The sequence below is a fragment of the Gossypium hirsutum genome, chromosome D11 (genome assembly GCF_007990345.1).
Source record: "Gossypium hirsutum isolate 1008001.06 chromosome D11, Gossypium_hirsutum_v2.1, whole genome shotgun sequence".
Lineage (NCBI taxonomy): Eukaryota > Viridiplantae > Streptophyta > Magnoliopsida > Malvales > Malvaceae > Gossypium > Gossypium hirsutum.
Genome location: NC_053447.1, coordinates 66,939,487 through 67,010,166, shown reverse-complemented (window position 1 = coordinate 67,010,166; position 70,680 = coordinate 66,939,487). Strand labels below are relative to the sequence as shown.

General features: G+C 32.9%; 4 protein-coding genes across 4 annotated transcripts; all 4 read left to right on the top strand.

Annotated features, from left to right (window-relative positions):
- Window positions 1-32,832: 32,832 nt before the first annotated feature.
- On the top strand, window positions 32,833-36,028 carry LOC107961806 (receptor-like protein EIX2). The gene has a single exon (XM_016897955.2). The coding sequence runs from the start codon at window positions 32,901-32,903 to the stop codon at window positions 35,829-35,831; it is 2,931 nt and encodes a 976-aa protein (XP_016753444.2). The 5' UTR covers window positions 32,833-32,900; the 3' UTR covers window positions 35,832-36,028.
- An 11,737-nt stretch (window positions 36,029-47,765) lies between these two features.
- LOC121223263 (leucine-rich repeat receptor-like protein kinase PXL1) lies at window positions 47,766-48,972 on the top strand. Its single transcript, XM_041104408.1, has 3 exons — window positions 47,766-47,958; window positions 48,007-48,201; window positions 48,311-48,972. Exons 1-3 carry the CDS (start codon window positions 47,766-47,768, stop codon window positions 48,970-48,972), a joined length of 1,050 nt encoding a protein of 349 aa, XP_040960342.1.
- A 199-nt stretch (window positions 48,973-49,171) lies between these two features.
- Window positions 49,172-50,299, top strand: LOC121223262 (receptor-like protein EIX2). The gene has a single exon (XM_041104407.1). It carries the CDS (start codon window positions 49,172-49,174, stop codon window positions 50,297-50,299), a length of 1,128 nt encoding a protein of 375 aa, XP_040960341.1.
- Window positions 50,300-59,355: 9,056 nt separating this feature from the next.
- On the top strand, window positions 59,356-63,743 carry LOC107930890 (receptor-like protein EIX2). Its single transcript, XM_041104405.1, has 3 exons — window positions 59,356-62,311; window positions 63,183-63,320; window positions 63,397-63,743. Exons 1-3 carry the CDS (start codon window positions 59,356-59,358, stop codon window positions 63,741-63,743), a joined length of 3,441 nt encoding a protein of 1,146 aa, XP_040960339.1.
- The last annotated feature ends 6,937 nt before the right edge of the window (window positions 63,744-70,680 follow it).

The following is a 70,680-nucleotide window of genomic DNA, read 5'->3' as shown; positions in this document are numbered from 1 at the left end:
ACTCGTACTAAATGAATGTTTGACAATGACTTTAATCATCACTCCACTTGAACCAAGATAAGATTGAAATAGAATGTTGCTACTTAATAATAAACCTCAATAACATATGTAATAATATTTTATTTTTAGAGTTGATTGTAGTTTTGTGATGAATTTGATCTCTCTTTCTTCTTTCATCCTTTCAACATTGCCCTTCTTTTTGTTTTCTTCTTATATACATGTATTGCACAGTGACAGAAAATTACCTTAAAAAACCCCATCAATCATAAGCCAACAACTATTAAATTTTTTGACAAATTATGTGAAGTATAATCAACTCAACTATTAAACTAATTGACAATTTCAAGTCTTTTAAGCAATCAAATGGGACAAATACTCGTCAATTGAACCAAAAAAACAAAAATTAAAAGAAAGAAAAAAGGAAAAATAAACTCCACTTCAAAATGATAAGTTTTATTAACGAAAATGCTATTTTAATATATTAAAGATGGTCTTTCTTCTTTGCTTACTGTATATAATGAACAAAATATTAGCAAGTAAACAGAGACTTTATTTATTTTAATATATAAATATTAACCACAATTCACAATATAAACATTTTTTTAAATAAATTTAAGGTGAATATATAGACCGAACATTTCAATGCAAGGAAATATTAAATGGACTATAAATAATTCTTGTGGACAATTCAAGTTTGGAAATTTGGGGTCTTGGAAGAAAGTTCTTTCGTTGGGACTGAGGACAATATTTTGTTGTTTTAGTTTACTTTATATATTCTTTCATTATATTTTTTATATAAAATTAAGAACTACTTATAACTCATTCTCAACCCTTAAATAATTAAGATTTAATTAATATTTTTTATTTCAAATTTATTTCCGAAGATGAGAAATTAAGTAATATAATGTCAAAATAACATGAAGTACAGACATACTATAGCATATGATGCCGCATCAATGTTTGGCATCCTGCGTAAACACTTAAACGATTTATCTATTTTTATTTGAATTGACAAATCATAAAAGTTTGAGAACTAAATAAAACGCAATAAAAAAAATGCTAAATTGAGTTTTTACCATTATAATATCAATTTAATTAAATCAACATTCATTGTCAACAATTTGCTTAATTTTAATTAATTATACATCAAAATTTGATTTGATTTAATCAAAATAAAAATTTAACCAAAAGAATAATAACTCATTCAAATTTATGTTTTCCTAAATTTTCATTTTCCTTTCTTTTCATTTTGAAGGCTGGTCATATCATGGGACTTGGATTTACTCCATAGTCTTTGTCCACTGCTTAGACTTCACTTAGACTTCCTTGTCAAGTTTATTTCATTTTTGAAATAAATTATGATGTATTAAACATTATTTTATAGTTTTAAAATTATTTTTAAATGTGACATAAAATACAAAATAATGTCACATCTACAATGAAAAGTTTGAAGCCTAATTTACTCAACATAAAAGAGTAGAGACCAAGTTGACTTAAGACATAAAAGTCGAGGGTTAAATTTGTTATTATGTCTTATATATAGAACATTAAAATAAACATTTAACATCACAATTTTAACAAAGACTCATTCATCTATCGTACCTAGATTAATTGGCCCATTTTCGTAGAAGGCTCAAAATGTAATCCGAGACCGAGATTTAGTTGAGCAACTGCTAAAATACTTTTACCTAAGAATGACCCTAGTACTAATTTTATTTTAAAATGTTGTCATTTTTATTTTGTTTTTATTTTTATTTTTTTGCCTAAAATCTGGCTTTTCTATCATGCCCATCACTAGGGAAAAAAATTTTACTAAATGAAAGGCCAGCATGATTTTTTGAATTCCTCACAAAATTTTCTAGAAACACATAAATTTAAAAAAAATTCTAGAAACACATAAATTTAACAATATATGTTAGACTTGTAAATTGTTGAAGTTAATCAATCAGCTAGACAAAAGTTAGTAAAAATTCACCCAATTGCACTCTTTAACCCAACAACATCTTCATTATTGAAATACAATTAAAACAATCATACATTATCAAAACACACTTTCAATAATTTATACAAGCTTGAAATGACATTTATTGTTGCAAAAGGAAAAACACCAATCATGTACTGAGTACTAAATCTAAATTCAAAGTTATTGATTATAAGATCTGAGATCTGAATCTTCATTAATCAATTATAAACACACACAAATCTTTTTCTTTTCATCAAACTATATACCTATTAGCCCAAGACACATATAGCTTTCGACCAACATGATTCAACTTTCGATAGTATGCATGCTTCCAAGATCTAATTAAAAACAAGGGAGCCACCACACTCAAAATCGCATTACAAAGCCAAGAACTATGCTGACATAAAGCCAATTCACTTTACTTCCTTTATCACTACCTCCATTATTCATAACATCAGTTGAAAAACCTTTTGTGGTGCAGTTCTTAGTGAGAGGAGGTCTGCAAAGATGACTGCCCAAGTAAGACAAGTTTTCAAAATTTTGAAGTTGAGTGTTTGTTGGGATTTGTTCTGTCAAGTTATTGTAGGAGACATTGAAGTGATTCAATAAATTCAAATTGAAGAAACTTGGAGCAATTTCACCATTCAATTGAATCATCGACAAATCAAGAGATTCTATTAACTCCATGTTGCCAATGTTGTTTGGTATATTGCCTGTTAATAGATTCCCCGACAAATTTAATGATCGTAGCGCAACAAAACTTCCAATTTCTTTGGAGATCTCTCCTATGAGACTGTTAGCAGAAAGGTCCATGCTAGTAACAAGTCCTAGTGTGGTATCATATTCATCTTCTCACTCTTTTTATCATCAATAATGCTCTCAAAAAAATTAATGAATGACCAATGCTTGGCCACGAAACAAGTTCACAATTGGTTTTGGTTTTTATGGCCATTGCACTTAAATTTCTGAAACAAGGTGGAATAACTCCGGAAATGTTGTTATGGGAAAGGTCCAGCTTCTGAAGAGATTAAAGATCACAAATATTATGAGGAATATAGCCATCGAATTTATTTGATCGAAGGCGTAGAACAATAAGTTTTGAGAACTTATCACTAATCCGTGCCGGTACACTCCCACTGAAATGACTTTCACTAAGATCAAGAATAAACAAACTCGTAGAATTTCGCAATGTGGAGAGTAATTCTCCAAACATGCTATTTTTCCGAAGGTTGAGCACTCTAAGATCTTTGTGTAACAAAGAATGTGGGATTTTTCTAGTCAAATTGTTGTTTGCCAAATCTAAATAATTCAAAAACCAATGATTCCATCAATCTGGAATTTCCCCAGAAAGAAGATTTGCATCAATGTAAAGAGATCCCATCCATCCCTCTCCCGATGAGTTACAAATTAATTCAGAAAGGGATCCTGAGAATGAATTATTTGACAAAACTAAAAAATCTAAAGTTGGGAATACTCTTGGCAGGGTACCTGTGAATCGGTTTGAACTCAAGTCAACAATGTCTCTCACATTCAAATATGAAATCTCTCCTATAAGTTGATTAGAGGAAAGATTTACATATTCAAATTGAGTGAGAAGGTTCAAAAATCAAGTGGGCATAGGAGATATCTAAATGATACAACTTCTGGAACTTTAACCATTGGGGAAACTTCGGGCCAAAATACCAGTCACCCAATTCGATACTTTCACATTGAAATGGGGGAATCCAACTTGAGTTTGGTTGAAATATCAACATGTTTTTCGATGCTTTCAAAGTTACCAATCTTGTAAGCTTAAAAAAGTGGGTTTCTGATAAAATTTAGAGTTTCTAAATTTGCCAATTGTCCCAATCTTATAGGAAAAGTACCATTCAATTGATTTTCTGAAACATCAAAGAACTTCAAAGATGATGACTCCCCTATCGACAACGGAATGGGACCATAAACTTTGTTTTGAGAAGGGGAGAAGTAAGCTAGATTTTTAAATTGCCCTAGTTGATTGATTAAATGGCCAGAAATTTGGTTTACTGCTAGATTTAATGACTCCAAGCAATCCAAACGACATCTAGACAAAGAGGTTGGTAATCTTCCTTCCAACATAATATATGAAAGATCAAGGTGAACAATAGAGCTCGAGATTACGATGACACTCAAAATTTCACCTTGCAATTTGTTATGGCCAAAACTAAGGGTGAGTTTGGATGGGCGGTGCGTTTACCTGCGGTTAGTGTAAAAATAGCGGTGGCGGTGAGATTAGATACTGTAGTGATACTGTAGCGTGAGATAAAAAATAAGCTAAACGCACCGCACCGCACCCAATCGCCCATCCAAACCCGCCCTAAGGAATTGAGGATGGTTTAAACTATACAAGGGGTTGGGTATGGATGAATAAAGCCAATTTGAACTCAGATCAAGAACTTCAAGAAACGAGATGTTCTTGAAATAATTTGGAATTGGGCCTACCAAAGAATTGTGACTACGATCAATGGACACAAGACCATGAAGACAAAATATCGACTTTGGTAATGAAGATAATTGGTTCCTAGAAAGATCAAGAACAACTAGTGATTTTGTATAATTAAAACTGACTGGGGATGGATCATCTTCGAAACTGCAAGCTGACAAGTGCAACTCTAACAATGAAGGATGTTTTGAATGTTACCTGTAGCCAATAAGTTGCTTTACGAAGATCCGCATAACCCAAACCAAGGTAATGCAAGGAAGCAAGTCTAGAAATCCATTGAAGACTTGTAGCTTCGATATCCCACCAGTTATTACTTCGAAGATCAAGATACTGTAACTTTGATCTATTTGTACAGTGGGAGTAGTGGGATTGATCGATTTGGTGTCATCTTTGTTCTCGAATGTTGTGAGCATGCTTAGTTTGCCATTTGTTCCAGTTGTTGGTGTTGTGTTTTATAAGGAGAAAACGAATGCAATTAAGGTATTGGCAATGTTGTTCACTCTTTGGGTCTTTGCTTCTTATATCTACCAACAATATAGAGAAAAATGAATACGAAGAAATAAGATTTCAAATCCAAAATTTAACTTAGTTGATTGAAGCTTCCAAATCAAAGTATTGACCATATTTTTCACTCTTTAGGGCTTTGCTTCTTACCTAGGAATCCAAGGGATCAAAGATTCTTATAGTATAAGCTTATTTGGATATGTACATGTCTACTATATGTGTTGTATGAATAAATAGTATTTTTTTTAAGAAAATCAAAGATTCCTCTCTTTTCTCGTTGGCTATTTCGTCCAAATTACATATAAATTATCATTGGGTAGATCTCAATTTTATATTGGCTACAACTCGTTGGCTATTTCGTCCAAATACTAAGTAGACTCGGCCTACCCCTTTCTTACGTCCTTATTTAAACCCGTGGTAGCTTGAGACGAATCTACTTAGGCATGCAAGTTACAAGGATTCAAATTTTATCTTAACATTAATTAAGTAAAAATTAAGCATAAATTACCAGTTATTCGACGTATATAGTTTTAATCCATCACTTCAAAGGGAAAATGAGAGAGACTGTTTGTTGGTATTCAACCAATGCCTTAGCAAATTGCAAACATCTTGACTCAGACAATTCAACCTTTCAGTCGGTCACTTTGGTTGGTTAGTAAGAAAATATTCTATTAATCGATTCACAACTCTAAATAAATCCACCTTTTCCTTATACACTCCATACAATACAATGTAAGCTAGAAAAAATATATAAATAAAAATTTAATGCCAAGTCAAAGCTGGTTGCATTAAAAGCCATCAAAAAGTCCACTAAATTAGGCTAGTAATTACAAGTTGGAAAATTAGGCCACTAAATTAGTCTCTTACTGATAAGTGCTAAAAGTAACATGTTTTGACTTCATTTTTAAAGCGTTTTTGGATGATTATTCGATGTTAATTGTGAATTTTATGCCTCTAATTTTTAAATTCATATTCTTATGCTTAAGAGAGTATTTGGGAGCAAAAGAAACGAAAAACAAGCTAAAATTGAAATATCAGAGCAAGCTATAGAAGTCACACAGCCTGGCGACAAGACCGTGTGATGTACACGGCCATGTGGTAGGTCATGTCGATTTCGCGAATTTGCACTCTAAATTGTAGAAAATCATAATTTTAGGTTTTTCGGGCATTTTAAGACGTATATAAGACAAAATAAGAAGATAGGAGTGAGTCGTCATAGAATATTCAAGAAACAACTCGAAAAACATCATTGAAGCCGATTCTGAAGCAGATTTCCATCAAGATTGAATATTCTCATTTGGTTACTTCGAAGATTATCATGAGGTTTTTTTTTATTTCTTTTGATTATGTTGTGTTTTGGATGTTTTTATTTTCAAGCATAAACTAATTTTCTAAATACTTAGGAGAGATGAATCCTATGATGGATTTTTTTGTTTGATTTTTATTTTACACAATAAAAGTGGAAAAGTGAATTTTGAATTTAATAGTGATTAAAAGTGAAAAAGTGAAATTATGAAAAAGTAGAATTAGCAACAAAACAGTTTTGGACAGTAACAATAGTGTGACTTTGAAAAATCACCAAAAATGGTGAAAATTGAATTAGAGAGTCAATAAGATATTAAATGAAATCTTAAAGAGTCTATTTTTACATTAAAGGAATAGAGAAAGTAAAAGAGTTATACATTTTGAGATATTTGAATTTTAGTGAGGCAAGGTCAGATTGATTTCGGAATCCCCTGTTCTGAATTTGGAAAATAATTAAAAATTGTACAAAAATGATTACGAGTTATAATTTATATACTTAGAATCCTTAATGAGTCTATTTTCAAAACAAACGTAAATATCATCCGAGTTCTGTACAATGAGATAATTCATTTTTAGTGAAGAGAGGTCAGAGATGTTGAGCAGTGAAATAGGGGTGACTTTAAAGAATAAACTGTACTAATTGGCCAAGTCAAAAATTCTGAAAATTTTATGGAAAGAAGACATGTGAGTATAGTTTCAAGGGAAATTAACATATCTTAATTTGGAGCTCTGTAGCTTCAGATAAAAATGATTTAGTGACTCTAACTCAAATAGACAGCTTTGAATTTAAATATAAGTTAATAGTGAAATTATGTATAATGCTATTTAAGCATGTTTTATACATAAAGGATGTGGAATGGAGAGGAGGAGGAGGACAATAAAATGTATGAAAGAATTGTGTGTAATGGTCATATGCCCGATTATAATCGGTAAATGTTAAATTGAATGGTAAATACGTATTGGTACTGAAGGAACTATTGCGGTATTGAAAAGCAATTGATCAAATGTTTAAGAAATTTAGTCATGACATATATATATGTGTGATAATAATGATATATGGATGATTATATCATTGAGTTGCATTGATTAATTTGGTTTATGTGATGGAAATGTCAAGAACATTTGTCTTTGATATGTGATGATCATAGTTTAATCTCATATGGGAAAATAAAGTTTCATAATATGAGAGTGTGGTATTGAAATATATATATATTTGATTGAGAAATTGATTTGAATTGTGAACATGAAAGATTGTGAATTGAATAAAATGGAAATGGAGCTTTGAATTACATGAGTAAGTATCGGGTCTCGTAGGCCTTATTTGTTATGAATATAATATTTTGAGGATATGTTGTAAAGAATTATAAAAGCATGTTAAAAATTTGAAGAGAAATTTGAATGAAATTTTGTAACTCGGTTTAATACATTTACATCTGTAAGTGTTCTAGTAATGCCTCATACCCTATTCCGGAGTTGAATACGGGTAAGGGGTGTTACAATATTTTTCAAATTTTCGACATTAAGACACTAATTAATTAACTAGGTACCAATTTTGAGCGTTACAAGGGTGCTAATCCTTCCTCGTACGTAACCGACTCCCGGATCCGTTTTTCTAAAACTCGTAGACCAAAGCCGTTTTTTTAGGTGATCCAATCACACCTCAATAAAAGATTGGTGGCGACTCCCAATTTTCATTTGATAACCTAAAATTTTTTGTTTTTCAAAAAATGGTTTCGACAGCCTAGATTTAAATTTTATTATATGTGAATTTTTATTAATTTATATAAAAATATAAAAAAAACACTCTTATAATAATATAATTCATTTAGTGGTTAAAAATTGTAATTTTATATTATAGGAGAGATGAAAATATAATTTTATCATTGTATTAATTAAAAACTTTATAATTTCTAAAATTACAAAAGGAACATTTTCCATTTTGGTGTGCTTCTGCTTGTCCTTTTCTAGCTTCACCCTTATCGTCCATTTATTAATGCCAGGTTTCATTTTTTTTTTGTAACGAAATCTCATATCATTGGCATAATAGAAACTTTAGCCCTTAATATTTATCATTTTTTCACCTTAACCCTATTCTTTTTGTATAACTTTGACTTTTAATCTTCAAATTTTAGTTAAATAATTTGGTTTTAAAAGAAAAATTAAGAGTGAATTATTAAGGTGATGGTCCACTTTTATGAGGGTACAATATTACATAAATCTGAAAAATCAGGGTTGAAAATATAGAGAAAATCTATGGATTTGCCAAATTTTAATAAGTGAAATGGATGAAATTTGTAATAGAAAGGACTAATTTACTCTTTAATCCAATTAAAATATAATCTAACTTCTAATAAGTGGATCTCTATAATACTTTTAGCAAATATTAAGAAAGAAACAAAGCATGGGATGGGAATTAGTTCAGTTGACTTGCTTCACAACTTTATGCCTATTTCTCTTTCTGAATTTGTGAAATTTTAAAGCCCCTTAATTTCCACATTAAATAGTGAGAGAGAAAGAAGTTTATATCAATTTAACCAAAAGAAACAAAGTTTATGTAGTTAATTAGAAAATAATGATAGCCAAACATAGAGAAAAATAATGTTATTCAAATTCCATGTCTTCCATTTTCTTTTCTTTCTTTTTGTATCCTTTTGCTTTTAAGACCTAAAAAGTCTTAAAAGAAGGTGGGAGTGGGACTTCCTTCATAGGCTTTTAGCATCCATTTTGTGGAAAATTCAAGCTAGGATTAAGGGACCACGGCATCAGCTGTTTTGTTTGGCTGAACTTTATAACATTTCTTTAATTTAATAATCCAAATTCATATTACATTTTGTGGAAAACTAAGTGCAATTAATTAGAAATTCATATTACATTTTGTGGAAAACTAAGTGCAATTAATTAGAATTTTCCTTGATACCAAATCTGCGATGTCATTTTGTCGGGAGAAACTTTCTTGCATTTGATGTATATTTGTGTTTTGGACAACTGGAAAGTTTGGAAACTCTGGATTTTGGGTATAATCTACTGGAAGGAGTTGTATTAGAAACCCATTTTTCTAATCTCACAAGATTGACAACTCTAAAGGCATCACACAATAGGCTTAGATTTGAACCAAACTCAAGCTGGATTCTCCCATTTCAATGTCAAATTATTGAATTGGGTCACTGGCATCTTGGCCCAAAGTTTCCCCATTGGTTAAAATTCCAAAAGAACTTGTCTGTGTTAGATATCTCTGATGCAGGAATTTCAGATTTCATACCCCCTTGGTTTTGGCACCTTCCCACTCAATTTAAATATTTAAATATTTCATTTAATCAACTTATTGGAGGGATTTCATATTTGAATGTGAGAGATTTTGTTGACTTAAGTTCAAACCAATTCCGAAGTCCATTGCCAAGAGTATTAGGAACTTTACAATATTTAATTTTATCAAATAATTCATTTTCAGGATCTGATCTTTTTGAATTAGTTTGTAATTCATCAAGTGGGGAATGAATGGAAGTTCTTTACATTGATAAAAATCTTATCTCAGGGGAAATTCCTGATTGTTGGAATCGTTGGCAGAATTTGGAGTTTTTAAATTTGGGAGGCAATAATTTGATCGGAAAAATTCCACCTTTAGGGCATTCAAAACTTTTCATGCTAATCCTTCAAAACAATAGTATGCATGGAGAACTACCATCCACATTGCAAAATGCTAGTTTACTATGCTTGATCTTAGTGAAAATCATTTCAATGGAAGTGTACCAGCATGGATTGGAGACAAGTTCTCATTTCTTAATATTCTAAACCTTCAATCAAATAATTTTGATGGCCGTATTCCTCATAAGATTTGTGATCTTCTAAATATTCTGATTTTGGACCTGGCCCATAATAACATTTCAGGCACTATTCCAAAATGTTTTGGTAAATTGAGCTCAATGGCCAACAGAAACTAACGAGGAAACTATATGTATGAAGGGGAGGTGTTCATTTAACTGCACGATTAGTGCTGAAAGGGCGAAAGGATGAATACAGTTCCATACTAGGGTTTGTTACCAACATGGACCTTTCAACTAATACTCTCACGGCAGAGATCCCAAAAGAAATTGGTAGACTTGTTGAGCTACAATCATTAAACCTATCATGGAATCTCCTAATAGGAAATATTCCGTACAACATTGGCAACATGGAGTTGATAGAATCTCTTGATTTGTCAATGAATTGATTGAATGGTGAAATCCCTGTAAGTTTTTCCAATTTGAATTTCTTAAATCACTTCAACGTGTCCTACAACAATTTGACAGGACAAATCCCAACAAGCACTCAGCTTCAAAGCTTTGAAAACTTGTCTTACGTGGGCAATCATCTTTGTGGACCTCCTCTCACTAAAAAGTTGTTGGAACTTAGAAATCAGAATGAAGAAATTTGATAGAAACTTTAGCTTGAAGGCTCGATGCTTGCTGAACAAACAAGAAAATTTAGCTAAGAACTTTTGAGCAAACAAACAGAATCGGGCAAGAATTTGAGAAAAGAAATGCTTGAGTAATAAACCAGAAATGAAGAAGAAAATGTGTATTTTTCATTAACTTGAATTGAGTCATAATCCCAATACATATACCAGTCAATAAGCTGGTTAGAATGAGACAACATCATCTAAACATCAGCTAACTCCACTAAGTAACCTTGAAACTTATAAAACATGACTTCCATACTTAGTAAAGCTGATTTATCAACTCAAACATTGAAAAATTACATCAAGTACATTAACAACTTGGTTTGAATCTAATTAAGTTTCAAAATATTAATTGAAGTAACAAAACTAAACAAAACAGCAACACCATCTTCAGCTGTAACATGCATGGCTCGGGCTGGTTCTCTACTTCTTGGCTACATGCAGGCCAACTTCAACACTCCTCATTGGCTTGCATGATGCATACTTCCATTTTGACTTTCAAGTGCATGAACCTTGACACACTAAGGGGATTTGTCAAGATATCAGCAAGCTGATCCTCAGAACTGTAATGAATCAGTTTCACCTCTTGAGCTTGTTCCATCTCCCTAACAAAATGAAACTTAATCTTGAAGTGCTTTGTTCTCTCATGGAACACTAGATTCTTTGTAATTACAATAGCAGACTGGTTGTCACATTTGATCTTTGTTGCTTCCCTTTGGTGAAGATTCAAGTCTGTCATGATCTTTCTTAGCCAAATAGCTTGATTAACAGCACTAGCAGCTACTACGTACTTAGCTTCAGCAATTGATTGAGCAACAACATTTTGCTTCTTCGAACTCCAACAAAAACTGGCTAAACCAAGGGTAAACAAATACCCTGAGGTGCTCTTCATGTTATCCACTGATCCAACCCAATCACTATCAGCATAACCAAGTAGCTTCATGCTATCAACCTTGGTGAACATCATTCCAAAGCTTAGTGTACCTTTGATGTCCTTGAGAACTCTTTTCGCAACTTGTAAATGCTTCATGTTACAGCAATGCATGAATCTAGATAGCAGACTTACAACAAACATGATGCCTGGTCTTGTAACTGTCAAATAGAGCAAACATTCAACCAAACTCCTATAGGTTGTTTCACAAACTTTCTCAAAATCACCTTGGCTTGACAGCTTCTCTCCAACAGCAACTGGTGTGCTTGTTGCCTTGTAGTTCAACATGGAGAATTTGTTCAGAATTTTCAAGGCAAATGCCTTCTGACTTAGGAAGATCCCTTGTTGAGTTTGAGACACTTCCTTGCCAAGGAAGTAAGACAGTTGTCCTAAGTCTGACATCTCAAACATCTTCTCCATTTTTCCTTTGAAATCGGCCAACAGGGTATTATTGCTTTCTGTCACCAGTAGATCATCCACATACAAGGAGACTATGAGCTAAGTTTCATCACCTTCCTTCTTCACATACAAGGTTGGCTCACTAACACTTCTTTCAAATCCCAAGCTAGCTAAGTAGCGGTCAATTCTATCATACCATGCTCTTAGTGCTTATTTCAAGCCATACAAGGCCTTCTTCAGCTTGTACACTTTATCCTCTTCAGAATCCTTCAAGCTGCTCAACATATATCTCCTTATTAAGAAAAACATTGAGGAATGCTGATTTTACATCTAGTTAATGTATTTGCCATTGCTTTTGTGCAGCCAAAGCAATCAACAGCCTAATTGTGTCAAGCCTAGCCACTGTTGCAAATGTTTCAAGGTAGTTAATGTCATACCTTTGACTAAATCTCTTTACTACCAGCCTTACTTTTAGCTTGTTAAAAGTTCCATCAACATTATGCTTGGCTCGAAACACCCATTTCACTCCTATGACCTTCCTATTGGCTTGCCTTGCAACTAGCTCCCAGGTCTGATTCTTGTCAATCATGCTCATTTCCTATTGGATTTTGCATAGTCACCTTATGCACCATGTTCTAAAAGAGGTTCATCTCCCTTATACTGCGGTGACAACCATGGGCACTTGTTAACCTAATTTTAAAAATTTTATAAATAATAAATTTGAATTATAATATAATATTCTTTTTTAAGAGAAATTCGTTAATTTATTTAATGAATAAGACCATACAATTCGGAGAAAACAATAACAAACACCTATTGTACGCATTAAAGGACAAGCTCCATCATTACGACAAAAGCTTTAGCTTCAGCATCTATTGAACATTACGGCACGTTGACAATCGGCTCTGCCACAACTCAAGCACAACATATCAGGAGTGATTGCAAACACTTAATATAATAAGAAAATCAACCCCGGATGGTCTAAAGCGAATGGCATAAATTGGCAAAAGAATCGAGCATCCACCAAACTAGAGGGGATGATGACAAAACCAACTCTAAAATTACTTGCAAAAGCAAGACTGCATGCTTAAGCAAGGCTAAAAAGTGTACTATAGGAGTAGACAAAAACTTCTAAAAGTGAATACTTATTAAACAAGGGAAAAACAGACAAAAAGCATATAAAACTTGAGATAATACAAGTCCAAACCAACTCATGAAATCATTTATTATTCTGAAACTCTCAAAACAGGAACAAATTAAGAAGCCAACGAAGGGCTGCCCACTTTCTAAAAGAAATTATCAGTGGTCAGTGGTGTTTGAACGATGATAGGCATGGTCATTTGTCCATCGCAACTTGTGAAGACAACAAAGATACCCGTAAAATAGATTTGTAAACTGAAAAGAGAAAAGACGTATGAAGTGAATAAAAAGAAGAAAGAAAAAGAGGGTTGATGGATAGTAGTAAAAGGCGGGCAGCAACTAGCCTGGAGGCTAACACCACCTCTAGGCAAAAACAAAGTGAAAAAAATGATTTGGAGGAAAAAAATTAGGGTTTTCCCAATAGAGAATACCTTATAATATAATATTCTTAAAAGTTAAATATATATTATATCACATATATATTATAAGGTCTTAATCTCCTAGTGACGTGGACAACCTACTTTTTCCACGTGAATTATTTATATTTTAAATTAATTAATATTTTTTAAAATTTGTGATTAGTTAAGAAGAAAAATAATTGGTAAAAAAATTATTTTAACCGTTTATCTTTTATTTTATTTTGTCTAATTTTTTTATAAGCATCCCCATTTATCTTTTTTTTCTTAAATAAAATTTATTATGTCATTTATCCTCAATAGAATTTTTTTTATTTACAAATAAATTAATAAAATAACAAATACATATTTTAGATACTTTTTAATAACTTTTTAATTTCATTGTAGCGACCTAAAAATTTTGCAATAGGCGCTAGTTGAAATGATTATTGAAAAATTAAAGTTTCAAATTTTATTTACAAAAGAGGAGTCGCCACCGATCTTTTTAGGTGTGATCGGACACCAAATAAAATCCTTTTTAGAAGAATTTTTTTTTAAACTTTTCTAAAAAAAAGAGACAATTTTAGGTCCACGTCAAAATCCAGAGAAAATTAGGGTCCGGGAGTCGGTTACGCGCGAGGAAGGTATTATCACCCTCGCGACGCCCAAAATTGGTATCTCGTTAAACGCATGTTGTCTTAATTTTCAAAAATACGAGTTCCATTTAATATTTAGTCGTGATCCGATTGAAATACGAGAACCCCCCTTTTTTTTAAAAAATAAACACGAGAATTTTGAAGCGCAGTATTTCTTTTTTAAAACGAAAGTTTTTTTTTAAAATACGAGAATTTTTGAAAACACGAGAATTTGTAAACACGAAAATTTTAGAAACACGAAAATTTTTAGAAAAAACGAAATTTTCTTAAAACACGACATTTTTTTCTGAAACACGGGAATTTTTAAAACAGGGAAATTTTAGAAACACGAAAATTTTTAAAACACGACATTTTTTTTGAAACACGATTTAAAAAACAAAAATTGAAATGCGAGAATATTTTGAAGCACGAATTTTTTTAACGCGAGAATTTTTGAAAACATGGAAACTTTGAAACACTGGAGTTTTTGAAAACACGAGAATTTGTGAAACACGAAAATTTGTGAAAACACGTAAAAATTTTTTTTAAACACGAAAATTTTTGAAACGCCAGAATTTTTGAAAACACAAAGATTTTTGAAAACACGAAAATTTTTGAAAACACGAAAACACTAAATTTGTCGAATATTGAATTTTTTTGAAAACACAATAATACCAAAATATTCACGAGAATTTTTTTATTTTTTTATTATTTTTTATTATTTTTATTTTTTTGAAACACGAGATTTTTTTTGAAAACACGAAAACACGAATTTTTGAAACACGGAAATTTTTGAAAACACGATTTTTTTAGAAAGAAACACGAATGTATTTTTTCGAAACACGGGAAATTTTATTATTATTATTTTGAAACACGTGAAATTTTGAAGACATGAAAATTTTTGAAACACGATTTTTTTCTTTAAAAAAAATACCGTATTTAACACGAGTCGATGATATTCACCCCGATATGGCGATGAAACCATCGAATTAGTGTTAAATCAATTCAATTTAATCTTTAATCGGGATCCTAATAAAACACGAGAATTTTTATTAAAATACGAGGAATTTTGAATATTTTCGATTTTTTAGAAGGGCGTCCCGTATTTAACATAAGCCATCGATATTCACCCAACATAGCAATGAATTCGATGATTTAAAATTAAATCGGTTTGTTGTCTTATGCATTAAAATAAAAAAAATTTACTTCACATTTTTTTTTATGCAAATAAAACCATTCTAATATTTCTAAAAAAAACTACTTAAAAATGCTAGTTAAATTTAAATGAAATAATATTTAAATAAATAAAACTAAATTAAAGAAGGATTTAAGGAAATTACCAAAAAGCCCAAAGTTATGGGCCCCTTTTTTCTTTTTTTTTTCTTCCCTTTTCCTTTTTTTTGTTGACGTTGGGCCTGGAGTTGGGCCGAATGCTGGTGCTGGGCCGGAGGCCGGGCCTGCTACTGCTGCTGCTGGTGCTGCTGCTGGCGCTGGGCCGAATGCTGCTTGGGCCTGCTTCTTCTTTCTCTTCTCCTGCTGGGCTGCTGCTGCTATTGGGCCGCCTGGGAGTGGGCCTGCTGGTTACTGGACAGGCCTGGCTGTGGCCTGCTTCTATTTTATTTTTTCTGCTTTGTTTTGTTTTTTTTGCTGCTTTGTTTTTTCAAAAACCTCTTCTTTCCTTTTTCTTTTTCCTTTCTTCTTCACTGCCGCACCTTAGCCCCAAGCCGTCGCCTCCTTCAGGCCGCCATTCGTGCTCGTCCTCGGCTCGGTGGTGCGATGGTCGGTGCTCCTCTCTCTCCTTTTTCTTTTTGCTATTTTTTTTGTTGTTTCTTGTTTGCTTTTTTTTTGCTTATGCTTGCTTGGCTCTTGATTTGATTTCGGTGGTGGAGCAACGATGGTGGTGGCGCGACGGTGGCCAGAGTCTTTTGGCTTGCTGCTGTTTTTATTTTTTTGAACTTTCTCTGCTGTTTTTTTTTGCTTTTTTGGTTGTCGAAAATCCCCCCTCCCTTCTCTTCAATTTTTCTTTTTAAAAGCTCCAAATTTTGTCCTCTTTCTCATTGTTTGCAGGTAATGGGTGAAGAAGGTGCAGCCACCCATGTTTATGGCCTGAAAATCTGGGAAGTGAGTGCCCCAAATCACGTAACTTGTCTGAAGGACCAAATCACAAATGCAGCAAAACTTCTGGGGCTAAATGTAATTTTTAGAAAATTTAGGATTAAAATGAAATTTAATGAAAGTTTAGGGGTCTAAGTGAAATTTAAAGAAAGTTTAAGGGTCAAAATGAAATTTAGGAAAAGTTTAGGGGTCAAAATGCAATTTTTATTTTTTAAATTTTTTTTTTTGAAATTTTGAAAATTAAACACAAACTCTAGTCGGACAAAAATTTAGTGCTTACAATTGCCCCTCTTTGCTTATCATTGTGAAACAAGGATAGTGCAAAGACTTAAAAGCACTAAATTTTGTTCAATTGTCCAATCTTTATTCTTTACTCGGCATGTGATCCTGAGCTCAACTCACTTCTCGCAATATGAATTGACTATTTAAAACTAGACATTAAAAATAGAAATTGAAAATAGCTCAGCACGTGAGCCAAGGCTCAACTCACTTCTCGCAATATGAGTTAATTTTTGAAAACAGAATTTGCAAAAGGCTCAACTCACCTCTCGCAATATGAGTTGATTTTTGAAAAATAGAAAAAGGCTCAACTCACCTCTCGCAATATGAGTTGGTTTTTGAAAAATAGAAATTAAAAGGCTCAACTTACCTCTCGCAATATGGTTGATTTTTGAAAAACAGAAATTAAAAGGCTCAACTCACCTCTCGCAATATGAGCTGAATTTTGAAAACAAAGATTGAAATTACCTCAACGTGTCTTGAGGCTCAACTCATTTCTCGCAATATGAGTTGAATTTTGAGAAGCAGAAATTGAAAATACCTCAACGTGTCTTGAGGCTCAACTCATTTCTCGCAATATGAGTTGAATTTTGAAAACAGAAATTGAAATTACCTCAACGTGTCTTGAGGCTCAACTCATTTCTCGCAATATGAGTTGAGTTTTGAAAACAGAAATTGAAATTACCTCAACGTGCCTTGAGGCTCAACTCATTTCTCGCAATATGAGTTGATTTTGAAAAACAAAAATTAAAAGGCTTAACTCACCTCTCGCAATATGAGTCAATTTAAAACATAAACTAAAAATACCTCAATGTGTCTTGAGGCTCAACTCATTTCTCGCAATATGAGTTGAATTTTGAAAACAGAAATTGAAATTACCTCAACGTGTCTTGAGGCTCAACTCATTTCTCGCAATATGAGTTGAATTTTGAAAATAGAAATTGAAATTACCTCAACGTGTCTTGAGGCTCAACTCATTTCTCGCAATATGAGTTGAATTTTGAGAAGCAGAAATTGAAAATACCTCAACGTGTCTTGAGGCTCAACTCATTTCTCGCAATATGAGTTGAATTTTGAAAACAGAAATTGAAATTACCTCAACGTGTCTTGAGGCTCAACTCATTTCTCGCAATATGAGTTGAATTTTGAAAACAGAAATTGAAATTACCTCAACGTGTCTTGAGGCTCAACTCATTTCTCGCAATATGAGTTGAATTTTGAAAAGCAGAAATTGAAAATACCTCAGCGTGTCCTGAGGCTCAACTCATTTCTCGCAATATGAGTTGATTTTTGAAAAATAACAGAAATTGAAATTACCTCAGCGTGTCCTGAGGCTCAACTCACCTCTAGCAATATGAGTTGATTTTGAAAAACAAAAATTAAAAGGCTTAACTCACCTCTCGCAATATGAGTCAATTTAAAACATAAACTAAAAATACCTTGGCGTGCCCCGAGGCTCAACTCACTTCTCGCAATATGAGTTGATTTTTGAAAAACAGAAATTAAAAGGCTCAACTCACCTCTCGTGATATGAGTTGAATTTCCTTGGAAAGCATGAACATTAAACATTAAAATACCAAAACCAGTCCTTTGGTAGAACTCGGGTATCTTTTCCTTTGATTCAGTGCGACTCTCATTCAAGATTTCTTGCTTTGTTGGAGTACCTATATATGCCATGTATCATGATATGCACATGTTTGTCTTAAATGCTTTTATGCCTACATGATTATGCGGTGCTCCTTAAGCATGTTTGTCGTATGTCCATTTAGCCACAATTGTTGAGGATCTGCGTTCATTGCTTTGATTCTCGACCTTCTCTTCAGGCCTCATACCTGTCTTCGAGCTTTACGAGTAATCGACGTTTCTCAGATATCACCCTTTTGCCCTTGGTTAAACTTTGTTCTTGCTTTGAAGATCTTGCACTTATCAAATTCTTATCCGGGTAATGCTTGACATTTCTTTTGTTTAGAGCATGTCATTTCACTATTTATCATTAAATAAACACATAATGAGATACATGAGAATGGTCAGGTAGGGACAAAAAGGATATCTCATATTCCTTTATTTCAAATGTGGCAAACAAAGAAAGTTAACCAATGAGAGTAAAAATGTCAAAAAGAAAGAAAAGGTCGTATACAACGGATACAAATGCTCTAGATATTCAACACATGAACTCTTCCACGTTCCTCAATCAATAATCTTTTCGAGCATGGCTTCTTGCGTAGAAAATTTTGAGCTTTCAGAAGTGCTTCAAATACTGTAGTCTCACTACTTGACCTACCGTTCGACCGCCAGGTTTGTTTCATTAGGACGCCCTCTCGGGTTTTCATCCTAATCTTTTTGTATTAATCAAGACGCCCTTTTCAGGTTTTCGCCCTGATCCCCTTTTTTTTTTTTTTTAAGATGCCCTTTTCGGGTTTTCATCTTAAGCATAATATTTCTTCACCACATCTGAATTCACCGGATTCGGTAACTCCTTCCCATCCATCTCGGTAAGGATTAAAGCTCCTCCTGAGAATGCCTTTTTTACAACGTATGGTCCTTCCCAATTTGGTGCCCATTTTCCTCGTAGGTCTTTTTGTATTGGGAGAATCTTTCTTAGAACGAGTTCTCCTTCATGGAACTCTCTTGGTCGTACCTTCTTGTCATGGGCTGCGATCATTCTCTTTTGGTACATTTGCCCATGACAAATTGCCCTTAGACGTTTTTCTTCAATGAGGTTCAACTGATCATATCGAGCTCGAACCCATTCTGCTTCTTCTAACTTTGATTCCATCAATACTCGCAGAGAGGGGATCTCAACCTCGATAGGTAGCACAGCTTCCATTCCATAGACTAGAGAGAAAGGAGTTGCTCCCGTAGATGTTCGTACAGATGTGCGATATGCAAACAAAGCAAATGGAAGTTTCTCGTGCCAATCTTTATATGTCTCAGTCATTTTCCCAATGATCCTCTTAATGTTCTTGTTAGCTGCTTCAACAGCCCCGTTCATCTTTGGGCGATAGGGCGAGGAATTATGATGCTTTATTTGGAACTGCTCGCACACTTCTTTCATTATCTTATTGTTCAGATTCGTGGCATTATCTGAGATGATTCTTTCAGGCAAACCATAACGGCAAATGATTTCCTTTTTCAAAAACTTGCACACTGCAGTTTTCGTCATATTGGCAAACGAAGCGGCTTCAATCCATTTTGTGAAGTAATCGATAACCACAAAAATGAATCGATGTCCATTTGAAGCTTTTGGAGAAATTGGCCCTATGACATCCATGCCCCACATAGAAAAAGGCCACGGAGAAGTCATGACATGAAGGGGTGAAGGGGCTACATGAATTTTATCGCCTTAGATTTGACATTTGTGGCATTTTCTGGCAACATTGATGCAGTCACTTTCCATTGTCAGCCAATAATAACTGAGTCTCATGATCTTTCTGGCCATATTGAAACCATTGGCATGCGTTCCGCAAATTCCCTCATGGACCTCTTCAAGTATTTTTCTGGTTTCAACATCATCCACACATCTCAAAAGCATCTGATCCTTTCCTCTTTTATACAGGATATCCCCATCAAGAACAAATCCCGCTGCCATTCTTCTAATTGTTCTTTTATCGTTCTCATTCGCTTGTTCGGGATACCTTTGATTCTTGATATATTCTAAGATATCATGGAACCAAGGCCGTCCGTCTACTTCTTTCTCAATGCTACAACAGTGTGCAGGGACCTCGTATATGCTCATTTTGAGGGGCATTATTTCTGCTTCTCTACTTACTTTGAACATTGAAGCCAAAGTGGCTAGGGCATCAGCCAGTTGGTTCTCTTCTCGTGGGAAGTAATGAAAAGTTATTTCTTTGAATTCCTTGGTCAATCCAGCCACTAAATCACTGTACTTAATCAATTTTGAGTCCCTCACTTCCCATTCTCCACGGATTTGGTAAATCACTAGGGCTGAGTCCCCGTACACCTCCAAGATCTCGATGTTTCGTTCGATAGCTGCACGAAGCCCCATGATACAGGCCTCATATTCTGCGATATTATTGGTACAGAAGAAGTTCAGTCTTGCAGTGAACGGATAATGATTCCCGTCTGGTGATACCAGGATTGCTCCAATTCCATGCCCTAAAGCATTTGACGCACCATCAAAGCACATCTTCCATGACTTCTCTTTTGATGACTCGGATTCTATTTCTGTGATGCACATTAAGTCTTCATCTGGGAAATCGAATCTTAAAGGCTCATATTCCTCTTTCGTTCGAGTTGCTAAGAAGTCAGCTATTGTGCTCCCTTTTATTGACTTCTGACTTACATAGGCAATGTCATATTCCGAAAGGATGAGCTGCCATCGTGCCATTCTTCCTGATAGTGTCGGCGATTCCATCATGTATTTTATTGGGTCCAGCTTTGAAATTAGCCATGTCGTGTGATACAACATATATTGTCTGAGTCTCCGAGATACCCAAACCAGAGCGCAACAATATTTCTCAACGGACGAATATTTTGCCTCATATTCAGTGAACTTTTTGCTGAGGTAGTAGATCGCCTTTTCTTTCTTTCCTGACTCGTCATGTTGTCCCAGTACGCAACCCATTGAACTTTCGAACACTGTCAGATACAAAATTAATGGTCTTCCCGGAGTTGGCGGTACTAGCACTGGAGGACTGGACAAATATTGTTTTATCTTATCAAAGGTCACTTGGCATTCCTCGTTCCATTCTCCCGGGTTATGTTTTCAAAGAAGCCGAAAGATTGGGTCGCATTGGTTGGTAAGTTGAGCGATAAATCGGGCGATGTAATTTAATCTCCCTAAAAATCCTCTAACTTCCTTTTGCGTGCGCGGAGGTGGTAATTCTTGGATGGCTTTTATTTTATCTGGATCAACTTCGATACCTCTTTCACTGACAATGAAGCCTAGCAACTTTCCCGAGGTAGCCCCGAATGTACATTTGGCTGGATTAAGCTTTAGCTGAAACTTTCTCAGCCTTTCGAACAACTTCTTGAGGTTCATTACATGCTCTTCTTCTCCTCGAGATTTAGCAATCATATCGTCGACGTAGACCTCTATTTCTTTATGCATCATGTCATGGAATAACGTCACCATAGCCCTCTGATATGTTGCCCCAGCATTCTTTAACCCGAATGGCATCACCTTGTAGCAGAACGTTCCCCACATTGTTATGAAGGTAGTTTTCTCCATATCCTCAGAAGCCATCTTGATCTGATTATACCCCGAGAATCCATCCATGAAAGAAAACAATGAATGTTTTGCTGTGTTGTCCACCAACGTGTCAATATGTGGCAAGGGAAAATTATCTTTTGGGCTTGCTCGATTTAGGTCACGGTAATCCACGCACATTCGTACTTTTCCATCTTTCTTTGGTACCGGGACTATGTTAGCCACCCATTCTGGATATTTGGAGGCTTGTAGGAAGCCAGCGTCAAATTGCTTCTTGACTTCCTCTTTTATTTTCAACAGCATTTCGGGCCTCATCCGTCTTAATTTTTGCTGGATGGGCTTGCATTCTGGTTTTAATGGGAGCTTATGGACCACTAAATCTTTATCTAGCCCTGGCATGTCCTGGTATGACCACGCGAAAACATCTTTGTATTCGCGGAGTAAAGTGATCAAACTACGCCTGGTACTTTCTGAAATAGAAGTCCCAATCTTCACTTCCTGTTTCCTCTCTTCAGTGCCCAAATTTATTGTTTCTACAGATTCTTCATGAGGTAGAACCTGTTTATCCTCTTGTTCCACCATTCTTAACAATTCAGGAGACGATACATAATCTTCAGCATTTTCTTCGGCTTCAAATTCTCCTAAGCAAACAGCCTTCTCAAAATCAATTTCAAGATTCGTAACGGGCTTATTCATGTCGTCAATATCTGAGCACCTGAAAGTTGAATGGAAAAGGAAGCTATCGGGGGACATCCAAGTATTGGAAACAACAAACAAAATGTTATGTCATGGCAATGAGGCAAATGTAAGGATAGGCTATGAAATGAGAAAATGATTATGAAATTAGTGATAATGCGAAAAATCGTGACAAAATGCATCTTCATTGATATTCATTTAAATGATAAAGAGCGAATGCAAACTCTTACAAAAGAAATCTATTATATCTAAGGACACAATAGAAGGTTGATGTTTAGCATTACTCTGAAGGCTTATAAACTACAAGAAGCTCCTCAGCAATCCAATTGTTTAACATGAAACCAGGAGGGCAAGGGCGTATCCTCGAGACATCTTTACTTGCACCAGCTTCTTTGTCAATGACATTTATACTAACATTCTGAAAATCCTTTTCAATTAATCCCAGCATGTTTCGTGGATCCTCTTGTCCAGGGTACATCATTCCCGCAGATGTAAATGTTTTTGACAAAGGAGGGTACTCTATTGGTTCCCATTCTGGTTCTCGGCCCAAAGTTCTTGCAATTCTTCTTTCTTGATCCTTCTTCCACTGTCTTCTTCTTTGGCGCATGTCGGGCTGGAACCCCAAACCGTATCGGGCCTTGTGGTGCACTGGCTTTAAAGCCCTCACTATTCCTTGCATATATCTCCCTAAACCTCTTCTCGCACGAGCTCCCCTTCCTACGGTCAACTTGACACCCATTCTGGTATTTCTCGACAGTTTTGGCATTGGAATTCTATTTCCCTCAGCGACGAAAGTGGCATTGATGAATTCAAGGGATCGAAAGGAACATTCCACTGCATCATTGCTTACTTCCAGGTATGGCGCATCAGCAGAGATAGATGCGATGATGTCTTCTTCGCCCTCGACTGTGACCAAACAACCATCCATGATGAATTTCACTTTTTGATGGAGGGATGATGGGACTGCTCCAGCAGAATGCATCCAAGGTCTTCCCAAAAGGCAGTTATAAGAGGGTGTAATGTCCATGACTTGGAATTCGACCTCATATATGTAGGGGCCCACTTCCAAAGGGATTTCGATCTTTCCCATGACTTCACGCCTCGTCCCGTCGAAGGCCCTTACCATCGAATGACAGGGCTTTAAGTAGGACAAATCTATCGGTATTCTGGAAAGTGTAGCCAATGGCATAACATTTAATGCTGACCCATTATCGATGAGTACGTTCGGTATTATGTAGCCCTTGCAGCGGGTCGTGATATGCAGCGCTTTCACCGAACCTCTACCATTTAGCGGTGTCTCATCATCACTAAAAGAGATGAAGTTGTCCGCGTTCAGATTGTTTACCCACCTATAAAGCTTTTCGACAGATATGTTGTTGGCCACGTAAGCTTGATTTAACACCTTCAATAAAGCGTTCCGGTGTGGCTCTGAATTTAACAGTAGAGATAGAACTGAGATTCGTGCTGGCTGCTTGCTCAGTTGTTCCACCATACTATATTCGCTGTGCTTAATAAATTTCAAGAATTCTTGAGCTTCTTCCTCATTCACAGGCTTTTTAGTTTCTTGCACGGGTGGAATTTCTTGCTCGACTTCGACCTCGTGCATCACTGCTTTCCCTTTTTACTTCGAGTCGCTACTTTTCTTTACCGGTTCAACTTCTTTAGAATAGCATCGTCCACTTCGAGTAAAATGACCTACCTCCCCAACATCTTCAATTATGGCTTTGGACTTTTCAACTTCCGGTGTAACGATATTAACATCATATCTCCACGGTACTATTTTGTTGTCCTTATACGGGAAAGGAGATGGTACTTCAATTACCATCTGTGGTTTCAATGGCTCTCTCATCGCGTCGTAATAAATTACCAACGGTCGATCGGCGCTATACGGACAACCTGACGATTGATTGTCAGAGGCACATACTTCTTTCTCATTGGCCCCTCCTTCATTAATGATCTCAATCTCCTTATTATCTATCCGGTCTTGCAGTAACCTTTTAAATTCCTCACATGATTGAATGTCGTGCCCTACAATTCCATGAAAATCATAAAGAACCTGACATTCTTTTCTGAGATTATCGCCGGGGCGACAGAGCAATCCATTCTTAACCAGTGCCTCTCAGATTTTCTGCAGAGGCGTCCTTATTTCTGAAACACATCTTCTGACTTGCCATTCATCTTCTTTCCCCACTGTGCTCACATTCCCTTCAGTATGGTTAGGGAACGGGTTCCCAGTTGCATTACTGGTACTATCGAATCATAGGATACCTGCATCAATTAGTCCTTGAACTCTCCTGTTAAAGGCTAGGCAATTTTTCGTGGAATGTCCCTGGTTTCCCGTATGGTATGCACAACTAGCGAATTGTATGTTTTAACCTCAGCGAACGAGTATGGAATATGCAATGAATGAATGAATGCATGGATGTCAAATGACTGTTAGTCATGAAAGAAATGCAAGAAATTGGTGTTAATTTCAAGATAGCCCCTATTTAGGCATTTCTTTAATCAAAAGAGTCTATTACACAACGTTTCGGTCACTCGTGTAATTGACTCCTCTATCAGAAACCCCTTTTTGGCAACCAATCTCTAATCAACCCTTTCCTAACAAGATGTCTATGATGCATGATGAAAAATAGAAATACAGACAAACTTGGTTAGTAAACACAACAAATATAATTTGAAAAACAAATTAAACTACTCAATCCAATTATTTTGCATAAACAGTGTAAATGAAAGGCAAAAGGCATTTTCCCCGTGTACTTATTTTGATGACTATAAGCGGACAGAGGTTCGGCATGGCTCTAATTGGATAGCTCGTATGGTTCACTATATGCGGTTTTGGTTCTAGGTGGGTACTCGAATCGTCTGCACTGTCATCTACTAAGATTAGTACAGAGCCTCGGTCATGGCCCATCATAGGCTAACGAGATCAATTCGAGGGATTACATTTACTTATGCCTATGCGGAGGGACAAGTTAACTCACGAAAGCATAAGTCATATGTAACCCGAAAGTATTCACTAGCCTGTGCGGAGGAACGAGTTAACTCACGAAGGCGTAGAGTTTACTTTCTCTTAACAGGGACGGAGCCCGGGTATAGAGCTCATGTTATGCAACATAAATGCACGTGCACGGTGTGTGGGGAGAAACTTGTAAACCTTTACGTTTTATTTAGAAAAACTAAACCAAAACTAAAACCGCAAAAATTTAAAGCTGAAAAACAACCTGATAAAACAAGTTAGAATATATACAACACGATGCAAATGCATGATTTTTTTTTGAAAACAAAAAATTTAAGGATCACGACTAAATGTTAATTTGAACAAGAAATTTTGAAAATTTTGACAACACGCGTTTAACATTAGACTCGACTCTCGAAAAAAAAAAGGTCCCCAGTGGAGTCGCCAGCTGTAGCGACCTAAAATTTTGCAATAGGCGCTAGTTGAAATGATTATTGAAAAATTAAAGTTTCAAATTTTATTTACAAAAGAGGAGTCGCCACCGATCTTTTTAGGTGTGATCGGACACCAAATAAAATCCTTTTTAGAAGAATTTTTTTCTAAACTTTTCTAAAAAAAAGAGACAATTTTAGGTCCACGTCAAAATCCAGAGAAAATTAGGGTCCGGGAGTCGGTTACGCGCGAGGAAGGTATTATCACCCTCGCGACGCCCAAAATTGGTATCTCGTTAAACGCATGTTGTCTTAATTTTCAAAAATACGAGTTCCATTTAATATTTAGTCGTGATCCGATTGAAATACGAGAACCCCCTTTTTTTAAAAAAAACACGAGAATTTTGAAGCGCAGTATTTCTTTTTAAAACGAAAGTTTTTTTTTTAAAATACGAGAATTTTGAAAACACGAGAATTTGTAAACACGAAAATTTTAGAAACACGAAAATTTTTAGAAAAAACGAAATTTTCTTAAAACACGACATTTTTTTCTGAAACACGGGAATTTTTAAAACAGGGAAATTTTAGAAACACGAAAATTTTTAAAACACGACATTTTTTTTGAAACACGATTTAAAAAACAAAAATTGAAATGCGAGAATATTTTGAAGCACGAATTTTTTTTAACGCGAGAATTTTTGAAAACATGGAAACTTTGAAACACTGGAGTTTTTGAAAACACGAGAATTTGTGAAACACGAAAATTTGTGAAAACACGTAAAATTTTTTTAAAACACGAAAATTTTTGAAACGCCAGAATTTTTGAAAACACAAAGATTTTTGAAAACACGAAAATTTTTGAAAACACGAAAACACTAAATTTGTCGAATACTGAATTTTTTTGAAAACACAATAATACCAAAATATTCACGAGAATTTTTTTATTTTTTTTATTATTTTTTATTATTTTTATTTTTTTGAAACACGAGATTTTTTTTGAAAACACGAAAACACGAATTTTTGAAACACGGAAATTTTTGAAAACATGATTTTTTTAGAAAGAAACACGAATGTATTTTTTCGAAACACGGGAAATTTTATTATTATTATTTTGAAACACGTGAAATTTTGAAGACATGAAAATTTTTGAAACACGATTTTTTTCTTTAAAAAAATACCGTATTTAACACGAGTCGATGATATTCACCCCGATATGGCGATGAAACCATCGAATTAGTGTTAAATCAATTCAATTTAATCTTTAATCGGGATCCTAATAAAACACGAGAATTTTATTAAAATACGAGGAATTTTGAATATTTTCGATTTTTTAGAAGGGCGTCCCGTATTTAACATAAGCCATCGATATTCACCCAACATAGCAATGAATTCGATGATTTAAAATTAAATCGGTTTGTTGTCTTATGCATTAAAATAAAAAAATTTACTTCACATTTTTTTTTATGCAAATAAAACCATTCTAATATTTCTAAAAAAAATACTTAAAAATGCTAGTTAAATTTAAATGAAATAATATTTAAATAAATAAAACTAAATTAAAGAAGGATTTAAGGAAATTACCAAAAAGCCCAAAGTTATGGGCCCCTTTTTTTCTTTTTTTTTCTTCCCTTTTCCTTTTTTTTTGTTGACGTTGGGCCTGGAGTTGGGCCGAATGCTGGTGCTGGGCCGGAGGCCGGGCCTGCTACTGCTGCTGCTGGTGCTGCTGCTGGCGCTGGGCCGAATGCTGCTTGGGCCTGCTTCTTCTTTCTCTTCTCCTGCTGGGCTGCTGCTGCTATTGGGCCGCCTGGGAGTGGGCCTGCTGGTTACTGGACAGGCCTGGCTGTGGCCTGCTTCTATTTTATTTTTTCTGCTTTGTTTTGTTTTTTTTGCTGCTTTGTTTTTTCAAAAACCTCTTCTTTCCTTTTTCTTTTTCCTTTCTTCTTCACTGCCGCACCTTAGCCCCAAGCCGTCGCCTCCTTCAGGCCGCCATTCGTGCTCGTCCTCGGCTCGGTGGTGCGATGGTCGGTGCTCCTCTCTCTCCTTTTTCTTTTTTGCTATTTTTTTTGTTGTTTCTTGTTTGCTTTTTTTTTTTTGCTTATGCTTGCTTGGCTCTTGATTTGATTTCGGTGGTGGAGCAACGATGGTGGTGGCGCGACGGTGGCCAGAGTCTTTTGGCTTGCTGCTGTTTTTATTTTTTTGAACTTTCTCTGCTGTTTTTTTTTGCTTTTTTGGTTGTCGAAAATCCCCCCTCCCTTCTCTTCAATTTTTCTTTTTAAAAGCTCCAAATTTTGTCCTCTTTCTCATTGTTTGCAGGTAATGGGTGAAGAAGGTGCAGCCACCCATGTTTATGGCCTGAAAATCTGGGAAGTGAGTGCCCCAAATCACGTAACTTGTCTGAAGGACCAAATCACAAATACAGCAAAACTTCTGGGGCTAAATGTAATTTTTAGAAAATTTAGGATTAAAATGAAATTTAATGAAAGTTTAGGGGTCTAAGTGAAATTTAAAGAAAGTTTAAGGGTCAAAATGAAATTTAGGAAAAGTTTAGGGGTCAAAATACAATTTTTATTTTTTAAATTTTTTTTTTTTGAAATTTTGAAAATTAAACACAAACTCTAGTCGGACAAAAATTTAGTGCTTACATTCATGTTAACTAGAAAAGAATTTTATAGCTCACACTTACCTTATAAATAGGTGTCAATCATTATTTTCATAAGCTCTTTAGAGTTTCCTCATTTAAAGAAACTCATGAGAAGGTTTATAGTTTAAAGTTATTTATATATTATTGATATATAATAATATGGGTAAACTGCACAGATAGTCACTCAATTATAAAAAAATTATTTTAGACACCAAAACTAAAAAAATTTACAATTTAAGCACTCACGTTACATAGCTCAATCATTTTGATCAATCCTATTAAATTATAAATGGCAAGTGGTAGTTAAAAAATTAGTGTAATAAGAAATTTAACTCTCAATTTTTACATATTATATCAATTTAGTCATAATTTTAAAGAATTAACCCTCAAAATTTACATATGTTCACAATTTGATCTTAATTCTAAAAAATTTAAAGAAATATATAAAAATACATAAATTTTCAAAAAATGTAATAATAAATTTAAATTTAAATTTAATATTAATATTAAATAAAAATAATTATATTAATATTAAAAAAACCCTCCCCACCACATCCCTCCTCAACCAGAAGGCATGCACGTCTTTCTCAAAAATCGTCTTTCTAAAAAAAAGGAAGCCCATTAAAAAAAACAATCATAAGGCATCCACGTCTCCCTCAAAGACTGTCTCCGACTAGTGGAGCTGAACCCGGTTTGGATCCCAACGAAGCCCATTATTTCATGCCTCTTAGTCCCATCATCATCACCAGTAGCGAATGAGCGTTGTTTCCATTACCGGTTTTGTCCCAAATGATATGGATGAATCTCGAGTCGGAGTTTCAGTAACGGTGACCGGATCCACTAGAGGAAAGGAAAGAAGAGAGGCAAAGAGAAAAGAGACGATGGCAAGGGTGAGTAGGAGGGTGAAGATGAGGAAACGAAAGGGATAGTGGTGGAGGGGGAGAAGGACAACCTGGCGGAGGTTTTTTTTTTATTTTGTTTAATATTAATATAATTATTTTTATCTAATATTAATATTATTAATATAAAATTTAAATTTTTATTACATTTTTAAAAAAAATTTATGAATTTTATACATTTCTTTGAATTTTTAGAATTAGAATCAAATTGAAAATATTTATAATTTTTTAAAGTTATTTTTTTAAAATAATGAGTAAATCAATAATATGTAAAAGTTGAGAGTTCAATTTATTATTATACCAATTTTTAATTGACAGGTTAATTTGTCATTTGTGATCTTAACATGAGTGACCAAATAACCAAGATATATACCATGGGTGCTTAAATTAAAAACCTTTTATTTTAAGTGTCTGAAAAACAACATTTTGATAGTTGGGTGACTATCTATGTAGTTTACCCTAGTAATATACGTTATATGAAATAGAAAAATAATAATCTTTCCATTGGTTCTGAAATAACCCAAAACTTTCCTAATCATTCCAATGTAGTTACCATAGTGATTCCAATACAATACTAAGACTACCAAATTAATTTTGCAAATGTAAATAACTGATGTCATAAAGTACTATGATTTTGCAAATGAATGATAATTTTAATATGGTTTTCATGGTGATTCCAATACAATACTAAGATTTTACAAATGATTGGTGATTTTAATATAATACACTTACCCACCAAAAGGATACGACTTTGCAAATGAATGGTAGTGATTACAATACAGTGCACTTAACCAACTAAAGGTTATGACTTTTCTAAAACAACACATAGTGTTACAACCATTCCGAGGTTATAACCTTTTTAAAATGACACTTAATATTATGACCTTTTTGAAACAACACTTTATGACCTTTCTAAAACATCACTTAATATTATGATATTTCTGAAATGACACATCATCACTTTTTCATGGTGTTTATATGTGCCTCACATTCGAGTGTAAAAATATACAAACTTTTTTTTTCCTTTTTTGAGTGGTTTTTTGCATTATTCAAATTTAAAGGTAAAATTATTTATTCAAAATATGGTTGCAAAAATATATAATACAAACTTTTAACTTTTGACATGATATAATTCAAATGTGCAATTATTTCATTCAAAGGTGTAAGAAGAATTCCTCCGTTCAATAAAGACATTATATATCAGGAATAGTGTTTTTTTAATTCTGGTGTATTTTGGAAATATTATTTTTTATTATTCTGCACATATGGGAGAAATAACTATTTTAAAATATAAAATTTACTGAAATATAAAATTTGTAGCTTCATAATATCTTAAGAGACTATTTTAATTAAAATAGTCTAACATGTTTATGTTATAAGTCTATTAAGAATATATTAAATTTATAAATAGATAAAATAGTTTATGTTTCCATTATTTAGTGTAACATGTTTATGTTATAAGTCTATTAAGAATATATTAAATTTATAAAATTAAAATAGTTTAATTTAATTTTTTTAAATTAAAATAGAGTTATTAAATGAGAATAGTTTATTACATTAAAATAGAGTTATTAAATTAAACTATTTTAATTTTATAAATTTAATATATTCCCTTAACTAATATTAAATCAAAAGGAAATAAATAATGGAAACATAAACTATTTTATCTATAAACATAAACTATTAAATTTAATAAATTAAAATAGAGTTATTAAATAAAAAAGTGAGTTGAAGGGGAATAAAAAGAAAATAATAAATAAGGAGGGTTTAGAAGGTAATTAGTCATATTTCAATTTTAGTGCGCACAACAGCAATTAACTTTCAAAATTCAAAATGGTAAATTTACATTTCAGGTCCTTGAAACTACAGATGTTACATTTTAGTCCTTTGGCACCATTGGTGCCGCCAGTGTGATTGGCCTGATCAGGCTGTTGTTAGGTTTTTTTTCTGTTTTTTGTTTTTTTGTATATTTTGTTAAATAAAAAAATTTATAATATTTTGGTAAATAAAAAAAAGTTATAATACTTTTAGTTATTTTTTATTTTTTAATAATAATTTTATAAAAAAAACCCCTCGTTTCCCATTAAAAGTATTCTCCAACTTTCATTAAAAATAATTACGAAAACCTGCTTCTTTCTCTCTCTTCATGACTTCCAACTCATAGCATCACAGTAAGAATTATTACGTGAATACTGTGCCAATTTCTTCAACTTTCACTAGTTTTGCAGAATCCATTTCCGTTTATTTCGTTTCACTAATTTGAGTTTCACATGTGTATTATAAGATATAAAAATTAAAAAAACAATTATATAAAAATGTAATATTTGTTAAACTTTCAACCCACTTGCGGAGTTCAAAAAATTTTAATGTATCAAATAATTAACATAATACTATGTAAATATTAAAAAAATGTTAATGTTTCCATATTGAAATTTTTAATAAAAGAAAAAAATTTAAATATCAAACTGAAAATAATATGGGCAAACCTAAAACATGCTTAAGTTAGCCATTTACAAATATGGGTGCAGCCCTAGGCAAAATGTTGTACTTATATTTTGTGTTTGACTAGGCTTAAGCAAATATAAAGTATACTAATATCATGTGTAAGCTTAGCCTGGCTCATTAACACCTCTAATAATATAAACTTAGCAATAATCAATATCTAATTTAAAGCTTAATTTGAATTTACATATTATTTATATATCTATATATAGAAGCAAATAGTGACACATTAACTGGAGTAGGAAGGAATAAATAAATTTAAGTAGGATTTAAATAAATACTCGTATTTATATTATTAAGATGTACATATTTTATAACATTTGTAACATTTTGAAGTTGGTAAACTTATTAGTAGTGTAGTGATCTTGGTTGTAATTTACCCTTTACAAAATTGGAATCGAGAAGTAGTTGATGTTGGCTACTAAACACTGGCATGACATCTTGTGTTATAGTTCACAAGTATTTCATATTTACGTGACATTATTCTATCTTATATGTCACATTTTTAAAATCCAAAAAGTCTAAAATATTTTTAAAATTAAAAATATATATAAAAATTTAAAAATGTCCAAAAAATATAAAAAAGTAAAATCTTTAAATTTTAAAATAAAATTAAATAAAAATATTATTATAATTTACTTTAATTTTTTTTAGTTTCCAAGATATCATGGGAGCAAATCCAATAACTAATTCTCTATTACTTTAATTATTATAATTTTAGATTTTTTATTATAATTTATTTAATATTGTTTTATGCATGAAGAAATTATTAAGGGACCACGGCATCCAATTTAATTACATTTTGTGGAAAATTAAATGCAATTAATTAGAAATTTCCCTTCATACCAAATTTTGTGGACATTAAATGCATTCTGTGGAAATTTGGGGTTTTGGAAGAATCTTCCATGCGGAATTTGGGGTTTTGAAATTTCCAGCAGCCTATTATCAATTAAATGCATTTTGTTGGAAGAAACTTCCTTGCACTTCATGTATTTTTGTGTTTTAGCTAAGCTTAGTCTATATATTTGGAGTTGTGAGCAATGGCAATTGCAACCATGACTACTCCTCTTCCAATTTCCTTTTTCCCTTTTCTTCTTCTCATTCCCGCTATCTGTTCTACCATTTGTCATGCCAATTCCAACCTACTTTGCATTCAAAGTGAGAGAGAAGCCCTTTTGAAATTCAAGAATGATCTTATTGATCCTTCAAACAGGCTATCTTCATGGGTTGAAGGTAGGGATTGCTGTGAATGGATTGGTGTCTTCTGCCAAAACTCAACAGGCCATGTCCACCAACTGCACTTGGCTTCTCTTCTTTCAGCCCCAGATTTTAACGCAACACCAGCTGAATGGGAAGCTTACTACAATTCCCTGCTAGGAGGCAAAATAAATCCTTCACTACTGGAGCTGAAGCATCTCAGTTCCCTGGACTTGAGCAATAACAATTTTAGCAGCATACAGATCCCGAAGTTTTTCGGTTTGCTGGAGAGTTTAACATATCTTAACCTCTCTCGAGCACGATTCCAGGGAGCAATTCCTCATAGCCTGGGGAATCTTTCAAAGTTACAGTATCTTGATCTTGGAGGTAATTATTTTGATTATTTGGAACAGGTAACATTCAAACTTCCTTCTTTGTTAGAGTTGCACTTGTCAGGTTGTGGATTACATCCATCTTCGATCAGTGTTAATTCTTCAAAATCACTGGTTATTCTTGATCTTTCTTGGAACCGCTTTTCTCCAGTACCTAAGTGGATATTTAGTCTTCATGGTCTTGTGTCCATTGATCTTAGATACAATGATTTGGAAGGCCCAATTCCAGATTACTTTGGGAACTTCTCGTTTCTTGAAGTTCTTGATCTTAGTGGGAACTCACTCGATTCATCCATACCCAATTCGTTGTATAGTTTAAACCGTCTTCAGTTCCTTAGTCTTATGGGTAACCAGTTACAAGGAACAATCTCGAGCGCCATTGGAAACTTGAGCTCTATTACTCACCTTGATCTTTCTTATAATTATATGTTGGAAGGAAGATTACCAACCTCTCTGGAATATCTGTGCAAATTGAAGGAGATGGATTTGTCATATAATAAAATTGAAGGTGGAATATCAGAAATCCTACAGAGTTTGTCTAGATATTGTTTGGGTTCCTTAGAGTCATTGGATATGTCCAATAACCAACTTTCTGGCCATTTAACTGATCAACTTGGACAATTTAAAAATCTATCTTACTTGTCCCTTGCTCAAAACAAAATTTCTGGTCCCATTCCATCATCGATAGGGGAGTTATCATCTTTGAAGTTCTTTGATGTTTCAGAAAATCAATTAAATGGTACTTTTCCTCTATCTTTTGGACAACTGGAAAGTTTGGAAACTCTGAATTTTAGGAATAATCTATTGGAAGGAGTTGTATTAGAAACCCATTTTTCTAATCTCACAAGATTGACAACTCTAACAGCATCACACAATAGGCTTAGATTTGAACCAAACTCAAGTTGGATTCCCCCATTTCAGTGTGAAACTATTGAATTGGGTCACTGGCATCTTGGCCCAAAGTTTCCCCAATGGTTAAAATTCCAAAAGAAGTTGTTTGTGTTAGATATCTCTAATGCAGGAATTTCAGGTGTCATGCCCACTTGGTTTTTGAACCTTCCAACTCAATTTGAATATTTAAATCTTTCCTTTAATCAACTTACTGGAGGGATTTCATATTTGAATGTGAAAGACATTGTTGACTTAAGATCAAACCAATTCAGAGGACCATTGCCAAGAGTATTCAGAAATTTACAACATTTAATTTTATCAAATAATTCATTTTCAGGATCTCTTTTTGAATTAGTTTGCAATTCATCAAGTGGGGAATTAATGGAAGTTCTTTACATTGATAAAAATCTTATCTCAGGAGAAATTCCAGATTGTTGGAATCATTGGCAGGATTTGGGGCTTTTAGATTTGGGAAGCAACAATTTGACCGGAAAAATACCACCTTCTTTAGGGCATATAAATCTTACAGTGCTAAACCTTCGAAACAATAGCATGTTTGGAGAATTGCCATCCACATTGCAAAATTCCAGTTTGATTATGCTTGATCTTAGTGAAAATCATTTCAATGGAAGTGTACCAGCATGGATTGGAGACAATTCCTCATTACTTAGGATTATAAGCCTTCGATCAAATAATTTTGATGGTCATATTCCACATAAAATTTGTGATCTTCTAAATCTTCTGATTTTGGACCTTGCACATAACAACATTTCAGGCACTATTCCAAAATGTTTTCGTAAATTGTATTCAATGGCCAACAGAAACAACCGGGAAAACTATATGTATGTATCAGAAGGTCTTTATTTGAGTGCATTATTAGTGTTGAAAGGACGACAGGATGAATACGGTGCCACACTAGGGCTTGTTACTAGCATAGACCTTTCAACTAACAGTCTTACGGGAGAGATCCCAAAAGAAATTGCACGTCTCGTTGAGCTACGATCATTAAATTTGTCAGGAAATCTCCTAACAGGAAATATTCCGGATAACATTGGCAACATGAAGTTGATGGAATCTCTTGATTTGTCGATGAATCAATTGAATGGTGAAATCCCTCTAAGTTTGTCCAATTTGAATTTCTTGAATCACTTCAATGTGTCCTACAACAACTTGACAGGACAAATCCCAACAAGCACTCAGCTTCAAAGCTTTGAAAACTTTTCTTATATCGGCAATCATCTTTGTGGACCTCCTCTCACTAAAAACTGCAGCACAAAAGATTTTTCAACTGATTCTGAAAATCATGGAAGCAGCGGTGAAGAAAATAAAGTGAATTGGCTTTATGTCAGCATAGTTCTTGGTTTTGTAATGGGATTTTGGGGTGTAGTGGCTCCCTTGTTTTTCATCAGGCCTTGGAGGCATGCATACTATCGAAAGTTAGATCATATCTATGCTAAACTGTATGTGTTTTGGGCTACTATGGATATCTAGTTTGATGGGGAAAACCATGTATAATTGATGCATCTGAGCTAGGTGTGTTGCTACATGATCGTTTGGTGTTGAAAGATTAGTTTTAGCATCTGTCCTTTTTTTGGACCTGTTTGTGTGCCAATAAGGTAGCCTGCTCACTTGTGTGAGTGGCTTTGTTATATGGAAACCACATAGAATGGAATGCTTTTTCCCTTGCATCTATTTTTTCGAAAAATGTTGCAATTATGCCTTACATTGATACAAATAAGGATTGTGAACAGTAAGTTCGGGTGTATGGGGTGAGCCTGTTGGCTCGGGTTTAGTAGTACATCTCCTTTTTGTATTCACTTTTATTTTGTGACTTTCTCAGTAATGAATTTCTTTTTCTCTCAAAAAAATTTAGTAATTTTAGACATGCATAAAAGTATAAGGGTAAACTACACCCAAGATCACTCTAAAATTTATTTTCTCAATTTGGTCACTCTAATTATGATAATTTTCTGAACTAGTCACTACTGTTAAAAATTTCATTAATCCGCTAATGGATTGTTGATGTGGCACATTAACCAATTGAGTGATGATATTTGACACTTTCTTTTGACTTTTGACAAAAACATAAGGACCTCTTTATAATTAATCCAAAACACTTTTTTTTTCTCTTTCTCTTCTTAGTGTAACTCAAAATGGAGAAACCAAAACAGAACAGGGCATCTCAAAGCTACATGTCCTTCACCATTTTCTCAGCAATGAATCTATGGCAACTATCAATGATAGCGCACCATACACCCACAAACTCTATTTAATGAACACAAAAACATATTAAATATAAAGTAGCGTGATTAGCATAACGTTAATAAAATCATTTTAGAGTTACCTTGGGTGAGTGATTTGTCTTATAATAAGTGCTGCCTATTTCAATTCCTTATCTATTACCTACCTTTGTTTGGATGTTACTCCATATCACTTTGATTTTGGAGTACCCCAATATGCAATGAATCACTTTGATTTTGTTTTATCTTGACTTGCAAGCAATCTCTTAGAATTTGGGTCACACAACTCTAACAATCTCCACCTTTACATGAATTTTTAAAGCGTCATCTTTGCCAAAGCCTGCACGGGCCTATCTTGAATTATGTTGGGAATTAACTGAGTCGAATATGTGCTTAGAAGCTGGAAGACTATTAACCTTCGACTTGTGCACTACCAAATCAAAACTAATCTGGTGTGTCGTTGAAAGAAACAAAAATAATCTATCCCTAAGAAATAACAAAAAAAATAGTATAAGGGAAGTAGATTCAAGTCCATAGGACTAGATCGCTACAGCTTATTATTTCTCAAAATCTTGGGTGCAGTCATGCCCAAGAAAAACTTCTGACTTGGAAAAACAAATAAAAAATAGAATTAAGAATGAGTTGAGATTAAATAAATTGAAATCGCAATTGTTAGAAGAAATAAAGTTGAGAAAAAAGGGGGTTTTTGATTGAGGGATTCCAGCCTCCAATTATCTCAATCCTCCTTTAGTTAAATCATAGGCTGTTAGGTGATCCTTCTCATGACTGAATAAGCTAGTTATAGTAGAAGAGGATGCCTATGACCACCAACTCCACTTAGGTTATAGCCTTATGATCTAGAGGAATCTGACTCCAGCCAACTGTAATTTTTGTGGGACCGTCTTACACTAGATCATTGTTTCTCAATGGCGAATGCCACGCCATTTCGTCTCTTGAGCTTGACAACCTCGACGTAGTAAGTTAGCGAACCGATTGTGTAACATTCCCAAAACATACAAAATGGCTGTTCCTTGCATAAGATGAAAAAGATTACTTTCAGAAGGATATGGATGAAAGATTCAGTCCCGTAATGTGAAAAATGATGAATACTCATTGAGAAGGGCTAAGTGCGGGTTCTAAGCCTCATGAACTCATTTTAAAGAGTCTTGATAACCTTTAGATAACTTTATTTGCTCATGCTTTTCGAAAAAAAAACACAATTTTAATGGAATGGAATTTTATTGAAGAAGAAAAGAAACAAGAAGGCTAAGAGCCTTAGGGGGAAGGAGTTTTTTTACAGAAGTGATGAGTGAATATTCATGTCACTCCATCCCCTATTTATAGTACATAAAAAGCCTAGTTTATTCCTATTTAATCTCTAGATGATAATGTTTAAAAGATATAATTTGAAATTAAATCTAAACAATATCATAATAATCCTAACAATAATCCTAAAAATAAAATTCAAATTCAAATAAAGTTTTACGTTCATAAATCTCTTCTTTGAAATTTTACCCCAAGTCTTCTACACTTTGTATTTTCATTACCATTTCTTCCCTATTTCGCATGCTGACCTATTTTGTCTTTAAATTCACGCTTTTTGCCCCCAAATTTCCTTTTGTCATCAATTTAGCCCCTACAAGATAAAAAAACCATAAACAGCCTAAATTAGTAGGATCGTACTCAAAATATATATGTAATTAACACATAAAAGTATGTCATTTTAGAGTATTATCATATCTCGGGTCTGATTTTCACAAATACAGTGCCCTAACTTTTCAAAACTGCGTCCAAAAGACAATCTCTCTTCAATGAAATCATCATATCTTTTCACTCCTATAACCAAGATGCCTTCGCTCCAAATGAGTTGACTTCGACTCCATAACAGACGAGGGACTTCCAATTTGATAAGTCACTGTAGAACCTTACAAAATATAAAGGTTGTCGGTTCTTTTACCTTTTAACAAAACGAGAGCCTTACGAGACACTTTAATGTTGCTCGACTAGATGTTGATTCTGCAACCTTTCGGATCTAAAATACTTAAAGAGATAAGATTCTTACGTAAATCAGGTACATACCTAACATCTGAAGGTGTCTTAATCGTCCCATATTAATATATATAAAAAAGTTTTATGGTTCTCTTTATAAAAAAAGTTTTAAGAGTTAAATAAAGCAAAGTAAAGGATAAATTGATATATTTTCAATAATTTTTTAAAGGCCAGAAAAATCATTACGCAAGTTTAAAGCAGTATTCATTTTCAAAATTTTGCCTAATAATGGCCAAAGATATAGAAAATTAATCTTGCTCAAACTCTATGTCTTTCATTTTCTCTTCTTTCTTTTTTTCTCCTTTCGCTTTTAAGACCTAAAAAGTCTTAAAAGAAGGTGGGAGTGGGACTTCCTTCATAGACTTTTAGGGTATTGTAAAAAACTTCCTTCATTGCATCCATTTTGTGGAAAATTCAAGCTAGAATTAAGGGACCACGGCATCCGTTTTGTTTGACTGAACTTTATAACATTTCTTTAATTTAATAATCGAAATTCATATTACATTTTGTGGAAAACCAAGTGCAATTAATTAGAAATTTCCTTGATACCAAATCTGCAATGCATTTTGTTGGAAGAAATTTCCTTACGCTTGATGTATATTTTTGTTTTAGCTAAGCTTACCCGATATATTTGTAGTTGTGAGCAATGGCAATTGCAACCATGACTACTCCTCTTCCAATTTCCTTTTTCCCTTTTTTTCTTCTCATTCCTGCTATCTGTTTTACCATTTTTCATGCCAATTCCAACCTACTTTGCATTCAAAGTGAGAGAGAAGCCCTTTTGAAATTCAAGAATTATCTTTGTAATAGCCCAATTTTACCCTGGCCAGTGCCAAAACAGAAAATAAAACCAAAATAATAATAAAAGCCCAAAATCCAAAGCCCAAACCAGAATTGCCTAAAACCTAAAAAAACCCTAGTCCACAATACTAAACAGAAAACAAAGAAAAAAAACCCTAGGTGCGCCGCACCTATGCTTGCCTTGCTGCTGCCGTCGCTCCCCACGCGTCTAACGCCTTCTACCACCACCATCAGCCTCTGACACCTGCAAAACGAACAACATGCAACAGTAAAAAAAGAAACAATAGCAAAACGACAAAAAAAATAGAAATTAGGAGTCTTGTAACTTTGCTATAAAAGCGAAAATATCCTATTTGTAATTTTTTTACGCACGATAGTAAATCGAAAAAGCAGAGCAGAAATTTCAAAAGAGGTTGACTTAGATCTATTACTGTTTCTCTCCATTTTCTTCTCTTTTTTTTTTGCTTTTTATTTATTTATTTTTATTTCTTTTACAAATCTATTTTTTTAAAAAAACATAGAAATAAAAAGGGAGTTTAAAGGAGGCGTACCTGAGGGCTGCGCTCCGCCATCGTGAGTGTCTGAGGTAGCCACCTCTGATGAAAGATGGCCGAAAGACGAGGGATCCTTTGCTTGTTGGGGCACCCTCGTTCGATTATTGGGATTTTTGACTTCAAAATGGGATTAGGGAGCCCGAAACAGTCAAAATAACCCCCTTTTTTGGGACTCTAGCCACCGTACACGGGGGAACCGCCGCCGTCGGCTGGTGGCCATGATGGACGGACGGCGGCCCTATTGGCTGAAGCCATGGTCGGAGGGGAAGCAGGTGAGAGAGCAAAGAGAGAGCTCTCATTTTTTTTAAGAAAGGGTGCAGAATGATTTTTTTAAAAAAACTCAGCTTAAATAGGCCCTATAAAATGACATCGTTTTAGGGCTGATTACAATAGCCCCAAAATGGCGTCGTTTTGGCCTCTGACCCAAAAATCAATCCGTTGGCCCTCAGGATCCGCGTGTTTCTGCGCTGAAAGGGATATTTGCACATGTGGCCCTTCTGCTTTTGCGAGGCTTTGCAATTTAGTCCTAAAATTCTTTTTTTTCTCTTACATTTTGCGATATAATTTCATTTTTGTTTCATTTTAGTCTAGACGGAAAAGGTGCGTTTCAAAGGACTGGGAATAATTTCCTATCTCTGGTCCTCGCCCTTTGATGCGGTCGTTGAAAGCACCAAAAATATCCTATCCCTAATAAATAATGAAAAAGAATAGTAAAAGGGAAGTAGGGTCGAATCCTCAAGGATTGGATTTGCACAATATCTTGTTCCGTGAAATCTCGGCAGAATCTTGCCCAAGAAAACTTGTGTTCCTAAAAAAATAAAAAATAAAAAAATAACAGAATTAAAGGTTTGGATCTGGAAACAAAAAATAAAATAAAAACAGAATTAAGAATATTGAATCGAAAGTTTGAGAAATTAAAAATAGAGTTGAGAGAAATGAAATTCTTATGGGAGATTCCAGCCTCCAGTTGTCTCGTTCCGCCTTGGGTTCAATCCTCAGCTTTTAGATGAACCTTACCAAACCGAATAAGCTAATTATAGTAGAAGAGGACGCAATGATCACCAGCCCCAAGGATTTAGACTTACGATTTGGTGGAACCTGACTCTAGCCAATAGTCGCTTCTGTGGGATCGTCTTATGCTAGATCAACGCTTCTCTATGGCGAATCCCATGCCATTTTGTCTTTTGGGCTCGCCAACCTCTGATGCAGTAAGGTAACGAACCGACTGTGCAACCTTCCCAAAACATACAAAGCAGCCGCCTCTACATACGTTGAAAAGCTTACTTCTTAAGGTACATGGACAAAAGCGTTAGCCCCGTAGTGCGGAGAAACGATGAATACTAGTTGAGAAGGCTAAGTACGGATTCTAAGCCTCATGGACCTTTTTGGGGATTTTCGACAACCTTTGGCTAGATGGATTTAGTGGCTCATGGTTGTGGTAGAAAAGAAAATAAATAAAATAAAATTGGATATTTTATTGATATGAAATATGAGAAGAACAAAAGCCTAAACTTTTGGGAAGAGAGTGTTTACAGAAAAAAATTCCTCCATTTTGAGTCACTTCACCCCCTATTTATAGTGCGGAGATAGTCTAATCCTACTTAAATTCCTAAAAGATAAATACATTTAATTAAAGATAAATAAAGATAAATAAAATAAAATCCTAAAATTAAATAATCCTTAATAATTATCTTAATATTAATTATCCTAATATAATTAAAATAGAGTCTGATAGAATAAAATCTTTTCTTTTTGCATTTCAACCCTTGTGTTCTCCATACTTGCACTTTTGGCACCAACTTTTCCTTATGTCGCACATTGGCCCATTTTATTTCTAAATTCACGCTTTTGGCCCTTAATTTTGCTTTTGCCTCAAATTTAGTCCCTATGAGATAAAAGATCATAAATAGCTTAAATTAGCATATTCATACTCAGAAAAATACATAATTAATATATAAAAATACGTTATTCTAGAGTGTTATCACCCTTTTCCAGCGCATTTCAGTTGACCCCTTTTTCCTTTTTTATTTGTAACTTATGCCTTTAAATTCCATTCAAATTTTGATCCAGTACCTTTTATATTTATTCATCCGTTTTATTAAAATTTAGACTCCAAAGTTTATTTTAACCTCAATTTGATCCTTTATCCGTTTAATTTCAAGCTTTATTTATTTATTTATTCTTTTTCGTTCTGTTTTATTCATTTATTTATGCATTCATGCATTTATCCATTTCTTTACTTTTCTTGTGTTTAGAATTTATATTGTTATTTATTCCTTTATTTATACATTTCATTATTATTATCACTATTATTATTATTTTATTATTATCATTTTTATTAGTGTTTAATTCATTTTTATATTTTTAGTATTAGAATAGTAATTAATATGGTCATTGTTATTATTATTTGGTGATTATTATTATAATTAAGTCATTATTATTGTGTTCTATGATTTATTACTTACCTTTTAAATATTCTACTAATATAGGTATTTTACGTTATTTCATTATTATTGTACTATACATTGTATGAAAAAATTGTTCGCCTTCACATGATATTTGCATAAATTAAACGTACATCTCGTTAAATATTACATTAATTCTTACTCAAATTCAAAAAAAAAGAAAATTTTGAAAAATAATACAATGTTTCGTTTTTGGAAATTCGAGAGATCGTACCCTAACTTACTGGTTCTCGATTTTCTCGTTGAACCTAAGCAACTGAATATCCTTTTGAGATTAATATACAAAAGTTTTAAATAAAAATAAAGGCAAGCTTATTCTCGAAGGTTCAATGTCTCGTGTCCCAACGTACGGGGTGTGGCATTTTACGGTCTCGAGATGAGAGGGTCTTTAACGTTTATTTCGATTTATTCAAGCAAATTTTAAGTAAAATGAACATTAATACAAAATGGGATCATATTTTAAATTTCCGTTCAAATTTTCAATCTTTGACATTAAGACATTAATTAATCAACTAGGTATCGATTTTGGGCGTATCGAGGGTGCTAATCTTTCCTCGTGCGTAACCGACACTGAACCCATTTTTTGGATTTTGTAGACCAAAAATTGTCTATTTAATAAATTTAAACTTTTATTAAAATGATTAAATTATAAGGTGACCCGATCACACCTCATAAAAATAATTGGCTGCGACTCCCATTTTCGTTTTCGTTTTTAAATAAAAAGTCGACCCTTTTATCAAAAAAAATGGTTTCGACAATGTTTTTGATCTTCAAACAGCCTATCTTCATAGGTTGAAGGTGGGGATTGCTGTGAATGGATTGGTGTCGTCTGCCATAACTCAACGGGCCAAGTCCACCAACTGCACCTGGCTGCTCCTCCTCCTTTAGCCCCTGATTTTTACGCACCACCAACTGAATGGGAAGCTTACGAGCAGTCAAGACTATGAGGCAAAATAAATCCTTCACTGCTGGAGTTGAAGCATCTCAGTTCCCTGGACTTGAGCTATAACGATTTTAGCAGCGTACATATCCCAAAATTTTTCAGTTTTTTAGAGAGTTTAACATATCTTAACCTCTCTCAAGCACAATTTCAGGGAGCAATTCCTCATAACCTGGGGAATCTTTCAAAGTTGCAGTATCTTGATCTTCGAGGTAATCATCTCAAATCAGAAAGTCTTCAATGGGTTCCTGGACTTTCTTCCTTATAGTCCATTGATTTGAGCTATGTGAATCTTTCTAAAGCAACTGATTGGCTACAGGTAGCATTTAAACATCCTTCTTTGTTAGAGTTGAACTTGTCAGCTTGCATTTTGGAAGATGATCCATCTTCAATCAGTTTTAATTCTTCAAAATTACTGGTTGTTCTTAATCTTTCTTGGAACCACTTTTCTTCAGTACCTAAGTCGATATTTAGTCTTCACAGCCTTGTGTCCATTGTTCTTAGTGGCAATTATTTGGAAGGCCCAATTCCAGATTACTTTGGGAACATCTCGTTTCTTGAAGTTCTTGATCTTCACCAGAACTCACTCAATTCATCCATACCCAATTCTTTGTGTAGTTTAAGCCATCTTCGATTTCTTCATCTTTCTAGTAATAAAATTGAGCAAGACATATCAGAAATCCAAGAGTTTGTCTAGATGTTGTTTGGGTTCCTTAGAGTCATTAAATATGGCAGATAACCAACCTTCGGGCCATTTAACTTATCAACTTGGGCAATTTAAAAATCTATCTTATTTGTCCCTTACTCAGAACAAAATTTCTGGTCCCATTCCATTGTCTATAGGGGAACTATCATATTTGAAGTTCTTTGATGTTTCAGAAAAAAAATTGAGTGGTACTTTTCCTCTATCATTTTGACAACTGGAAAGTTCGGAAACTCTGAGTTTTGGGTATAACCTACTGTAAGGAGTTGTATTAGAAACCCATTTTTTTAATCTCACGAGATTGACAACTCTAAAGGCATCACACAATAGGATTAGATTTGAAACAAACTCAAGCTGGATTCTCTCATTTCAATGTAAAATTATTGAATTGGGTCACTGGCATCTTGGCCCAAAGTTTCCCCATTGGTTAAAATTCCGAAAAAACTTATCTGTGTTAGATATCTCTGATGCAGGAATTTGAGATGTCATACCCCCTTTATTTTTGAAGCTTCCCACTCAATTTGAATATTTAAATCTTTCCTTTAATCAACTGACTGGAGGGATTTCATATTTGAATGTGAGAGATTTTGTTGACTTGAGTCAAGCCAATTCAGAAATCCATTGCCAAGAGTATTAGGAACTTTACAATATTTAATTTTATCAAATAATTTATTTTCAGGATCTCTTTTTGAATTAGTTTGTAATGCATCAAGTAGGGAATGGATGGAAGTTCTTTACATTGATAAAAATCTTATCTCAGGAGAAATTCCTGATTGCTGGAATCATTGGCAGAATTTGGAGTTTTTAAATTTGGGAAGCAATAATTTGATCGGAAAAATTCTATCTTCTTTAGGGCATACAAAACTTTTCGTGCTAATCCTTCAAAACAATAGTATGCTTGGAGAATTTCCATCCACATTGCAAAATTTCAGTTTGACTATGCTTGATCTTAGTGAAAATCATTTCAATGGAAGTGTAACAGCATGGATTGGAGACAAGTTCTCATTTCTTAAGATTCTAAACCTTCGATCAAATAATTTTGATGGCCATATTCCTCATAAAATTTGTGAACTTCTAAATATTCTGATTTTGGACCTTGCCCTTAATAACATTTCAGGTACTATTCCAAAATGTTTTGGTAAATCGAGTTCAATGGCCAACAGAAGCTATCTAGGAAACTGTATGTATAAAGGGGGAGGTGTTCATTTGACTGCACGATTAGTGCTGAAAGGGTGAGAGGATGAATACAGTTCCATACTAGGGTTTGTTACCAGCATGGACCTTTCAACTAATAGTCTCACGGGAGAGATCCCAAAAGAAATTGGTAAACTCGTTGAGCTACAATCATTAAACCTGTCAGGGAATATCCTAACAGGAAATATTCTATACAACATTGGCAACATGGAGTTAATAAAATCTCTTGATTTGTCAATGAATTGATTGAATGGTGAGATCCCTAGAAGTTTTTCCAATTTGAATTTCTTGAATCACTTCAACGTGTCCTACAACAATTTGACAAGACAAATCCCAACAAGCACTCAGCTTCTAAGCTTTGAAAACTTGTCTTACATGGGCAATCATCTTTGTGGACCTCCTCTCACTAAAAACTGCACCTCAAAAATTATTCCAACTGATATTGCAAATAATGGAAGTAGCAATGAAGGAAGTAAAGTGAATTGGCTTTATGTCAGCATAGTCCTAGGCTTTGTAATGGGTTTTTCGGGTGTAGTGGCTCCATTGTTTTTCATTAGGCCTTGGAGGATTGCATACTATCGAAAGCTGGACCATATTTGTGGTAGACTATATGTGTTTTGGGCTACTATGGGTATCTAGTTTGATGGGAAAATAGCATGTATAATTGATGCATCTGAGCTAGGTGTGCCGATGTGCTGCTACATGATTGTTGTGCTAAAAGATTAATTTTAGCGTCTGTGATTTTTTTAGACTTGTCGATGTGCAAACAAAGCAACCCACTCGCTTGTGTGAGCGACTTTGTTATATGGAAACCACGTGGAATGGAATGCTTTTCCCCTTGTATCTTTTTTGAAGAATGTTGCAATTATGCCTTATGTTGATACGAAGGAGGATTGCGGATGGTAGGTTTGGGTGTATAGGATGAGCCTATTGGCTCAGGTTTAGTCGTCTTTCTCTTTGTGTTCTCTTTTGTTTTGTGACTTTCTCAGCAATGAATTCCTTTTGTCTCTCAACAAAAGATAATAGTAATTTTAAACATACGTAAAAGTATAAGGGTAAACTAAAACCAAGGTTGCTCTAAATTTTTTTTCTTAATTTAGTCACTTTAATTAAGATGATTGTTCATGCTAGTCACTGCCATTAAAAATTTCTTTAATCCAGTAACAAATTGCTGTTGTTGCACATTAGCTAATTGAATGATGACACGTGGTACAATTGACTTTTGACAAAAGCTTAAGAACCTATTTATAATTAATCCAAAACACTTTTTTTCTCTTTCTCTTCTCTCAATAACTCAAAATGGAGAAATCAGAACAGTCTAATAGTTACATGTCCTTCTCCATTTTCTCAACAATAGATCTACGGTAACTATCAACGATAACCCATCATACACCCACAAACTCTATTTTAGAGTTTACCTAAAGTATATTAAATATAAAGTTGCGTGATTAGCATAAAGTTTATCCAAATCATGTTAGAGTTACCTTGGGTGAGTGTTTGTCTTATAATAAATACTGCCTATTTCACTTTGATTGGATGTTACCCCATTTCACTTTGATTTTGGAGTACCCCAATATACAACGAATCACTTAGTTAATTTGAATTTATTCTTAAACCATAGAGTTCTTGTTTTGGATTAATTCTTGGAGTTATTTATGAAATATGGATTTTGCATCAGTCACCTTATGCACCATGTTCTGAAAGAGGTTCATCTCCCTTATACTGTGGTGACAGCCATGGGCACTTGTTAACCTAATTTTACAAATTTTATAAATAATAAATTTGAATTATAATATAATATTCTTTTTTAAGAGAAATTCGTTAATTCATTTAATGAATAAGACCATACAATTCGGAGAAAAAAATAACAAACACCTATTGTACGCATTAAAGAACAAGCTCCATCAATACAACAAAAGCTTTAGCTTTAGCATCTATTAAACATTACGGCACGTTGACAATCGACTCTGTCACAACTCAAGCACAACATATCAGAGTGATTGCAAACACTTAATACAATAAGAAAATCAACCCCGGATGATCTAAAGTGGCGGGCATATATCGGTAAAAGAACTGAGCATTCACCAAACTAGAGGGAATGGCGACAAAACCAACCCTAAAATTACTTGCAAAAGCAAGAATAAAAAGTGTACTATAAGAGTAGACAAAAACTTCTTATTCAATAAAAGTTGAAGTAGTATTTCAATAAAATATCAAAATTTTGTTTTCTTATTCAAATTCTGTGTTTTCCATTACCTTTTCTTTCTTTTTTATCTCCTTTAGCTTTTAAGACCTAAAAAGTCTTAAAGAATGTGGGAGTGGGGCTTTCTTCATAGACTTTTGTTTGGCTCAACTTTTTAACATTTTGTGGATAATTAAATTTCCAATTTAATGCATTCTGTTGGAAGAAACTTCCTTGCGCTTCATGTACTTTTGTGTTTTAGCTAAAGCTTACTCTATATATTTGGAGTTCTGAGCCATGGCAATTGCAACCATGACTACTCCTCTTCCTATTTCCTTATTCCCTTTTCTTCTTCTCATTCCCGCTATTTGTTTTACCATTTGTCATGCCAATTCCAACCTACTTTTCATTCAGAGTGAGAGAGAAGCTCTTTTGAAATTCAAGCATCATCTTATTCATCCTTCAAACAGGCTATCGTCATGGGTTGAAGGTGGGGATTGCTGTGAATAGACTGGTGTTATTTGCCATAACTAAACAGGCCACGTCCACCAACTGAACTTGGCTCCTACTCTTTCAGAGCCTCATGATTTTGCACCATATTTTGAATGGGAAGCTTACGAGCTGTCAAAACTAGGAGGGAAAATAAATCCTTCACTGCTGGAGTTGAAGCAACTCAGTTCCCTGGACTTGAGCAATAACAATTTTAGCAGCATACATATCCCGAAATTTTTCGGTTTGCTGGAGAGTTTAACATATCTTAACCTCTTTGGAGGAGTTGTCATCTTTGGAGGAGTTTGTTGCTTCAGAAAATCAATTAAACGGCCAAATTCCCTTGTCTATAGGGCAGTTGTCATCTTTGGAGGAGTTTGATGTTTCAGAAAATCAGTTAAATGGTCAAATCCCATTGTCTATGGGGGAGTTATCGTCTTTGAAGTTGTTTTTTGTTTCAAACAATCAATTAAACGGCCAAATTCCCTTGTCTATAGGGCAGTTGTCATCTTTGGAGAAGTTTGTTGCTTCAGAAAATCAATTAAACGGCCAAATTCCCTTGTCTATAGGGCAGTTGTCATCTTTGGAGGAGTTTGATGTTTCAGAAAATCAATTAAATGGTCAAATCCCATTGTCTATAGGGGAGTTATCATCTTTGAAGTTGTTTGATGTTTCAAAAAATCAGTTAAACGGCCAAATTCCCTTGTCTATAGGGCAGCTATCATCTTTGGAGGTATTTGATGTTTCAGAAAATCAATTAACTGGTACTTTTCCTCTATCTTTTGGACGACTAGAAAGTTTGGAAACTCTGGATTGTGGGTATAATCTATTAGAAGGAGTTGTATCAGAAACCCATTTTTCTAATCTCACGAGATTGACAACTCTAGCAGCATCTTGGCCCAAAGTTTCCCTAGTGGCTAAAATTCCAAAAGAAATTGTCTTATTTGGAAATCTCCAATGCAGGAATTTCAGATGTCGTGCCCACTTGGTTTTTGAACCTTCCCACTCAATTTGAATATTTAAACCTTTCCTCGAATCAACTTAGAGGAGAGATTTCATATTTGAATGTGAGAAGCTTTGTTGATTTGAGTTCAAACTGATTCATAGGCCCATTGCAAAGAGTATTCCCAACTTTAGTATTTCTAATTTTATCAAATAATTCATTTTCGGGATCTCTTTTTGAATTACTTTGTAATTCATCAAGTAGGAAACGGATGGAAGTTCTTTACATTGATAAAAATCTTATCTCAGGAGATATTCCAGATTGTTGGAATCATTGGCAGGGTTTGAACCTTTTAAATTTGGGAAGCAACAATTTAACCGTCAAAATCCCACCTTCTTTATGGCATCTAAATCTTACAATACTAAACCTTCGAAACAATACAATGTTTGGAGAATTTCCATCCACAATGCAAAATTTTCTAGATTTGATTATGATTGATCTTAGTGAAAATCATTTCAGTAGAAGTGTACCAGCATGGATTGGTGATAAGCTCTCAAACCTTGTGATTCTAAGCCTTCGATCAAATAACTTTGATGGACATATTCCTCATAAAATTTGTGATCTTCAATTTCTTCAAAATTTGGACCTTGCCCACAACAACATTTCTGGGGTTATTCCAAAATGTTTTAATAATTTAAGTGCAATGGCCACAACAATCAAAATCAATAATTTTGTTCTTGCGAAGTATGTAGATGCTGGCTTAGTTTTTTTGAATGCATTATTGGTGTTGAAAGGACGAGAGGATGAATATTGGAGCTCACTAGGACTTGTTACGAGCATGGACATTTCAGCTAACAGTCTCACAGGAGAGATCCCCAAAGAAATTGGTAGTCTCGTTGGACTATTGTCTTTAAATTTTTCAGGGAATCTCCTAACAGGAAATATACCTGACAACATTGGTAACATGGAGTTAATGGAATCTCTTGATGATTTGTCCATGAATCAACTAAATGGTGAAATCCCTCAAAGTTTCTCCAATTTGAATTTCTTAAATCACTTCAATGTCTCCTACAACAACTTGACAGGACAAATCCCAACAAGCACTCAGCTTCAAAGCTTTGAAAACTTGTCTTACGTGGGCAATCATCTTTGCAGACCTCCTCTCACTAAGAACTGCACCTCAAAAGGTATTCCAATTGACGTTGCAAATAATGGAAGTAGCAGGGAAGGAAGTAAAGTGAATTGGCTTTATGTCAGCATTGTTCTCGGCTTTGTAATGGGATTTTGGGGTGTAGTGGCTCCCTTGTTTTTCATCAGGTCTTGGAGGCTTGCATACTATCGAAAGTTGGACCATGTTGGTCGAAAGCTGTATGTGTCTTGGGCTACTATGGATATGTAGTCTGATGGGAAAAAAGCATGTCTAAACATGTTGATCTGAAGTTGGTATAATTTACTGGAGATTGGATCAAAGTGTGTTTTGATTATGTATGAATAGGTTTTGTTTTATTTCAATAATTTACAGTGAAAATAATTTTCAGCAAAAAATGTTGTTTGATAAATTCCATCAGTTGCTTAGCTTAATAATTGAGTAGACGTGGCAGCCATAGATCTGGTCTTCTTCCTCCTTGATCCTTCAAATTAGGAGTAACAGAAATAGTAGTAAATAGGATTAGCCAATTTTTTTCTGTCATTTTCTAACTGTTGCCAATGGATCTCAACAAAAAAAAGAGTTCAGCTGTTGCTCTTCATCCTTGGACTCACCCTTCTCTGTAAGACAGGTAACAACCTCAAAACGATAAAAAAACTGAGCATTCACCAAACTAAAGGGGACGGCGACAAAACTAACACTAAAATTACTTGCAAAAGCAAGACTAAAAAATGTACTATAAGAGTAGACAAAAACTTATAAAAGTGAATACTTATTAAACAAGGGAAAAACAAACAAAAAAATATAGAACTTGAGATAATACAAGTCCAAACCGACTCATGAAATTATTTATTATTCTGAAACTCTCAAAACAGAAATAGATTAAGAAGTCAACAAAGAGCTACCCGCTTTCTAAAAGAAACTGTTGGTGGTCGGTGGTGTTTCAACGATGATAGGCACCGTCATCTGTCCATCACAACTTGTGAAAACAACAAAGATACCTATAAAATAGATTTGTAAACTGAAAAGAGAGAAGAAACATAGTGTAAACGAGAGAAGAAGAACGAAAAAGAGGGTTGATGGGCAGAAAAAAAGGCCGGCGATAGCTAGCTCGGAGGCTAACACCACCGCTAGGGAAAAACAAAATCAAACGATTTGGAGAAAAAAATTAAGGTTTTCCAGCAGAGAATACCTTATAATATAATAATCTTAAAATTTAAATATATTATATATTATAATGTCATAAGCTCGTAGTGAGGTGGACAACCTAAAATTTCCACGTGAATTATTTATATTTTAAATTAATTAATATTTTTAAAAATTTGTGATTAGTTAAAAAGAAAAACTATCGGAAAAAAATTTTACCCGTTTATCTTTTATTTTATTTTGTCTAAAATTTTTTTATAAGCATCCCCATTTATCTTTTTTTTTCTTAAATAAAATTTATTATGTCATTTATTCTCAATATAATTTTTTAATTTAAAAATAAATTAATAAAATAAAAAATACATACTTTAGATACATTTTAAGAAATTAAATAACTAGAAAATAATTTCATAGCTCACACTTACCTTATAAATAAATGTCAATCATTATTTTCATAAGCTCTTTAGAGTTTCCTCATTTAAAGAAATTCATGAAAAGGTTTATAGTTTAAAGTTATTTATATAGTATTGATATATAATAATATGGGTAAATTGTACAATAGCCACTCAATTATCAAAAAAAAAATTATTTTAGACAACCAAAATATAAAAAATTACAATTTAAGCACTCACGTTACATAGTTCAACATTTTGGTCAATCCTATTAAATTATAAAGGACAAGCTGGCAGTTAAAAAATCAGTATAATAAAAAATTTAACTCTTAACTTTTACATATTTTATCAATTTAGTTATAATTTTAAAAAATTAACCCTCAAAATTTATATATGTTCACAATTTGATCTTAATTTTAAAAGTTCAAAGAAATATATAAAAAATATAAATATTTTCAAAAAAATATAATAATAAATTTAAATTTTAGATTAATATTAAATAAAAATAGTTATATTAATATTAAAAAAAAACTCCTCACGCGTCCCTCTCCGACCATAAGGCATTCATGTCTTTCTCAAAGACCGTCTTTCTAAAAAAAAAAAAATGAAGCCCATTAAAAAAACAATCATAAAGCATCCACGTCTTTCTCAAAGACTGTCTCCAACCACTGGAGCCGAACTCGGTTTGGATCCCAACGAAACCCATTATTTCATGCCTCTTAGTCCCATCATCATCACCAGCATCGAAACGAGTGTTGTTCCCATTACCGGTTTTGTCCCAAATGATATGGACGGATCTTGGGTCGGAGTTTCGACAACGCTGACTGGATCCACCAGAAGAAAGGAAAGAAGAGAGTCGAAAAGGAAAGAGACAATGGCAAAGGTGAGGAGGAGGGCGAAGATGAGGAAAGGAAAGGGACAGTGGTGAGGGAGGGGGAGAGGGAGAGGGACAAGGTGGGGGAGGTTTTTTTTATTTTGTTTAATATTAATATAATTATTTTTATCTAATATTAATATTATTAATATAACATTAAAATTTTTATTACATTTTTTTAAAAAATTATGAATTTTATATATTTCTTTGAATTTTTAGAATTAGGATCAAATTGAACATATTTCTAAAATTTGAAAGTTATTTTTTTAAAAATTATGACTAAATCAATATAATTTGTAAAAGTTGAGAGTTCAATTTATTATTATACCAATTTTTAATTGGCAGGTTAACTTGTCATTTGTCATTTGTGATTTTAATGGGAGTAACCACCAAGCTATATAACATGAGTGCTTAAATTACAAACTTTTTATTTTAGGTGCCTAAAATGAAAAGTTTTAGTAGTTGGGTGACTATCTATGTAGTCTACCCTAATAAGATACAATATATGAAATAGGGAAATAATAATCTTTCCATTGGTTCTAAAATTTCCCAAAACTTTCCTAATCATTCCAATACCCATGGTGATTCCAATGTACAATACTAAGACTACGAAATTGATTTTGCAAATGCAAATGAATGGTGATAAAATTAATTTCGTAAATGTAAATGAATGGTGATTCCAATATAGCATATTTAGCCACAAAAAGATTAAGATTTTAATAACTCACTATTGTGGTGATCCCATACAGTACTATGATTTTGCAAATGAATGATAATTTCAATATAGTTTTCATGGTGATTACGATACAATATTGAGATTTTGCAAATGAATGGTGATTACAATATAGTACACTTTCCCACCATAAGGTTAAGACTTTGCAAATGAATGGTGGTGATTACAATACAATGCACTTAGCCAACTAAAGGTTATGACTTTTCTAAAACAACACTTAATGTTACAACCATTCTGAGGTTATAACATTTTTAAAATGACACTTAATATCATGACCTTTTTGAGGTTATAACCTTTTTGAAACAACACTTTATGACCTTTCTAAAATATCACTTAGTGTTATGACTGTACAAGCCCAATTTTGACCTGGGGCCCAAAACTAACCAAAATCACCAACCCAAACCCAAACCCAACCTAAACCTAACCCTAATAAGCCCAATCAGCCCAATAGCAGAAAACAATAATTAAGTAAACCCTAGGTGCGCCGCACCTAGGGCCTTCTGACCCCTCTGCAGTCCCCGCCTCTAGCAGCCACCAACTCTGCCACCGTACAGCCTCCTCACCTACCCACTGCTACCGCCCCACTTGCACCTACTCCTCAATCACCCAGAAAACAGAGCAAACACGCAAAGCAAAAGCAAAACAGTAGCAAACAAAATATAATATTGTATCAATCTTGGCTGTAAAAGCCACTCCAATTTCTTTGTATTTTTTTCTTTTGAAAAACACAAAAAAATGAATAAAAAATAGAAAAAAGTTGATACAGATTCAAAAGGTTTTTTTTTTCTTCTACTCTTTTATTTTTTCTGCTCTTTACATTTCTTTTATTTTTTTCTTGCGTCTTAAAAAATGGAAAATAAATATAAAATCAAAAAGAGAGAGGCTAGATCTTACCTTTCCGGGTGTTTACGCCGTCGTGGGGGGGCCGAGGTTGTCATCTCCGATGAAAGATGGCATTTTCTAGTCAGGGAAGTCGAAAAGCAAAAAAAATGGCTTTTTCGATTTTTTGGCCACTGTGGATGACGACACTATCACCGGTGACCGGCGGAAGGCGCGTTGGTGACTCGTCGGAGCCTTTGCTAGATTCTAGGCTAAAAGAGGAGAGGGGGAGAGAGTTTTAAAGTTTTTTTCTGAGAAAACAAGGCCAAATGAATTTTTTTTTCTTAAAAACTTGACTTTTATAGGCCCCTAAAACGACGTCGTTTTGGGCAGGCCTCTCAGGTACCAAAACGGCGCCGTTTTAAGGCCGACCCAAAAATCGCTCGGACCCTCTCCAAGGTCCGCTTGTTTTCTTAAAAAGGGTTATTTACGTGCGCGGTCCCTTCGCTTTTGCAACGCATTGCAATTTGGCCCTCTTTATTTCTTTTCTTTTATTTTAATTTAGCCACGTAATTTTATTGTTGCTTCATTTCAGTCCACGCCAAAACACTGCGCATAGGGCTTGGGTTATTTTCCAAATCAGCCCTCCGTTCTTTGAGCGCATTATATTTTGGTCCCTGAAGACCCATTTTTCGTTTATTTACGTTTTAAACCCTAGATTTCGTTTCAAAATTCAATCTAACCTGTTTGTTTTATTATTTTAGTTATTTTATTAATAATATTAGCAAACTAGATATTATTATTACTATCATTTGTTATTGTTATTTATGTTTACTTATTTAAATATTAAAGATATTTGTCTTATTATATTAATATTGTTGTTCGTTTATTTATGTCCTTTTTATTTTATTCCAAACTTTGTTATATATGTGTGTATATACATTTCTATAATATATATACACACATGCATACGTACGTTTTTATAATATATACGTATATTTTATAACCTCTATATATATACATATAGTCTTTTTATATATCTATGTATACATACATACATTTTGATAATACATATATGTACTTATATTTTATAATTTATATATATACATATGTTTTTGTTATATTTTATAATTTTAAAATGTATATATATACACACCTATTTTTATATATTTTTTATTTATTGTATTTTTGTTTTACTTGATGTTTATTGGTATATTTATGTATATCTTTGTTGTTTTGTTTTTAGATTTTATAATTTCCACGTACATATCTATATGCATATTTATACTTTTATACTCTTATAATTTTGTTCATGTTGATTTTAATTATTTATTCACGTCTTTATTATTATTTTTAAAAAGAATATTTCAATCTAATTTGTTCACATATTTATTATTCTGCATGTTATTAATTTGTCCTTTTATTCATTCATCTTTATTCTATCCTCGTATTATTTTTACTTACATCATCGTAGTTGTTATTCCGTCATATATGATTTTTTTACCCAAATTCATGAAAAAAAAAGAAGAAAGAAAATTTTGAAAATAAAGGCAATACTCGGTATTTGGGATCTTCGAGAAGATTGAGCCCTAACGTATTGAGTTCCAATTTTCTTTGTGAATCTAAATAATCGAGAATGCTCTTTAATCAAAAAACATAAATAAAAGGCTCATTGTCAGGAATTCAATACGTTGTGTCCTAACGCATTGGATATGACACGTTGTTTTCTCGAGATGAGAATTTTTTCTAAAAAATAATAAAGGCAATATTCAATGTTTAGAATTTTGAGAAATTGTGTCCTAACGTATTGGGTTGCAATTTTTTTCTTTTGACTTAAACAATTGAATATCTTTTTAAACTTTATTGCATGAGTTTTCAGAGAAGCTAAATTTTGAAGAGGTGAAATATCATGCCCTAACTTATTGGGTATGATATTTTTCTTTCTCCGAAAAGAGAGAGCCTTAACGGCTAATTTGATTTATCCAAGTTTTTAATACAAGGATCGTATTTTAAAATCTTTCAACCTTTGATACTAATACACTAATTAATCAACTAGGTACCAATTTTTGGGCATTACGAGGGTACTAATCCTTCCTCGTATGTAACCGACTCTCGAACCTATTTTTTTGAATTTCGTAGACCAAAAGCATCGTTCTAATAAATTTAAACCGTTTATTAAAAACAATCGTTTTACGAGGTGACCCGATCACACCTCATCAAAAAAGATTGGTGGCGACTCCCACATTCGATTTCATTTTTTAAAACCCAAGTCGACCCCGTTTTATCAAAAAAATAGTGTCAACAATGACCTTTTTGAAACGACACATCATCACTTTTTTATGGTGTTTATATGTGTCTCACATTCGAGTGTAAAAATATACAATATAATCTTTTTTTTTTCCTTTTCTTGACTGATGTTTGACACTGTTCAAATTTAAAGGTAAAATTATTATTCAAAATATGATTGCAAAAATATATAATATAAACTTTTTAACTTTTGGCATCATTTAATTCAAATGTGCAATTATTTCATTCAAAAGTGTAAGAAGAATTCCTCCATTCATTATATCATGCATTGGGAATAGTATTTTTTAATCGTGGTGTATTTTGGGAATATTATTTTTTATTATTTTGCATATATTGAAGAAATAATTATTCTTAAGAAGTTTGTGGGGAGACGCCTTGCCTTTCAATACTTTCGAAGCCAAAAACAGTAATTTGAATTAATGTTAAATTTCTCACTATTTTCATTAGCTTTTAAAGTTTCTAATTTGAAAAAATTCATAAAAAATGAAAGTTTAAAGTTTATATGAATAATATATATTAAATGAAAGAGCGAAATAATAATAATAATAATAATAATAATAATAATAATATTTTAAGATAGAATAGAATGATTTACTCATGCAATTAATTAAAATATATCATGTATAAATCTTTTATATATGCACTAAATTATATTATGTGTAAATATTTTATATAAAATATGAATTAATGAAATATATATTAATTTGAATATAATAAACTTGTACATCTATAAGTATTATTTTACATCATTATTAATTAAAGTCACATGGATTGTTTTATTATAATAATAAAATATTACTATATGCACATATTAAATTATTTAAACTTAAAATAAACTATATAAAAAAGTGAATAAAATATGTCTTCCGTTTCATTTTGGCCACCTAATTATTAATTTTTCGATTTAATCATTAAATTTATTAAAAATAAAAATTTTAGTCACTCTAAGCTAATGTGGGCTTTTTTTATTGGTAAAATAATAAAATTAACCCTCTAATGTTTACACATTTTTATTAATTTTAATCTAAATATAAAAAATTCAAAAAATTTAACTCTTGATGTTTACAAAATTTGTTATTTTAATTTGAATTCTTAAAAAAAATAGGCCTAAAAAATTGTAAAAATTTTCAAGTTTAATTCTAATTCTAAAATTTTGGGAAAAAAATTAATGCATTATAATTATATTTGTAATTCCCATCACATGTTAACCATAAAATTAAATGTCAAAACAAGTATAGGACACAAAATATAACACACCATTCTAGGAGCTTCACTCTCCTCGTTGTATCTCTTTGATTTGTGTAAAAGAAAATTCATTAATAAGAATGTATTTTTGGTTATTGAAGGTATATAAAGAAAGAAAATATTAGGGTAAAAGTATTATAAAATTTTTGTACTATGAGTCAAATTGCATTGTTAAAAAGTTATATCAAATAATAAATTGATCATTCTGTTAAAATGTTCATCCATATATATTAAAAATTTGTCCTTGTATGTCAAAATGAAGTACATGTGACATGTCATAAGTAATTGTTTGGTTATTTTGTTAGCTACACCAATTTTTAATAGTTGAAATAGGTGAAATTTTTAAAGAAATGACCAGTTTGCTATTTAATCTAATATATATAAAGACTAATTTACTTATTTTTAAAGTAAAATGGATAAAATACAATCCGATTTCTAAAAAAAACATACATGAAATTTATTACATGCACATATTTTTATTAGTTTTTCATATAAAAAATTAAAATATCCTCAAATAATATAATTTATTTTAATAACAAAAAATTATTTTCATAATTTCTTTCATCAAATTGGTAAAACTGATATCATCTTTATCAAAATCAAGGTTACTTGGAAATTTGGGATAATGACCAAAAGCAAGAGAAAAGAAGAGCATCAAAATTCAAAAGCAAAGGTAGCACTACCACTACTCCCACCCCCATGACTTTTCTGACTCGTTTCCCACTAAAAGTATTCTCCAACTTTCATTAAAAAAATACGAAAACTAGCTTCTTTGTCTCTATTCAGTGACTTCCAACTCATTGCCTCACAGTAAGAATTATTACATGAATATTGTGCCAATTTCTTCAACTTTCACTAATTTTGCAGAATCCATTTCCGTTTATTTCGTTTCGCTAATTCGAGTTTCACATGTGTATTATAAAAGCACATAGTGACACATTAACTGGAGCAGGAAGGAATAAATAAATTTAAGTAGGATTTAAATAAATACTCGTATTTATATTATTAAGATGTACATATTTTATAATATTTTGTAATATTTTAAAGTTAAATGATTAAAACATAAATTTATTAGTAGTTTAGTAATCTTGATTATAGTTTACTCTTAACAAAATTAGAACCCGGAAGTAGTTGATGTTGGCTACCAAACACTGGCACGACATCTTGTTTTATAGTTCACAAGTATTTCATGTTTATGTGACACTATTCTATCTTATATATCATATTTTAAAAATTTAAAATGTTTAAAATATTTTTAAAATTAAAAAAGTACATAAAAATTAGAAATTTAAAAATTTCTAGAAAATATAAAAAGTAAACTCTTTAAATTTTAAAATAAAATTAGATAAAAGATTCTTACTATTTACTTTAATTATTTTTAATTTTTAAACTATCTACCGAAGTGGATCTAATGACTAATCATTCAAACCCATTAAAAAGGCAAACGTTGTATAATTTACTTTAATTATTATATTTTTAGATTTTTTATTATAAGTTATTTAATATTGTTTTATGCATGAAGAAATGATTAAGGGACCACGCCATCCAATTTGTTTGACTGGGTTTTATAATTATTTAATCTAGTAATCGAAATTCATACTACATTTTGTGAAAAATTAAATGCAATTAATTAGAAATTTCCCTTCATACCAAATTTTGTGGAAATTTAGGGTTTTGAAATTTCCGACGGCCTATTATCAATTAAAGGCATTTTGTTGGAAGAAACTTCCTTGCACTTCATGTATTTTTGTGTTTTAGCTAAGCTTAGTCTATATATTCGGAGTTGTGAGCAATGGCAATTGCAACCATGACTACTCCTCTTCCAATTTCCTTATTCCCTTTTCTTCTTCTCATTCCCGCTATCTGTTTTACCATTTGTCATGCCAATATCAACCTACTTTGCATTCAGAGTGAGAGAGAAGCCCTTTTGAAATTCAAGAATCATCTTATTGATCCTTCAAACAGGCTATCTTCATGGGTTGAAGGTGGGGATTGCTGTGAATGGATTGGTGTCTTCTGCCAAAACTCAACAGGCCACGTCCACCAACTGCACTTGCCTGCTCCTCCTCTTTCAGCCCCAGATATTTACGCACCACCAGCTGAATGGGAACCTTACAAGCGGTCAAAACTACGAGGCAGAATAAGTCCTTCACTGCTGGAGTTGAAGTATCTCAGTTCCCTGGACTTGAGCAATAACAATTTTAGCAGCATACAGATCCCGAAGTTTTTCGGTTTGCTGGAGAGTTTAACATATCTTAACCTCTCTCGAGCACGATTCCAGGGAGCAATTCCTCATAACCTGGGGAATCTTTCAAAGTTGCAGTATCTTGATCTTCGAGGTAATGATCTCAAATCAAAAAGTCTTCAATGGGTTTCTGGACTTTCTTCCTTGCAGTACCTTGATTTGAGTTCTGCGGATCTTTCTGAAGCAAAAACTCTTCAATGGGTTTCTGGACTTTCTTCATTGCAGTACCTTGATTTGAGTTCTGCGGATCTTTATAAAGCAAATGATTGGGTACAGGTAGCACTCAAACTTCCTTCTTTGTTAGAGTTGCACTTGACAGATTGTGGTTTAGAAGACGATCCATCTTCGATCAGTGTTAATTCTTCAAAATCACTGCTTGTTCTTGATCTTTCTTGGAACAGCTTATCTTCAGTACCTAAGTGGATACTAAGTCTTCATGGTCTTGTGTCCATTAATCTTGGATTCAATTCTTTGAAAGGCCCAATTCCTTATTACTTTGGGAACTTCTCGTTTCTTGAAGTGCTTGATCTTAGTGGGAATTATCTCAATTCATCCGTACCCAATTCCTTGTATAGTTTAAAACATCTCCGATATCTTGATCTTTCGATTAACGAAATTGAGCAAGACATATCGGAAATCCTACAGAGTTTGTCTAGCTGTTGTTTGGGTTCCTTAGAGTCATTGAATATGAAAGATAACCAACTTTCTGGTCATTTAACAGATCAACTCGGCCAATTTAAAAATCTAGCTTACCTGTCCCTTGCTCAAAACAAAATTTCTGGTCCCATTCCATTGTCGATAGGGGAGTTATCATCTTTGAAGTTGTTTGATGTTTCAGAAAATCAATTAAGTGGTACTTTTCCTCCAAGTCTTGGACAACTGTCAAATTTAGAAACTCTAAGGTTTGGGTATAATCTATTGGAAGGAGTTATATTGGAAACCCACTTTTCTAATCTCACGAGACTGACAACTCTGAAGGCATCACAAAATATGCTCAGATTTGAATCAAACTCTAGTTGGATTCCCCCCTTTCAATGTCGAACTATCGAATTGGGTCAATGGCATCTTGGCCCGAAATTTCCCCATTGGTTAAAATTTCAAAAGAACTTGTCTATATTAGATATCTCTCAAGCAGGAATTTCAGATTCTGTGCCCACTTGGTTTTTGAACCTTTCCCCTCAATTTAAATATGTAAATCTTTCTTATAATCAACTTGCTGGAGGGATTTCATATTTGAGTGTGAGAGATAGTGTTGACTTGAGTTCAAACCGATTCACAGGCCCATTGCCAAGAGTATTCCCAACTTTACAATTTTTGATTTTGTCAAATAATTTGTTTTCAGGGTCTCTTTTTGAATTAGTTTGTCATTCATCAAGTAGGGAAAGGATGGAAGTTCTTTTCATTGATAAAAATCTTCTCACCGGAGAAATTCCAGATTGCTGGAATCAATTAGAAAGTTTGACATTTTTGAATTTGGGGAACAACAATTTGACCGGAAAAATCCCACCTTCTTTGGGACGTACAGGTCTTGACTGGCTAAACCTTCGAAATAATAGCATGTTTGGAGAATTACCATCCACATTGCAAAATTTAACGAATTTGCGCATTCTTGATCTTAGTGAAAATCATTTCAGTGGAAATATTCCGACATGGATTGGTGACAAGCTCTCAACACTTATGATTCTAAGCCTTCGATCAAATAATTTTGACGGCCAGATTCCTCATAAAATTTGTGATCTTCAATATCTTCAGAATTTGGACCTTTCTCGTAACAACATTTTAGGAGCTATTCCAAAATGTTTTAGTAATTTGAGTGCTATGGCCAATAGAAGCTACGACAATAACTATAGTTATGATTGGGGAGGTACCACTACTCTCATTTATTTGAGTGCATTATTGGTGTTGAAAGGACGAGAGGATGAATATAGTAGCATACTAGGACTTGTTACCAACATGGACCTTTCAGCTAATAGTCTCACTGGAGAGATCCCAAAAGAAATTGGAATTCTCGTTGAGCTACGATCATTAAATTTGTCAGGGAATCTCCTAACAGGAAATATACCAGACAAAATTGGCAACATGGAATTGATGGAATCTCTTGATTTGTCGATGAATCAGTTGAATGGTGAAATCCCTCCAAGTTTCTCCAATTTGAATTTCTTGAATCACTTCAATGTGTCCTACAACAATTTGACAGGACAAATCCCAACGAGCACTCAGCTTCAAAGTTTTGAAAACTTTTCTTACATGGGCAATTATCTTTGCGGACCTCCTCTCACTAAAAACTGCAGCACAAAAGGTCTTCCAACTGATGTTGCAAATAATGGAAGTAGCAGTGAAGGAAGTAAAGTGAACTGGCTTTATGTCAGCATAGTTCTTGGCTTTATAATGGGATTTTGGGGTGTAGTGGCTCCCTTGTTTTTCATTAAGTCTTGGAGGCATGCATACTATCGAAAGTTGGACCATGTTGGTCGAAAGCTATATGTGTATTGGGCTACTATAGGTATGTAGTTTGATGGGAAAAAAACATGTATAATTAAGGTTTGTATGTGTTTGTATTTGATTATATAAGAAGGATTAAATTAGTATCTTTCATTAGAGTTGTTTCAATTTTTTTATATTCATATTCATTATTTGGGTTCAGCACATTCAAACATGAGGATGAGCATATAATCTTTCAAAAATATATGAAAAAAATTTATAAAAATTTTAATATACCCATGTTAAATACATACCGGTATTTGAAGTTGAGGTTGGCAAAAGTTCCTTAAAGTTGCCGAGACTCCATCCACCCCAGCCATATAGAGATGGTTTTCTGTTTTTCAAAATTGAGTTTGAAGCAAGGTGGATGGAGTTTTTCTTTAAAATTTTTTGAATCAAATATCTGTCTGGCGCATTAAAATGTCACTTTTTAATTTTGTAACATATAATTGGAATTAATTTTGTAAAAGCTAATGTAATATAAAACATTATGTAAATTTTCATACGAATGGTCATGGGATTATATAAATCTTTTAAGGGTTATGGTCAAAATAAGAGGTTAAAGTATTAAACAAAATTCTAGTTTAAGCGAGTATATATACATAAAAATCAAGTTGAAGCATCATGAGCCAACAAAAAATACTCGGCTTACTTGGTTGACGTCCTTTGAAATTCACCTTAGCTTTTTTCTTTAACCATATAAATGAATAAAAATTTTAATAGAAATGATCAGTTTGCTGTTTAATTTATCGTACAGAGATTAATTTGTCCACATTTTTAATAAAAGGATAAAATATAATCCGACTCTTACTATAGAGGCCTCCATGATAATTTTAACTATGTATGCATGGTTTTTTAAAATTTTTTCTTTTTCATTTTCTTTCATGCTATAGCTGATAAGTGCAGGAAACTGGTTGGAGAAGAGAAAGTGGCATTATCCCAAACAGGGCAATTTGCATTGTGGGATTGTTTTGATATGGGGGCTGATTCCATAGCTTGCGCAGCGAAAGAAGTTGTTAAACTTCTAGACGGTCTTCAAGAATAAATAGTGGGATGTCGGTTCTTTATTAAATCTCTGTAAACTTCGATCTTTTCCTTGGATTAAAGTATCTGATCATGAATCTGTTACTGAACTTGATTGGTGGCTGTATCCATTTGACGGACCTCTTTCAACTCCTAAAATAATTCATCGCAACTTGGTTTCTTGGACCCCTTCTCCTGTCAGTAAGTTGAAATCTGATGTCAACGGATCAGCTTGGGGCAAACCTTGTCCAGCGGGTTGTGGAGGCATTCTTCGTGACTACGATGGTCATCTCCGAGGTATTTTCTTTGGTCTCCTTGGTCACCTTGATTCAAACATTTCTGAGGTTATTGCCATTCGCACAGTTTTGGGGAGAAGTAGTTGCAACAGCAGTGTATCTCTTGAACATCTCACCAACAAAGGTTGTTCTTAATCAAACACCTATGAAGCTTGGATGGGTAAGAAACCTCGGGTAAGCCACTTAAAAGTCTTTGGTTTTATAGCACATGCTTTAGTTACTTCTCGATCTAGATGAAAAATCTGAAAAATGTATTTTCCTTGGCTATAGTCCTCAATCTAAAGCATATTGTTTATATAATCCTATAAGTGGCAAAGTGATAATTAGTAGGGATGTTGTATTCAACGAAGAAGCGGATCTAAAACAGATAACAACCTCAAAACGTCCTCGTTTTTGCATTTGGTCTGGAAAATAAAAGAAGTCGTAAATGTTGGAATTTAAATCTCCAAGGTAATTTCAAGTTTGTAAAATTTAATGTACTTGATTGTTCTCTCTTCTTTGTTAACTTTTATGGATCAAATTGGTATAACTGTTTAGAGTTATTTCGATTTTTTATTTTAAAGTATATATTTAGATTCAGCACATTTAAACATGAGAATGAGCATAGAATCTTTCAAAAATATATGAAACAATTTATAAAAGTTTTAATATACTCGTGTAAAATACATACCCGACAGAAATCCTTTCAAGTTATTGAGATTCCATCCACCCCAGCCATATAGGGTGGTTTTTTGTTTTTAAAAATTGAGTTTGAAGCAAGGTGAATCGAGTTTTTAACAAGCGCCATGTGTAGCTAGGGGCGGGCACCTGGAAATTTTTTTTATTTATATCTTTTAAATTTTCTAAAATTTTAAAATAGTAAAAGTAAAATTGTACTTTGGTATCCTTAGAAAATGATAAAATTTTGATTTAATCCTTTAAAAATTATAAATATATAAACTATTAAAATGGTGAAATTGTATTTTTATTATCATATAAATTACAATTTAATTTCGGTTCTCCTAAAAAAATTTTCTGACTTCGCCCTAATTTTTTAATAGCAAATAAACCGTGAGATTGGGATTTATTCCATAGACTTAGGGGATGCATGCCATTGAAAGAAATTCAACATGGGAGTTGGTTGATGTTGCAGAAGGCAAGAATGTTGTAGGACTGAAGTGGGTATTTCGAACAAAGTATAAAGCTGATGGAAGCGTCCAAAAACATAAAGCTTAGCTTGTGGCAAAGGGATACTCACAACAACAAGGTATTGACTTCGAAGAAATATATTCTCATGTTGCTCGATTTAAAACTGTGAGAATCGTTTTGGCATTGACTGCTTAATTACAATTAAAGTCTAAGCGATTGGCTCATGCTACCCCGAAGTTGATCAATTAAAGTCGTCGTGGTTTCATAAACCCCTCGGTGTTCCGGTAATTCAATCATCCTTCCCTTCCTAATTTTTTCCCAAAAAAGTAATTAAAATTTACTAAGTGATGTTACCTCATTGAACCTAGTTTTTCCACCGGTCTTAACTCTCTAATTGCTAATCTGAAATCTTGCCTAGTTACTTCCAAGTTTTTGAGGTTGTTATCTCGATGTAACGCTAGAGATTGAGCACTACTCATCAGTGCCTCCATCTCTGCACTGGAAACTGTTCGACCAACCACTCAATATGAAAAGTTTCCAAAACCTCGTAAAACTTGATGCACAACACAACATTTAAGAACAACTTATCACTCACTAAATGCCTACTTCTAAGCATGAAAGTAGGGATTATTATATATCATACACACTAACAGTGAAGTTGAAGCATGGTCTAAAACTACCACATGTATCACCGGCTTATTGCTCAATCCAAAGCGGAAATAAACTAAAATAAAATCGGTGAATACCGATTTCATCGAGACTAAAGTCCTAGGATAGATGAGGATGTGGTATCATCGAACCCACATGAACTTTTAGAGTCTCTGATCTAGCTTGAGAATCCGGTAAGGACATTTGTATATATGCAATTCGAAATTGCCAGACCTACAAGGCTACAACAGTTGAATTTACTTAATCATCAATATATCCCAGAGTGTTTCCTCAGCCTCTCCCATATTTTGTTATGACAAGTGATCTTTTATTATATTGTATTTTTTTTCTTTTATGTATTTAATCAGATAGTATTTTTACATTTCATTATTATTGTACCACGCGAATAATTAACAAGTGTTCTTTGTTTACTAGAGAAGAATAACATTGATTTTCAAGTTTCGGAATGATTATAGTTTCTTCGTGTGGATGATGATAAAAGCGAGAGTTGGGTGCTTTGATTGTATCTACGTAGACATTGATAACTAACTATGTCATGAGAAGTGGAGTCTCTTGCAGTGCGCGACAACTCTTCGAGCACTTTGGTGGGTAGTTCTTGGAGATATTGGAAGGATCTTCTTTTACCAGATAATAATAAGGGGATGTTACCGGTCAGCCGCTTCTTTTTCTATCGGTTTAGCTTTGTTTTCTCTTTTGACAAGGTTGTAGTATGTTTCTTAATGTATTGTGTCTCATAATTATCAAAAAAAAAAATTAAATATTTAAATAATTTATCATTATTATCAAGTTTAGAGAAATTATATTGGTTAAGTATTTCTTTTTGATGTATTTTAAAATAATTAATATAGTGCCAAACTAGGGCTTGTTAGGAGCATGTGCCTTCCAATTAATAGACTCATAGGAGAGATCCCAAAAGAACTCGGAAGTCTCATCGAGCTACGATAATTAAATGAATCAGGAAATCACCTAATTGGAAATATAACGGACGAAATTGGCAACATGGAGTTCATGGAATCTCTCATGAGTTATCCTGTCAAAATGGAGTTGATGGAATCTCATGATATTGGTTAAGTTGTTGTAGGACGAAATTGGCAACATGGAGTTGACGAAATCCCTCTAAGTTTCTCCAATTTGAATTTCTTGAATCACTTCAATATGTCCTGCAACAACTTGACAAGACAAATCCCAACAAGCACTCAGCTTCAAAGCTTTAAAAAGTCTCTGACATGGGCAATCATCTCTGCGGACCTCCTCTCACTAAAAACTGTAGCACAAAAGGTATTTCAACGGATGTTCCAAATAATGGAAGAAGCAATGAAGGAAGTAAAGTGAATTGGCTTTATGTGAGAATAGTTCTTGGCCTTGTAATGGGATTTTGGGGTGTAGTGGCTCCCTTGTATTTTATCAGGTCTTGAAGGCATGCATACTATCGAAAGTTGGTTGAATGTTGTATGTGTCTTGGGCTACTATGGATAAATAGGTTGATGGAAAAAGAACCAAGTATAATTAAATTTTGTGTATGTTTATAATTGATAATATAGGATTTGGATCTATTAAATGTCACATTTTAAAAGGAATTACAAGAATCAATTAATCTAACTCTGAGTTTAAATTTACTACTCTGATTCATGTTTTCTTATTATAATTATTTGATAAAATAAATAAAGAATTTATATTTGATGTTAGGTGCTTAAACTTTTTTTCATCAATTCATTGATATGATTTTTTTGCAGAACAAATATATATTTAATAATGATTGCTTGCAAATCCCAAAAAAATGTGATACCTATGTTATAAATCTGCAGGTTATACAGGAGTACTAATACATAAGATTAAAAAAAATTTATAAATACCTCATTTAACAATTTTTTTCATTTATTATTTTGTACATTATAAAAGTTTAAAAAATATATTAATTGAGTCTTAGTTTGATCGGTATTAACATTATTACTAATGTAGGAGGATATAAGTTTAAGTGTGCTGAAGTGTATTATCTTCTTATTTACGGGTTGGGAGTGACTATAGATTTTAAAGTATAATTTTTCATTTTTTTCTTAAAAAATATAAATTTTAAGTATTTTTAAATAATTAATATAAATTATTTATAAAATTAATAATACATAAAATATAAAAATTTAAATATAATGATTAATGACATTTAAATAATTTAATATAATACATGTGAATAATTTGATATTTTATACGAAATAATTAATTATATGTGAAATTTTGAGTGAATCTATGAACGATTCTGGCTGTTTTTGGAAAAATAACAGAATATTAGCAATGGTTTTCTTCCAATATTATTTTTTCCTTTTGCGTGGGAGAGGGACTTACTCCATACACTTGCGGGGGACTTACTCCATAGACTTGCTTCTCAACTTTATGCCTATTTGTCTTTCTAAATTTGTGGGATTTTGGAGCTTGTTAATTTCCACATTAAATACAGAGAAAAAGTAGAAGTTAATGTAGGAAAAAAGAGATTTTTCTTGAACGAAAATGCTTTGAAAGAGCTTGTTAGTTGATTTTGAACCAGTGTTTTTAAGAAAAAAAAATCTTAATTAATATTTTTAAAATTAATTTTATTGTTACAAGACTATCGAAGTGGATATATTCTTTTAATTTCAAATGTCACACCATTAAATATTGATGCGGTCATTGAAAGCACCAAAAATATCCTATCCCTAATAAATAATGAAAAAGAATAGTAAAAGGGAAGTAGGGTCAAATCCTCAGGGACTGGACTTGCAAAATATCTTGTTCCGTGAAATCCCAGGCAAAGTCTTGCCCAAGACAACCTACGTTCCTGGAAAAAAATAAAAACAATAACAGAATTAAATTGTTGGATCTAGAAACGAAAAATAAAATAAAAACAGAATTAAGAATATTGAATTGAAAATTCGAGAAATTAAAAATAGAGTTAAGAGAAAGAAAATTCTTATGGGAGATTCCAACCTCCAGTTGTCTCGTTCTGCCTTGGGTTCAATCCACGGCTTTTAGATGATTCTTCCCAAACTGAATAAGCCAGTTATAGTGGAAGAAGACGCTTACGACCACCAGCTCCAAGGATTTAGACTTACAATTTAGTGGAACCTGACTCTAGCCAACAATCGCTTCTGTGGGATCATCTTATACTAGATCAACAAGGGCTACATGTAGCTAGGGCATCTAGAAAATTTTCTATTTATATCTTTTAAATTTTTTTAAATTTTAAATTAGTAAAAGTAAAATTGTACTTTGGTTAACATGATAAAATTTTGATTTAATCCTTTAGAAATTATAAAGATATAAGCTATTAAAACAGTGAAATTGTATTTTTACTATAGTAAATATTATAATTTAATTTCTGTTCTCCTAAAAAAAATTTCTGGCTTTGCCCTAATTTTTAAATAGCAACTAAACCGTGAGATTGGGATTTATTCCATAGACTTAGTTGATTTCGAACTAGTGTTTTTAAGAAAAAAAAATCTTAATTAACATTTTTAAAATTAATTTTATTGTTACAAGACTATCGAAGTGGATATATTCTTTTAATTTCAAATGTCACACCATTAAATTTAATAGAATAATTTTAGTGGCAATATCTTTTTGACTTGAATTTTTAAATTCAAAAAAATATAGGGGTAAAATTTTTAAAAATAAAAGTAAGAGACTAAAACCCAAATATATAAAATGTATGGTGATTTAAAGCATATTTTAACCTTCAAATTTTTATTTTATAATTTAATATAGACATATAATCAATTTAATATGGAGCTCGGAAGCCACACTAATGTATATATAAAAGTTTGATTTTTCTCTTAAGAAAAAGTTTGGGAATTAAATAAAGCAGAGTAAAGGATGAAATGATTGATTTTGAATAAATGTTGAAAAATCATAATGTAAGAAGTAGTAATGGTTTTCAAAATTTTGCTTAATAATAACCAAACATATACAAAACTTTCTTTTGGCTTTTAAAACCTAAAAAGTCTTAAAGAACGTGGGAGTGGGACTTACTTCATAGACTTAGTTTTTAAACTTTTATCTCCATTTGTGGTTTTAAACTTGTCGACCTTAAATTAAATTTTAGTTTGGTTGATATTGATTTTATTGTCAATAAAGGAGGCTATAGACTTGAGCATACTTAAACGCGTTTTCAGAAACAAGGTTCGAAAAATATTCGATACACTATGTATTTAAGGTATAATAATTTTTTTTTTAAAATGGAACACAAATTTATAATTATACCTGTGGAATTATAAAAGTGTACCACTAGAGTACCAAATACTCACCCAAAAAAAAATTATTCAAAATATATCAAGGGTAATCATAATTCAATTTGGCTTGACTTTGAAGAAATATTTCAATTTATCTTAAAGTATTTTGGTTTTGTAAACTCAAATCGAATTGAATATAAAAAATTGAATCAAAAATATCAAATTCCATCGGTTCAAATCAGGTCAATCCATCGATTTTCTTCTTTTCAAAAGGTTTTTGAAATTTTAAACTTAAATTTATTTATTTGAATAAATATTTGATGAATTTCAAAATTTGTAAGTAATTTCAAGAGAGGATTTTAGTATCTCACTTTCTTGTTTCAAATTTTTTTCTAAAGATGTGTTGTTTTTTTTTTTTCAAATTTTCTCATAAATTTATTTGATTTAATACACATGGTTCCACTAACAAAAAATTTAAACATCAAAAATAGTTTTTATTTAATTATAATATATATTTTAAAATTTATTTTATTAGAACTAGTTATAGTTTTTACAAATATAATTATATTCATATTATATTTTTATATTATTTATTTTTAATATAATTATTCTTTTTTATAATTATTTTTAATTTGTAAAATTTTAATAATCTAATTTTTCATAAATCAATTATTTATCCAATCAAAATAATTACGAATGCTAGCATTATGTATGGATAAAATTTAAAAGGCTAAATTTTTTAAAAATCTCAAAAATTTTAAAGTTTTTCGTTCAAACACACTCTAAATACTTTTTTTGCAGAAAATTTAAATAGGAAATTTTGGGTATAGAAATTATATTCAACAAACTATAAATGCTATTTTGGAAAATTGGGGTCTTGGAAGAAAATTCATTGGCCATGAGAAAAATTTAAGCCCAAAATATGGGGTCTTTATAATATATTATATATTAATTTGATTCATTTGAAGTTTTATTTTTCTACAAGAATTATGTTCATAATAATAAGAAAAGAAAGTTTAACTTTTATTTATTAATAAAATATATATTCCCTTTGAAATAAAATTCAATTATTTTTTACT

Excerpts from the sequence above, each read along its gene's own strand:
- LOC121223263 (XM_041104408.1), top strand. The coding sequence starts at position 47,766 with ATGGCAATTGCAACCATGACTACTCCTCTTCCTATTTCCTTATTCCCT. Across the intron at positions 47,959-48,006 it reads GCTATCGTCATGGGTTGAAG|GCCACGTCCACCAACTGAAC; the intron begins GTGGGGATTGCT and ends ATAACTAAACAG. Across the intron at positions 48,202-48,310 it reads ACATATCCCGAAATTTTTCG|GGCAGTTGTCATCTTTGGAG; the intron begins GTTTGCTGGAGA and ends CCTTGTCTATAG.
- LOC121223262 (XM_041104407.1), top strand. The coding sequence starts at position 49,172 with ATGGAAGTTCTTTACATTGATAAAAATCTTATCTCAGGAGATATTCCA.
- LOC107961806 (XM_016897955.2), top strand. The coding sequence starts at position 32,901 with ATGGCAATTGCAACCATGACTACTCCTCTTCCAATTTCCTTTTTCCCT.
- LOC107930890 (XM_041104405.1), top strand. The coding sequence starts at position 59,356 with ATGGCAATTGCAACCATGACTACTCCTCTTCCAATTTCCTTATTCCCT. Across the intron at positions 62,312-63,182 it reads TGTGTATTGGGCTACTATAG|CTGATAAGTGCAGGAAACTG; the intron begins GTATGTAGTTTG and ends TTCATGCTATAG. Across the intron at positions 63,321-63,396 it reads AGTTGTTAAACTTCTAGACG|TATCTGATCATGAATCTGTT; the intron begins GTCTTCAAGAAT and ends CTTGGATTAAAG.